At 43.8% G+C, this 71,821-nt stretch overlaps 4 protein-coding genes and 1 long non-coding RNA gene across 7 annotated transcripts; 1 reads left to right on the forward strand and 4 right to left on the reverse strand.

Moving 5' to 3' along the window:
• Window positions 1-10,280: 10,280 nt before the first annotated feature.
• LOC127348357 (mavicyanin-like) lies at window positions 10,281-11,041 on the reverse strand. Its single transcript, XM_051374406.2, has 2 exons — window positions 10,867-11,041; window positions 10,281-10,713 (listed from the first exon to the last, which is right to left on the reverse strand). Exons 1-2 carry the CDS (start codon window positions 11,039-11,041, stop codon window positions 10,412-10,414), a joined length of 477 nt encoding a protein of 158 aa, XP_051230366.1. The 3' UTR covers window positions 10,281-10,411.
• A 30,212-nt stretch (window positions 11,042-41,253) lies between these two features.
• On the reverse strand, window positions 41,254-42,027 carry LOC127348358 (mavicyanin). Its single transcript, XM_051374407.2, has 2 exons — window positions 41,682-42,027; window positions 41,254-41,557 (listed from the first exon to the last, which is right to left on the reverse strand). The coding sequence occupies exons 1-2, from the start codon at window positions 41,848-41,850 to the stop codon at window positions 41,271-41,273; spliced, it is 456 nt and encodes a 151-aa protein (XP_051230367.1). The 5' UTR covers window positions 41,851-42,027; the 3' UTR covers window positions 41,254-41,270.
• Window positions 42,028-43,323: 1,296 nt separating this feature from the next.
• On the reverse strand, window positions 43,324-46,880 carry LOC127292463 (uncharacterized). 2 transcript variants are annotated; one of them, XR_007845156.1, is made up of 6 exons: window positions 45,906-46,880; window positions 45,690-45,800; window positions 45,127-45,249; window positions 44,664-44,714; window positions 44,459-44,532; window positions 43,324-43,800 (listed from the first exon to the last, which is right to left on the reverse strand). It is a non-coding gene; the product is annotated as an uncharacterized lncRNA (long non-coding RNA). The 2 variants fall into 2 exon arrangements; XR_007845155.1 differs by having other exon boundaries at window positions 45,680-45,800.
• A 4,981-nt stretch (window positions 46,881-51,861) lies between these two features.
• On the forward strand, window positions 51,862-52,840 carry LOC127292465 (uncharacterized). The gene is made up of 2 exons (XM_051321863.2): window positions 51,862-52,486; window positions 52,601-52,840. The coding sequence occupies exon 1, from the start codon at window positions 52,061-52,063 to the stop codon at window positions 52,484-52,486; it is 426 nt and encodes a 141-aa protein (XP_051177823.1). The 5' UTR covers window positions 51,862-52,060; the 3' UTR covers window positions 52,601-52,840.
• A 265-nt stretch (window positions 52,841-53,105) lies between these two features.
• LOC127292464 (25.3 kDa vesicle transport protein SEC22-1) lies at window positions 53,106-57,335 on the reverse strand. Of its 2 annotated transcripts, XM_051321861.2 has the most exons (6): window positions 57,192-57,335; window positions 55,744-55,989; window positions 55,116-55,276; window positions 54,876-55,022; window positions 54,471-54,547; window positions 53,106-53,545 (listed from the first exon to the last, which is right to left on the reverse strand). In XM_051321861.2, the coding sequence occupies exons 2-6, from the start codon at window positions 55,929-55,931 to the stop codon at window positions 53,462-53,464; spliced, it is 657 nt and encodes a 218-aa protein (XP_051177821.1). In that variant the 5' UTR covers window positions 55,932-55,989; window positions 57,192-57,335; the 3' UTR covers window positions 53,106-53,461. The 2 variants fall into 2 exon arrangements, with proteins under 2 accessions (XP_051177821.1, XP_051177820.1); XM_051321860.2 differs by having other exon boundaries at window positions 54,876-55,276.
• Between the last annotated feature and the right edge of the window lie 14,486 nt (window positions 57,336-71,821).

Consider the following 71,821-nt stretch of genomic DNA (forward strand, 5'->3'; position numbering starts at 1 on the left):
GGAGAAGCCTTCCGGGGGCACTTCCCCATCCCGGCGGCGTGCCGGAACAGAGACTCCTGTCCCCCAGATCTTGGCTTCGCGATGGCGGCGGCTCTAGAAGGTTTCTCGTACCGTGGCTTTTTCGTATCGAGGTTTTAGGTCGAGGAGGCTTAAATAGGCGAAGAGGCGGCGTTAGAAGGTCAACGAGGCGATGACACGCTAGGTGGGCGCGGGCCACCCCCAGGCCGCGCCGGCCTACCATCTGGTGGGCCTGTGGCCCCCCTCTGGCCTCTCTCGGGTGTTCTGGATGCTTCCGGGGATTCTAAGATGCTGGGCGTTGATTTCGTCCGATTCCGAGAATATTTCCTTACTAGGATTTCTGAAACCAAAAACAGCAGAAAACAACAACTGGCCCTTCGGCATCTCGTCAATAGGTTAGTTCCGGAAAACGCATAAATATGACATAAATTATGCATAAAACATGTAGATATCATCAATAATGTGGCATGGAACATAAGAAATTATCGATACGTCGGAGACGTATCAGGGCCCCTGGCTCCCCTCTGGTCTCTCTCCGGTATTCTGGAAGTTTCGTGGAAAAATAAGATACTGGGCGTTCATTTCGTCCAATTCCGAGAATATTTCCTTACTAGGATTTCTGAAACCAAAAACAGCAGAAAACAGGAACTGACACTTCGACATCTTGTCAATAGGTTAGTTCCGAAAAATGCATATTAATGATGTAAAGTGTGTATAAAACATGTGTGTATTATCATAAAAGTAGCATGGAACATAAGAAATTATAGATACGTTGGAGACGTATCAGCAGCCTCGAGCTTGGTCGTCGTCGCAAAATTTTAGCAAAGCAGCCACAAATCGGTGGCTGGAGGCGATTGTACGGACGGTGGCGCTGGAGAAGTCCGTTCAGTTTTTGGCCTGTAAACCACCCTTTGGTCTGTATTAGTAGGGGTCGAGTCTAAAAATTTTCGGGCCCCTGAAAAAGTTTTTCGGGCTGAACGACGAGTTCAGTCTATGTTCTGTGCCACTTTCAACCCGAACACGTAAATCGGCCGGAAAAATACGGTTCCGGCGTGATTTACGGGCTCTGTTAGAGATGCTCTAAGAACATGTCTAACAGGCCCCTTAAATTTCTGCCCCGTATAACACGAGTAGAGGGCCCTGTATTCGATTTCGATCGGACGAAAACTCGTCTGAGCTAACAGACCCCGTATCCTTAAACTGTAAAAGGCATATTCCTAGAATATGCCAAATCAATTTTTTTCCTTTTTGTTTTTTCCTCTTCTTCCTCCTCTCCTTCTTCCTCCTCCAGCCACTGCCTCTGCCCCAGGCCCTGCCCCGCCCTGGCTGGCCGCTGACCGCCGGCCTGCTTCACCGCCGCTCGCCGCGCCCCCGCCCATCTGGCTGCCGGATCGTCCCTGCCCCGCGCCCGCGCTCGCCCCGCATAATGCCTCCCGCGCCGCTGCTCGGCGAGCTCGCCCCGCGCCCGCGCGCTCGCCCCTGCCCTTGCCTCCTGCACAGCTGCTCGCCTAGCCAGCGAGCACGCGCGCCGCCGCCCGCACCCGCTCGGCCGCTGCTTGCCCCACCCGCGCCGGCAGTGCTCGCCTTGTCCCGCAGCCGGCCGGCCGGCCGGCCGCCCGCCCGCACACGTGCCTCCCAGGCCAAGCGCGCACACCAGCTGACGGCGATGCCCATAGTCCCGACGAAGTACGTGCAGGATCTCGATTTGGCGCAATTGGGTGCGTGCAGGATCTCGATTTGGAGTGATTGGGTGCGTGCAAGAGAGTTAACGAGGCGGAAGCAGTTGCGATTTTCTGAAAGTTCAGCGCGCCACGAGTGGGGGGTTGGCCCTGCATTCATCCTCCCACGCTGTACTTGTAAGGGGCGAGGAGCCGCCCCGTAGCCAAAACTGTAAAAATTCGATACCGGGGGCTGATTTACGGGGTCTGCTAGACGGCCGGGTAGAGCTCTACCCCGTATATCGGCAATTATTTTACGGGGTTGGGCCTTTTAAGTGGTCTGTTAGACCTGCTCTAACAGGCTTGTAGGCTGGACTGGACTGAGCTGTTTAGACCTGACAGACATAGGCTCTTTATGAAATTTCCGTGAATCCCAGGCATGGATTATGCTAAAGAAAAATGGCTTGGATAATTGCTTCGTATTTGCGGCAACATCTCGTTTTTTTCCGAGTAACCTCGGGAGGAGAGCAGGACGGTCCTGCAATCTATACCTAATAATAAAGGAGCTAAGGTTTCTGCCAAAAAGTTTCGTCAACGTTTTTTTTGGACCGTTTTGCCCTCCCACCAAATCGCATAATACTATAAATTACCACGTTACATACCGTTTCGTTGTTTCTGGATAGAAGAGGAAAATCGCCTCGCTCCTGGGCGATTGGTCGCTGGTGCGGGCCTTGTTATGTACCATGGGCTGGCCCAATTAAAGTGCACCTTCAGGGACGATCACTTCATATATTGCTGGGTGTGAGCTTCCCTATGTCGTGGATTAGTCCCACCTCGTTCCGTTGCAACAAGTTCTACCGCTTCATATACATGAAATTGACCGAATCAACAAGCCGCCTCAGGATTAACAAAAGAACAAGAGCTGAATCCCATGTGCTGATGCCTAAGAGATGACCAGGACGCCTTTTTTTCGATAAAGGATGCTTTCATTACTTTTATAAGCAATTACATCCAGCCTCTGCATAACCAGGATCCACACAGCCGTTTATGTTGTCTCTGGTTCAAAAAGATAAAAAATAAAAACTAGGCGAGATACATATCGGAACGATGAATCATATAACGCCTAAGGAGTAGGTGGGGCATCTATCCGTAGACTATGCTGCCACCCATGTTGGGAAAAAGTATCCCTCGCCGTAGCCTCCAACCGTGTACAGACCTCCGTAAACAGGTCTCGGTTCTCCACTCGCTGAAGAGGTAACCACGAACGGAGAATACCTGTACATCTGTAGATGACCTGCAACAAAGAGCAATTTATATCATTGAAAATCTTGTCATTTCTACATAGCCAAAGCGCCCAGATAACTGCTACCGCCCCCACCCTAAGAAGCAACCTAAACCTTGAATCGACACCATGAAGCCAATTGCCAAAGACATTGGCAACACTAGTCGGAGGATACAGGGTAGACGCTACTTGGATGACTGACCATATAGATCTCGCGAACTGGCACTGGAAGAATAAGTGTTTGATTGTTTCGTCCTGATGACAGAAAACACATCGAGTACTCCCATGCCAATTACGCTTAACAAGATTGTCTTTGGTGAGAATTACCCCTCGACGAAGATACCATCCAAAAAAATTATTTTTTAATGGTATCTTCATCTTCCAAATCTTCTTGTTATTATCAACTGGTAAATCAAAAAGAAGGATCGCGTTGTAGAAAGATTTTACAGAGAAAGCACCATTGGCATGAAGGTTCCATCTAAATTCGTCTGGTTCGTCCGATAATTGAATATCTCCGAGCCGTTGAATTAAGGTATTCCATGCCACAAGCCTTTGTCCAAGTAAAACCCGTCTGAACGTCACATTCGGAGGTGAGGTAACCATTACAGTAACAATGGTATCAACTTGACGGCGAGCAATCCTATAAAGAGCTGGATATTGTTCACTTAAGGATGCATTGTCAAGCCAAGCATCTTCCTAGAACCGTATTTGTGCTCCATTCCTGATTGAGAAAGTGCCATGGCGAAAAAAAATCATTTTTTGTCGCCATTAGCCCGGCCCAGAAGTGAGAATCCCCTGGTTTCCAAACCATTTGGGATAATGTCTTCGAACCGATATACTTTCTCCGAAGAATAGTCTGCCAAGTCCCATCCTCAGTGAGGAGCTTAAACAGTCATTTACCCAGTAGAGCTGAATTCTTGACTTCCAAGTCATGAACTCCAAGCCCTCCTTGGTCTTTGGGACTACAAACTATACTCCACTTGACGAGTCGATATTTCTTTTTCTCGCTGTCCCCTTGCCAAAAGAATCTGGATCGATAGTAATCGAGTTTATGCAGAATTCCTTTCGGTAGGATGAAAAAAGATAACATATATAGTACCATATTTGTGAGTACCGAATTAATGAGTACCAATCTTCCACCTAGGGACAGCAACTTGCCTTTCCAACTACTAAGGCGTTTTTGTAGTCTTTCTTCCACTAATTTCCATTCCGCGATTGTAAGTCTCCGATAATGAATAGGAATACCCAAATAACGAATCGGAAATTGGCCTTGCCCGCAACCAAACAACTCTGTATACAGAGTCATATCATTTTGGGCATCACCGAAACAGAACAATTCACTTTTATGGAAATTGATTTTCAATCCTGACAAATGCTCAAAAGCCGCCAAAATTAATTTCAGATTTTGAGCTTTTTCAAGATCATGATCCATAAACAGAATTGTATCATCGGCATATTGAAGTATAGATAAGCCACCATCAACTAGATGTGGAATCACTCCTTCAATCTGGCCACCAGCCTTAGCCCGCTCTATGAGTATAGCCAGAATATCCGCTACAATGTTAAACAACATCGGTGATAACAGATCCCCTTGGCGTAACCCTTTTCGTGTTTGGAAATAGTGACCGGTGTCATCATTAACCCGGATTGCGACACTACCTCCATACACAAAATCATTTATCAGAGCGCGCCACTCTGGAGAAAAACCTTTCATCCTGAGTGTTAGCTGTAGAAAAGACCACTTAACTTTATCATACGCCTTTTCAAAATCTAGTTTTAAAATAACCCCATTTAATTTCTTAGAATGCATCTCATGTACCGTCTCATGCAAGACCGCCACTCCATCAAGGATGTTGCTTCCTTGCATAAAGGCCGTCTGTGATGGCTGGACAACATGATCCGCAACCGTATTAAGTCTAATGGTGGCCACTTTTCGTGAAAATCTTGAAACTTACATTTAAGAGGCAGATATGTCTATATTGTTGAATCCTTTCTGCCTCATTAACTTTCGGTAACAAGATTATTTCACCAAAATTTAGACGAAATAATTCTAGTTGTCCAGAGTGTAGGTCACTGAACAAATCTAGAAGGTCCGATTTAATCGTGTCCCAGAAAGTTTGATAAAACTCAACTGGGAAACCATCAGGACCCGATGCTTTATTGCATTCCATTTGGAAAACTGCCTTCTGAACCTCTTCCTCGGTATAAGGTGCGGTTAGTAGACCATTTTCCTCAAAGGAAACTTGATGACCAGGACGCCTATGAGATGATTCCAATTAAGCTGGATTCCGTGAGGTATGCAACGACGGCTGGAGCCATGCCTATATGGCCCAAAAAAAGCGGAGGAGAGAGAGAGAGGTCGAGAGAGAAAAATGGAGCGATTGGTTGCAAGTTCAGAGAAAAATTGATCTCGCCGGACCGAAGCTAGGCCCCACGATAACGACGACGCAGGATCCCCCTCTGTCGGGTCCGACGCAATGGGCGAGCATGCCGCCGAAGGGGTCCCGTCCTTCAGCCGCCGCGCGGCCGCCTCCGGACTCAACGGCACCACCTCGCGCATGGCTCCGCTGCCCCCAACCTCACGTGCTCCCTGCGATCCGCCGCGCCCGGCGACCTCCCAGTCTCCACCGCCGGCTAATTTGGGAAAGAGACACAAAGATTAGGCTGGCACAGAGATTAGGCTGTTGGTACTGTTAGCTGATTCTTTTATTATTTGTGTGAATCTTGTACAAATGGAAGATGCCAGGTTTCACTATATCGAGTCCCACTGGCTCACTATGTTCGCTAAGTTGCCTCGAATCTACAAGCGGATCTGGGAATAAAACAAGCAGCACCACTGTTCTTTGATCTGAATGACAGTAAGGAATTGAATTTTTCATTGTGCTGAACCGCATGTTTTCTTTCTAGGTAGGCAAAAAATAACGGTTGGTAATGGTATTTTCAGTATTTTGGAAATACCGGCGAAGATTTGTCAAACTAATTTACTATTTTATTTAAAATTTATGAATAAATAAATAAATTTAAGCAGATTATTTGAATACCGAAAAATTGTGTTCGCTATATTTTTCTCGGTGTGACCGGTAAAATCAGTTTTCGGCGAAATATCGGAAACCTGATATAACCTAGCTGGTGGTGTTGTGTGCTTGCATAAGTAGGATGTATGTGGGCGGCAGCTGGACGACGAACCAGACGGGGATACTCTTGCCTTTGCTCCGTAGCGAAGCACGGGCGTTGTCCTAGTAAGGGTAATTTTTCAAAGAGGTGGTGTGGATTTTTACGAAACTACCGCCCGGTGCGAACATTGGTTGGTCAAATATTTGATGGACACGGATATGTTATTGTCGATATCTTTTTTTTGAACGTGATTGTCGATATCTAGTGGATATGGAATATCCAACCTGTTTGCGAGTGATTCGAGGTTCTCGCATAGGATTATCTGTTAAAATTGGCCCAACCCTAAATGCGTTGAAAGCGCGGTTAGTTCATTGACCTAAAGTTGTGCAGGATACCGCGCTCGCTACACAATAATATTGGTATTATTGCACATCTGCACTATCATTGCTTAGACTACTCAGAGCAAGTACAATAAGTCCTAGTCAGCTGGCTATAAGGATTAAAATAGTATATTGTTGCTTAGTTGGAGGAGAGAGAGAAGGAGAGAGAATAGGAGTGGGCTCTAATGCAAGAGCCAGCTCTAACACGTGCTCAGCCACTTTGTGAGAGTGAAAAGTGGGCCATGCATTGATAAAGTAGTACAAGTTTATAGCCCACTATTGTACATGTTAGCTCTTAGTGAACTATAGATGCCATGGCACTTGGCTTATAGCCATCAGTTGGCTCTACTATTAAACCTGCTCTCATAGTGGGAGTAACATATAACAAGTAACATCACACACCCCAAAGCATTTTGATGACATGCCATGATAATAAATGAAGAAAGAGAGAGGTGGTAACTAACTATGTTACCACAACATCACACTTCTCAAGACAAGATGAGTCTATAATCTAATAAATATAGCATGCATGATACCACATAAGTGACTATCCACTATGAAGGTAGTAATATAGGGTAGTAACATGCACCATGTTACTATTCTATGTTACTCCCCACTATGACTAGTCTTACTGTTGTTTCTTATCATTACCATATCAGTTTGCTTTTGGATGCTTATGATTGGTGTTAGCGGGTATGTTGTCGTGTTGTACGAAAAAGTGCACACTTTTGGCCAAGGTCTAGTGTCCACTACTTCATTTTAAGACTATGTCAAGGAAATTTTATAAGAAAATATAAAAATAGATAAATATGTAAGATATTTGATGAACATGTGAGGATACTATTAACACATATTCTGGAACACACTAGCAACTTATTTAGATGTGTAATGATAAATACCAACGCGGACACCATTAAACATGCCAATAATGCATTAAGTTGTGCATGCTTAAATAGATTGGTATAGCGATAGGAAAAACTTAGGATGGGATATGTTTGTTTCTATTGCTAAAATTTACCATCAACTCGTGTCACACAAAAAAAATTATAAGATGCCCCAATCCAAATTGCAAAAACCTAAAAATTTATATGGAAATATTTGCTTTCAATTGGGCACACGTAGTGACAAATAATGGTACCTATAACGAACATTATGTCTTAAGTTTTAGCAACAATAGTTATTTATATAGTGTGTACATAATGACATATATTATATGTTGTAGCGAGATGAGTAATAAAGTTCAGTGCAAATAGGTCTGAAATCCTTGATCATAATATGCGGAACTGCAAATGGAGGACTCGAGCCCATTTAGACCTGGATTGGCACAATGGTACTAACAGGGTTTAGTAGGAATTTTGTTGCCCTACTTAGATTTGTGAGAAAACACCAATCGGCTATCTACAAAAATGCTACTTGATGGAGCTGGTCGAATATATCGGATCCCACGGTGAAACAAGTAGTTGAACAAATGACCTCATCAACACCACCCATGTAGTTCCACACTAGCTGAGTAAGTGTCTTCAGCACCAGAACACTATTGATTTCCCAAGCAAAAGGCAAGTCGGTCACGCTGGTGTAGAGAGGAGGGGGAAACCTGATCTATGAGTTGAGTTCTGAATGAAAATGTTTTCCCAAGAGATAAGATACGGTACTAGCGCCATCTCCATGGCAATTGAGATGACATCGTATACAATAAGTGATCTTCAACCTTTCAATGGCGAAATATTCTTTCGACGTCAATGGTAGTATTGAAAGATTAAAATTTATAGGTATGACATATATTATATGTTGTAGCAAGATAAGTAATAAAGTTCAGTACAAATAGTTGTGAATCTTTGATTATAATATGCACAACTATCTACAAGTGGAGGACTGGGTCCCATTTAGACCTAGATTGACACAATTGTATTAACAGGGTTTAGTAGCAATCTTATTGTCCCTACTTAGATTTCTGAGAACCCAAATCGGCTATCAACAAAATGCTACTTGACGGATCTAGTCGAGTATATCGGATCCCCTGATGAAACAAGTAGTTGAACAAGTGGCCTCACGAAGACCACCCGTGTCGGTCCACATCAGTTGAACAAGTGGCCTCACCACCAGATCACTACCAATTTCCCAAGCAAAAGACAGGTTGAATGAGTTGAGTTTTGAACGATTTCTTTTCCAAAAGATAAGATACAGTTTTGACGTCATCTCCGTGTCAATCGAGATGACATCGTATACGATAAGTGATCTTCGACCTTTCGATGTCAATGGCAGTATTGAAAGATTAAAATTTATAGGTATGATCTTTCACATCTTTCTTCGTTAGATCGATTTTGAAATTTCTATCAAGGTTGTTAAAAGGAGGGTGGCCCTCAGAATTTTGTTCCGGATGTTAGAGCATCTCCAGTCGCGTCCCCAAAACGCGCCGAATCGAGTGTTTGAGGGACGTTGTTTCTCCATGCCGCGTTTACGGGGACATCGTTGCCTAGTCGCATCCCCCAAAACCACCCCCAAACATAAATTCAAATAGTTCACATTCAAAAGAGATCGTTCCCGCCAAAGTCATCGCGATCAAAGTAGCCGCGATCAAAGTACTTGACACGATCATATTACAGACCGGGGGTGCAAATTGAACATAATTTAGAAGAAGGGTTCGGCAACATCGAGAACGCATCCTGAGTCGACGTAGGGTCGTCGAGCAGGACGACCTTGTCGTGCTCTGCCCGGTCTGCCTGCTCCATCGCTGATGCCGACGCCGACGCTGATGTCGATGCCGATGCCGACGCTAATTCTGACACATGTGTACTAGCAAACGATGTCGCTGACGCAGCTGCTGGTGTCGTCGTTGCCTCCGGGGGTGGGATTGTTGCCGCTTCCTCGGTTGCCGCCATTTTGGTTTGGATGTCGTCGAGGATCATGCCTTTGTAGAAGTTCTGCGCCGCCAGCATCCGGGGAGACATTCCAGCTGTCGACTGGGTCAACAGGGAGGGAGTAGCGGCAGCAGGAGAGAGAGAGTAGCGGCAGCGGGAGGGATAAATGAATCAGTGGGAGGGGTGAAATCTTTTAGCGGGGTAGAGAAATGTGTGGCTGGCGGCGGGAGATGGCGGAAGGGCGCGATGTGGCAGGAGACTGGTTAAATTTCAATCGGTCAATGACGCGTCGCGCCCGCCACTCCCCGCCTCGCTTTTCGCTCTGTCCGGCGCGTCCGAAGCGTCCTCTGTGAAACGGAAACGGGCTCGAGGCGCCGGACAGCGCAATGGGCCGCGCCGGAAAGAAGAAGCGTTTGAAGCGCGCGACTGAGACCGAAAAAATGGTCGGCGCGCAAGACGCGACTGGAGAGACTAGTACTTCTATTGTCGTTAGTTAATTGCTTTATCCAATGCGTCGAGCCTGTAGCCTTTGCATTGTGACTGAAAAACTTGAGACTGAAAAACTAGATTATTAGAGAACCATCCACATGTATATCAGTTTGTCTATAGGTCGTTTTCCGATGACTGCCTTGAAGAATACATGACCTCGATGTTTTAATCGTTTCTTTTAGACCTTATTTTGTAATCACGAGAGAGACGGCTCTTATATCTCTATCATATGCTATACATTACTTCTATTTCTTCTGATCCAAATTAATTGACTTAAATTTGTTTAGATGCGGATATAGCTAGACGTGCTTTAGTTCTAGATACATGCAATTCGATCTAGACAAGTTTAGTCAATTAGTTTAGATTTAATGGAGTAAGATAACCATAGTATTGATTGCCAAAAAAAATTGTATGACCTTTAAAAACATTAAGCCTCATGAAAACAAATTCTACTGAAAAATGGGCAATTTTATTGGTTGCGTACAGCATGAGTCTAACAATTAGTACATGGGTACGGTATGGAGAACAGCGTGCAAGGTCGATGTGACCAGCAGGGAGCCGGCTCGAGCACGAACAGCGTCGTAGTTCATTCAGGAGCCGGCAGGTGATCGATCACCACTTGGAAACGAAGGGGCGCCTGGACTTGTGATGGGGAGAAGGCGAAGGCGCCGTCCAGAAAGCTTGTGCAGGGGCAGGGGAAGGCGCGTCCGCCGCGAGGATGGTGACATTGAGCTTCATGCCCATCTGGCAGTGGTTGCCGACGGCGCAGATGAACCACCTCCTCCCCGGGTTCTCCAGCTTCACCAGATCGCGGCCGGAGCTCCATGTGCCGAGGGGATTGGCGGCGCTGCACGCCTTGAATCCCGCTCCGGTAACCTCAACCACGTTGTGGTTTGCCTTGTCGTAGTCGAACGCTGCGAGTATACGCACGTCTCGATGAATCAGTTCCAGTTTTGATCAACTATACGATGGGTCATGGCTGAGCATGACTTGATCAAGAAAACGATGCGTGATGCAACAAGAGTAATATCTGCATGAGCAACATGAGAATCTAAATGGTTGGTTACCTAGTGCTTCGCCGACCATGAACTGATTGCTCTCGGACCAGGCGGTGTAGTTGAACCCGAGGGTCCAGCCTTCCTCGTCACCCACCAGGTGAACGCTGGCCGTGGCGAAGAGGGGGAGGAAGGCGACGGCGATCGCCGCCGCTGCCACCGCAAGCATCTGCTTATTGGAAGCCATGGAGATCGATCGTGCAAATGGAACTGAACTGAAACTGAAGCTACCTGTGTTATGGATGTCCTCGTACCACGTATACCTACATGGTTATATATAGAGATTTTGATCTTGCCCGTATTCACGTAAGTAATACATGGGAGAAATGGTCAAGGCGGACCTGGAGCTCTGCATTGGATTGACCAACGGAACAAATGGAGGCATCGATATTCAGAAAGTTTCTTATAGTTTGACACGGTCTGCAGCCAATTTTCTTTCCGAGCTCTCTGTCCACCTGTGCACTTGCGAGAGTAACTGTCATCACCACTCGACGGGAAATCTCCATAGCTTGCATCTCTGAAAATGGAGCTGTGTCCACCTCGCCGCCCCGCAAGGTGTCGCTCCCGCAGAAATGCTAACCTTGCGAGCGATAAAAGAACGGGGAATCGATTCAGTGTGTCCAAATATGTATCAAATATATAGTTGAACTTGTAAAGTTGTAATTAATGGTAGGTTAAGTCTAACACCTGTAACTAAGATCTCATATAAAGGCACCACGATTAGCCGGCTAGACACAAGATCACAAGGTGGTGTGGCGCCCGTGGCAGGGTGCCGCACTGGCCTTGGTGGCGGTGGTCTCATAAGTCTGTTGATATCGATGGGCTTATCGCACGCCCGTTACCCTCCGCAATATTAATATATTCCCTTTTATCAAACTCTTAATTTTGATAAATCTCGGAGTCGTGTTGTGATTCTTTTTTCTCGTATAATTTTGATGCGTCTGCGATGACAAAAAGTGGTACCAAAGCTTAGATGCCCGGATGCAAATCTTACGTATATTCATGGTTGGTGCCTTGGTGGGCTGGAAACACTCTATTAAGCGGGTCCATGGTGGCCGATGTGTGAGAGGGAGATTTGTTAAGCTTAGTCCCGCATCGGCTCTACGAGGAGAACATGAGCGACTTACAAGGTTGGGGGTGGCCCCTCCTAACATGCTAGTCTTTAGGGGGAGAGGGTCAAGACCTGTTGTAAGTTTGTGTTAGTCTCGTGCAGTGGGCCCATGATACATGTGGGTCGGAAACACTTGGTAGGTGGATTTCGCATTGGGACAGTAACCGTGACAATTGATATCGAGCATCTATGGGATGTACACTAACCCGGACCAGACGGACAAGCACCGCCTCGAGCCTGAAGGGGAGGGCGCCACTCACCCCTTCTCGTCGAACGCATGGACTGGCCAAAGCCCTATCATCTGTCGTTGTCGTCGTCCTAAACGCCAGGGAGCCGAAGCAACCTAGACGTTGGTGCCACATGCCAAGGAGGCGGTGTTGTTGGTCGATTGTGAGGCTGAGCCGTGCAGAGCCGGAGGACCTTCACACCTCGCACACCCTGCTCGAGAAAGAAAGGACCCCGTCATTGTCTGCCATTCAGGCTTTGATCGGCGGCGGAGAGAGGGGTGTGGAGGAGGAGTAGCCTGGCAGCAGTGATCTAGGTCGCCTCGCATGCGACATGGGAGGTATCGTTCGCGTCAATTCCTTATATGTGCATTAAAATTGTATGATCATTGTTCTTGTCACCAAACATGTACGAGTTGAAGTTTGTAATGGTTCAGACATCAACCTCGGAAGCAATAACATCAGTCGGTAATTGTTCCTGATTTTTTTTTCTACGAAGGTAATAAATCAATATTAATAAAATACCAAATACACCTAGCTTCAGCATGAGAATAACATCAAGAACAAGTCAAGACAATAAGGGTGAACATAGCCATAAAAGAAAAAATACAGAAAAAGACCCCGACACAATGATTTACCACTCGCACCAGTGGACCCAAACAACCACCAAATACAACACCCTGACTATATAAGAGGTTCTCCAAAAGCGACACTCCTCTAAGAAAGAAACTATTCACCAACGCCATCGTCGCCTTATTAAAGATTGTAGGTTTTCATCTTGGAGTAAATTTAAACTTTCTAAACAATACCCTCAACAAGGATGCCATTGCAAGGTACAACCAATGAAGGACAGACCTTAAATTTTCACTCTGGATATCGAGAGTCCGGACTCAAAAAGAACAACCAAAACTAAAATCCCCATGTATTGCCGCTTCCAACCATCGAGGTCGTCGCTGCAAAGCATCAATCATCAGGATCACATGCACGTATGCAATCTAGATAGAAACAACGTCCGTCAGCCGTGCCCGCACAACATCCTATGAAGCAATGTCTTCATCATCTCAAGACTCCACCTCTGCCAATACCTTACCAACTTCTAATCATATACGTCTTGACATTCCCCCGCATCTGCCAACATGCACCGTGAAAACCGCAAACATCAACATGTCCTATCGTGTTTAATGAGAAGCAGCGAGTAGAGCTTCACGACTATCCCCTTGAAACCCCATGATACGCCTCCAACGTATCGATAATTTCTTATGTTCCATGCTACTTTATTGATGATATCTACATGTTTCATGCATACTTTATGTCATATTTATGCATTTTTCGGCACTAACCTATTAACGAAATGCCGAAGAGCCAGTTGTTGTTTTCTGCTGTTTTTGGTTTCAGAAATCCTAGTAAGGAAATATTCTCGGAATTGGACGAAATCAATGCCCAGGGGCCTATTTTTCCACGAAGCTTCCAGAAGTCCGAAGAGGAGACGAAGTGGGGCCACGAGGTGGCGACACAACAGGGCGGCGCAGCCCAAGCCCTGGCCGCGCGGCCCTAGTGTGTGGGCCCCTCGTGACGCCCCTTGACCTGCCCTTCCGCCTACTTAAAGCCTTCGTCGTGAAACCCCCAGTACAGAGAGCCACGATACGGAAAACCTTCCAGAGACGCCGCCGCCGCCAATCCCATCTCGGGGGATTCAGGAGATCGCCTCCGGCACCCTGCCGGAGAGGGGAATCATCTCCCGGAGGACTCTACACCGCCATGGTCGCCTCCGGAGTGATGTGTGAGTAGTTCACCCCTGGACTATGGGTCCATAGCAGTAGCTAGATGGTTGTCTTCTCCTCATTGTGCTATCATTGTCGGATCTTGTGAGCTGCCTAACATGATCAAGATCATCTATCTGTAATACTATATGTTGTGTTTGTTGGGATCCGATGGATAGTGAATGCTATGTTATGTTGATTATCAATCTATCATGTGTTGTTTATGATCTTGCATGCTCTCCGTTGCTAGTAGAGGCTCTGGCCAAGTTTTTGCTTGTAACTCCAAGAGGGAGTATTTATGCTCGATAGTGGGTTCATGCCTCCATTAAATCTGGGACAGTGACAGAAAGTTCTAAGGTTGTGGATGTGCTGTTGCCACTAGGGATAAAACATCGATGCTTTGTCTAAGGATATTTGTGTTGATTACATTACGCACCATACTTAATGCAATTGTCTGTTGTTTACAACTTAATACTGGAAGGGGTTTGGATGATAACCTGAAGGTGGACTTTTTAGGCATAGATGCATGCTGGATAGCGGTCTATGTACTTTGTCGTAATGCCCAATTAAATCTCACAGTACTCATCATATCATGTATGTGCATTGTCATGCCCTCACTATTTGTCAATTGCCCAACTGTAATTTGTTCACCCAACATGCTAATTCTTATGGGAGAGACACCTCTAGTGAACTGTGGACCCCGGTCCTATTCTTTACATCTGAAATACAATCTACTGCAATTGTTCTTTACTGTTTTCTGCAAACATCGTCATCCACATTATACATCTAATCCTTTGTTACAGCAAGCCGGTGAGATTGACTATCTCACTGTTATGTTGGGGCAAAGTACTTTGGTTGTGTTGTGCAGGTTCCACGTTGGCGCCGGAATCCCTGGTGTTGTGCCGCACTACACTCCGCCGCCATCAACCTTCAACGTGCTTCTTGACTCCTACTGGTTCGATAAATCTTGGTTTCTTACTGAGGGAAACTTGCTGCTGTACGCATCACACCTTCCACTTGGGGTTCCCAACGGGCGTGTGCTTTACACGTCATCAAGCTAAATTTCTGGCGCCGTTGCCGGGGACGTGAAGGAAAATTACACCACAGAGATTTCTGACTCCCACGTCAACTGCACGCCAGCAAATAAATTTCTGGCGCCGTTGCCGGGGAGATCAAGACACGCTGCAAGGGGAGTCTCCACTTCCAATCTCTTTACTTTGTTTTTGTCTTGCTTTATTTTATTTAGTACTTTGTTTGCTGCATTATATCAAAATATAAAAAAATTAGTTGCTAGCTTTACTTTATTTACTGTCTTGTTTGCAATCTCCATATTAAAAACACAAAAAAATTAATTACTTGCATTTACTTTATTTGCTTTTTGCTTATTTCATCATGTTTCCTCCTAAATTCACTCTAAAAGATATATATGTAGGAGAAGGGTCTATAATTGGAAGAGATAATATAGAAGCATTTTTCACCCATGTTAGCATGGATGAAGATTTTGAATATGTACCATTATTAAAAGCTGCTCCTACTTATGAAAATGCTTCTGCCTGTTTGGTACACATGTTGGAAACTAGATTTATTAATCTCAACCCCATGATACAACACATGTTTCTTACACTTTCTGATATGGAGATGGGAGAAAAGAGAGATTTTGTTTTAAAAGTTCTTGTTAGAGAATTTAAAGAGGTAGCTAGAGAAGCTAGAAAAGTTTTCATTAAGCATAAGAGGCTTGGTTTGTTCACTGATTTTAAGAAAACACTTGAAAAGATGGACATGGATAGAATAAGGTACACTAATAATGTTAATGATGGTGGGGAGATTAAGGTACCGATACCTAGTAAGCTCCTAGGAATATATGAAGCTCTAGAAAATAATTATGCTTGGCTTGTCCCAGAAAATTTGTTTGATGAGAATAGCAAGCCTAAGACTAATGAAAAGGGAGCCTCTGAAACTTACATATACAAAATACAATGCATGGTTGATAAAGCTCCAAACCCCATTGTTGATGCTTCATCACTTGATAATACTTGATACACACTTTCTGCGCCTAGCTGAAAGGCGTTAAAGAAAAGCGCTTATGGGAGACAACCCATGATTTTACTACAGTATTTTTGTTTTATATTTGAGTCTTGGAAGTTGTTACTACTTTAGCGACCTCTCCTTATCTTAATTTTGTTGCATTGTTGTGCCAAGTAAAGTCTTTGATAGTAAGGTTCATACTAGATTTGGATTACTGCACAGAAACAGATTTCTTGCTGTCACGAATCTGGGCTTAATCCTCTGTAGGTAACTCAGAAAATTATGCCAATTTACGTGAGTGATTCTCAGATATGTACGCAACTTTCATTCAATTTGAGCATTTTCATTTGAGCAAGTCTGGTGACTCGTAGAATTCGTCTTTACAGACTGTTTTGTTTTGACAGATTCTGCCTTTTATTTCGCATTGCCTGTTTTGCTATGCTTGATGGATTTCTTTGTTCCATTAATTTTCAGTAGCTTTGTGCAATGTCCAGAAGTGTTAAGAATGATTATGTCACCTCTGAACATGTGGATTTTGATTATGCACTAACCCTCTAATGAGTTGTTTTGAGTTTAGTGTGGAGGAACTTTTCAAGGATCAAGAGAGGGGGATGATACAATATGATCAAGGAGAGTGAAAGCTCTAAGCTTGGGGATGCCCCGGTGGTTCATCCCTGCATATTTCAAGAAGACTCAAGCATCTCAGCTTGGGGATGCCCAAGGCACCCCCTTCTTCATCGACAACACTATCAGGTTCCTCTAGTGAAACTATATTTTTATTCCATCACATCTTATGTACTTTGCTTGGAGCGTCTGTTTGTTTTTTGTTTTTGTTTTGTTTGAATAAAATGGATCCTAGCATTCATTGTGTGGGAGAGAGACACGTTCCGCTGTTGCATATGGACAAATATGTCCTTTGGCTTTACTCATAATGTTCATGGCGAAGGTTGAAACTGCTTCGTTAATTGTTATATGGTTGGAAACGGAAAATGCTACATGTGGTAATTGGTAGAATGTCTTGGATAATTTGATACTTGGCAATTGTTATAGATCATGTTTAAGCTCTTGCATCATATACTTTGCATCTATTAGTAAAGAAATACATAGAGCTTGTTGAAATTTGGTTTGCATGATTGGTCTCTCTAAAGTCTAGATATTTTCTAGTAAGGGTTTGAGCAACAAGGATGACAGTGTAGAGTCTTATAATGCTTGCAATATGTTTTTATGTGAGTTTTGCTGTACCGGTTCATACTTGTGTTTGCTTCAAATAACCTTGCTAGCCTAAGCCTTGTATTGAGAAGAATTACTTCTCGTGCATCCAAATCCTTGAGCCAAAAACTATGCCATTTGTGTCCATCATACCTACCTAGCTACTACATGGTATTTCTCCGCCATTCCAAAGTAAATTGCTTGAGTGCTACCTTTAAATTTCTCTCCTTTGTCTTTCCAATATATAGCTCATGGGACAAATGGCCTAAAAACTATTGTGGTATTGAATATGTACTTATGTATTTTATTTCTTATTAAGTTGCTTGCTGTGCGATAACCATGTTCCTGGGGACGCCATCAACTAATCTTTGTTGAATATCATGTGAGTTGCTATGCATGTTCGTCTTGTCTGAAGTAAGGGCGATTTACCATGAGTTGAATGGTTTGAGCATGCATATTGTTAGAGAAGAACATTGGGCCGCTAACTAAAGCCATGATTCATGGTGGAAGTTTCAGTTTTGGACAACAATCCTCAATCTCTAATGAGAATATTAATTGTTGTTGAATGCTTAAGCATTAAAGAGGAGTCCATTATCTGTTGTCTATGTTGTCCTGGTATGGATGTCTAAGTTGAGAATAATCAAAAGCAAGAAATCCAATGCGAGCTTTCTCCTTAGACCTTTGTACAGGCGGCATAGAGGTACCCCTTTGTGATACTTGCTTAAAACATATGTATTGCGGTGATAATCCAGGTAATCCGAGCTAATTAGGACAAGGTGCGGGCACTATTGATATACTATGCATGAGGCTTGCAACTTGTAGGATATATTTTACATAACACATATGCTTTATTACTACCGTTGACAAAATTGTTTCTTGTTTTCAAAATAAAAAGGTCTAGCACAAATATAGCAATCGATGCTTCCCTCTTTGAAGGGCCTTTCTTTTACTTTTATGTTGAGTCAGTTTACCTATCTCCTCCCACCTCAAGAAGCAAACACTTGTGTTAACTGTGCATTGATTCTTACATACTTGCATATTTGCATTCATCATATTACTTTATGTTGACAACTATCCATGAGATTTACATGTTACAAGTTGAAAGCAACCGCTGAAACTTAATCTTCCTTTGTGTTGCTTCAATACCTTTACTATGAATTTATTGCTTTATGAGTTAACTCTTATGCAAGACTTATTGATGCTTGTCTTGAAAGTACTATAAGTCTTTGCTATATGATTCAGTTGTTTACTCATTGTCTTTACCATTGCTTTGGATTGCTGCATTCATTACATATGCTTACAATAGTATTGATTAACATCATGATGGCATGTCACTTCAGAAATTATCTTTGTTATCGTTTACCTACTCGGGACGAGTAGGAACTAAGCTTGGGGATGCTGATACGTCTCCAACGTATCGATAATTTCTTATGTTCCATGCTACTTTATTGATGATATCTACATGTTTCATGCATACTTTATGTCATATTTATGCATTTTTCGGCACTAACCTATTAACGAGATGCCGAAGAGCCAGTTGCTGTTTTCTGCTGTTTTTGGTTTCAGAAATCCTAGTAAGGAAATATTCTCAGAATTGGACAAAATCAATGCCCAGGGGCCTATTTTTCCACGAAGCTTCCAGAAGTCCGAAGAGGAGACGAAGTGGGTCCACGAGGTGGCGACACAACAGGGCGGCGCGGCCCAAGCCCTGGCCGCGCGGCCCTAGTGTGTGGGCCCCTCGTGACGCCCCTTGACCTGCCCTTCCGCCTACTTAAAGCCTTCGTCGCGAAACCCCCAGTACCGAGAGCCACAATACGGAAAACCTTCCAGATACGCCGCCGCCGCCAGTCCCATCTTGGGGGATTCAGGAGATCGCCTCCGGCACCCTGCCGGAGAGGGGAATCATCTCCCGGAGGACTCTACACCGCCATGGTCGCCTCCGGAGTGATGTGTGAGTAGTTCACCCCTGGACTATGGGTCCATAGCAGTAGCTAGATGGTTGTCTTCTCCTCATTGTGCTATCATTGTCGGATCTTGTGAGCTGCCTAACATGATCAAGATCATCTATCTGTAATACTATATGTTATGTTTGTTGGGATCCGATGGATAGTGAATGCTATGTTATGTTGATTATCAATCTATCATGTGTTGTTTATGATCTTGCATGCTCTCCGTTGCTAGTAGAGGCTCTGGCCAAGTTTTTGCTTGTAACTCCAAGAGGGAGTATTTATGCTCGATAGTGGGTTCGTGCCTCCATTAAATCTGGGACAGTGACAGAAAGTTCTAAGGTTGTGGATGTGCTGTTGCCACTAGGGATAAAACATCGATGCTTTGTCTAAGGATATTTGTGTTGATTACATTGCGCACCATACTTAATGCAATTGTCTGTTGTTTACAACTTAATACTGGAAGGGGTTCGGATGATAACCTGAAGGTGGACTTTTTAGGCATAGATGCATGCTGGATAGCGGTCTATGTACTTTGTCGTAATGCCCAATTAAATCTCACAGTACTTATCATATCATGTATGTGCATTGTCATGCCCTCACTATTTGTCAATTGCCCAACTGTAATTTGTTCACCCAACATGCTAATTCTTATGGGAGAGACACCTCTAGTGAACTGTGGACCCCGGTCCTATTCTTTACATCTGAAATACAATCTACTGCAATTGTTCTTCACTGTTTTCTGCAAACATCATCATCCACACTATACATCTAATCCTTTGTTACAGCAAGCCGGTGAGATTGACAATCTCACTGTTACATTGGGGCAAAGTACTTTGGTTGTGTTGTGCAGGTTCCACGTTGGCGCCTGATACGTCTCTGACGTATCGATAATTTCTTATGTTCCATGCTTGTTTTATGACAATACCTACATGTTTTGTTCACACTTTATGATGATTTTATGCATTTTCCGGAACTAACCTATTGACGAGATGCTGAAGTGCCAGTTCCTGTTTTCTGCTGTTTTTGGTTTCAGAAATCCTAGTAAGGAAATATTCTCGAAATTGGACGAAATCAACGCCCAAGTTCTTAAAATTCCACGAAGCTTCCAGAACACCCGAGAGCCGCCAGAGGGGGGCCACAGGCCCACCAGACAGTAGGCTGGCGCGGCCAGAGGAGGGGCCGCGCCCCCCTACTGTGTCGTCGCCTCGTCAGCCCTCCGACTCCGCCTCTTCGCCTATATAAAGGTCACTGACCTAAATCTTCGATACGAAAAAAGCCACGGTACGAGAAACCTTCCAGAGCCGCCGCCATCGCGAAGCCAAGATCTGGGGGACAGGAGTCTCTGTTCCGGCACGCCACCGGGACGGGGAAGTGCCCCCGGAAGGCTTCTCCATTGACACCGCTGCCATCTCCACCGCCATCTTCATCAACACTGCTGTCTCCCATGAGGAGGGAGTAGTTCTCCATCGAGGCTAAGGGCTGTACCGGTAGCTCTGTGGTTAATCTCTCTCCCTATGTACTTCAATACAATAATCTCATGAGCTGCCTTACATGATTGAGATTCATATGATGATGCTTGTAATCTAGATGTCATTATGCTAGTCAAGTGGATTTTACTTATGTGATCTCCGGAGACTCCTTGTCCCACGTGTGTAAAGGTGACAGTGTGTGCACCGTGTGGGTCTCTTAGGCTATATTTCACAGAATACTTATTCACTGTTATGAATAGCATAGTGAAGTGCTTATTTATATCCCTTTATGATTGCAATGTGTTTTGTATCACTATTCATCTATGTGCTACTCTAGTGATGTTATTAAAATACTCTATTCCTCCTGCACGGTGTAATGGTGACAGTGTGTGCATCGTGTAGTACTTGGCGTAGGTTATGATTGTGATCTCTTGTAGATTATGAAGTTAACTATTGCTATGATAGTATTGATGTGATCTATGCCTCCTTTCATAGTGTGAAGGTGACAGTGTGCATGCTATGTTAGTACTTGGTTTAGTTGTGTTGATCTATCGTGCACTCTAAGGTTATTTAAACATGAATATCGGATATTGTGGAGCTTGTTAACTCCGGCATTGAGGGTTCGTGTAATCCTACACAATTAGTGGTGTTCATCATCCAACAAGAGAGTGTAGAGTATAGCATTTATCTATTTATTCCGTTATGTGATCAATGTTGAGAGTGTCCACTAGTGAAAGTATAATCCCTAGGCCTTATTCCCAAATACTGCAATCATCGCTTGTTTACTGTTTTACTGCATCTGTACTGCCTGCAATATTACCACCATCAACCACACGCCAGTTGTAGCATCAAGCTATTTTCTGGTGCCGTTACTACTGCTCATATACATTCATACCACCTGTATTTCACTATCTCTTCGCCGAACTAGTGCACCTATACATCTGACAAGTGTATTAGGTGTGTTGGGGACACAAGAGACTTCTTGCATTGTGATCGCAGGGTTGCTTGAGAGGGATATCTTTGACCTCTTCCTCCCTGAGTTCGATAAACCTTGGGTGATCCACTTAAGGAAAACTTGCTGCTGTTCTACAAACCTCTGCTCTTGGAGGCCCAACACTATCTACAAGAATAGAAGCACCCGTAGACATCAAGCACTTTTCTGGCGCCGTTGCCGGGGAGGAAAGGTAAAAGGTACTCACACTCCGGATCTCGGCTACTAAGCTATTTTCCGACGCCGTTGTAAGTACTCGAAGCTATTTTCTTTAGATCCTCCAATTGCATCTTTTTGTTTCTTGTTTTACACTAGTTTGGCATAATGGAAAGCAACATGGAGCTTTTTATTATTTTTCTTGAGTTAAGACATGGATGGTTTGATGCGAAAATTAAAAAACCCATGGAACATATTAGTATGAACACTTTGAATACCATTGTTGCTAATGATATAGAAAGTTCTAAGCTTGGGGAAGCTGGTTTTGATGAGCATGATCTTTTTAGTCCCCCAAGCATTGAGGAGAAAATTTACTTTGATGATACTTTGCCTCCTATTTATGATGATTATAATGATAGTAGTCTTTTAGTACCGCCTGTTATGGAGGATAAATTTGATTATGATTACAATATGCCTCCTATATTTGATGATGAAAATAATAATGATAGCTACTTTGTTGAATTTGCTCTCACAATTACTAATAAAATTGATTATGCTTATGTTGGGAGTAGTAATAATTTTATGCATGAGACTCATGATAAGAATGCTTTATGTGATAGTTATATTGTTGAGTTTGCTCATGTTGCTACTGAAAGTCATTATGAGAGAGGAAAATATGGTTGTAGAAATTTTCATGTTACTAAAACACCTCTCTATGTGCTGAAATTTTTGAAGCTACACTTGTTCTATCTTCCTATGCTTGTTACTGTTAGATGTATATATATGTCTCTTGTAGTTTCCCCATATGTTAGGGGGCTTTCTGCATATGTGCACCTGTACATGTACTATATATTGTGGCCTTTGGCCCCCTGATAATACAACAAGCATATTTTTCTAACATGGTATCAGAGCAAATATTGATCCTCTAGTTTGCCCCGGCCGACGTTGCTTGTTCAATCTTCCGCCCGATTCCTCTGCTCCAATCTTCCCGGCCGATTCCTCTCGGCCGATTCTCCTGCGCGTGGCCGATTTTGTGGCCCGGTTTCTCCCCCGCGCGTGGCACCCGCCCGATTCCTCGCCGGCTCTCTTCTCGCCCGACGCCCTTCGCCCCGCGCTGCGCTAGGTGCTGGCCCCTGGCTGCTGATCGATCTCCACAGCAGCGCAGTGGCTTTGCACTCCATCCCCGACCGATCGGCCAGAGATCGATCTCCCCTGGTTGTTCTCACTTGCCGATCGGCCAGAGATCGATCTCCCCCGATTGGATCGGCCCGTGCTGCCCCCTGGTTGTTCTCACCTGGCTTGCTCCCGTTCGCTTCCAAGGGAGATCCATCCAGGCGAGCCCGCGGCGACGCTCTGCTCCCGATCTGAGCGTTTCTCGTCTAGTTGATTTTAATTTGAGGTAAAAAAAAATATATATATATATATTGTCGTCGGCTGTTGTTATCCGATGTCTTCTTCTGCTGATCCCGCCTTATCTTTGGGCCTTCCTTCGGTACTTGGTCTTTGTCCGTTGCCTCCGTGTATGCCGGCTAGCCAATCTTCGTCGCCGTTTGCGGCCTCTTCACGTGGCTCTGTCCGCGCTTCACCGGCTCTGTCTACATCGGCTCGCCGCTCTATACCGACTTTCGCGGCCTCTTCCCACGGCTCTGGCCGCGCTTCGCCGATTTTGTCTCGATCGGTCTGCCGCTCTACATCGACTTTTGCGGCCTCTTCATGCGGCTCTGCCCGCACTTCGCCGACTTCGTCTACGTCGGCCCGCCGCTCTACATCGACTTTTGCGGCCTCTTCCCGCGGTTCTGGCCGCGCTTCGTTGACTCCGTCTATGTCGGCCTGCCGCTCTACCTTGACTTTCGCGGCCTCTTCACGTGGTTATGACCGCGCTTTGCCGACTCTATCTTCATCGGCGTGTTGCTCTCTGTCCCCCCCCCCTTTGGTGGCCTCTATGCGTGTGGGTGATAGCTCCTCGTCGGCACCTGATTGTACGTCGACCTCTCCAGTCGCGCCCCTCTCTGCGCATGAGATAGCACAGCTTCACTGCCTGCTTGATGCTTGGGATTCCAGTTTACGTCAGCAGCCTCGCGGTCCGAGTCTCGGCCCTCGTCCCCATTGCACCTACTGTGGCAAGGTTGGCCACACTTCCTCCACCTGCTGGACGCGGGATCCCAGTTTACGTCAGCAGTTCCAGGATCGTCAGCAGGCTGGCTCTTCAGGATCTTCTGCAGTTGCAGTCTCTGATCAGGACATTCTCAGGGGTCTTCGTGATCTGCTCGCTACTCCAGACTGTTCCTCGCCGGGCGCTGCTGGTTCTGTGACTGGCTCTTCTGGCACTGCACGACCACCACTTTCTACACAGTCAGGTACGTCCCCATGGTATCTGGATTCTGGAGCTTCCTTTCATATGACCTCTGATTCCTCTATTTTGTCTGCTCTTCGGTCTCTTATTTCTCCTGTCCGTGTTGTCACGGCTGATGGTACCTCTATTCCTGTTTCTAGTAGAGGCACCCTTTCTACTCTCTCTTTCTCTGTTCCCGATGTTTCTCATGTTCCTCGCCTTCAGCTGAACCTTTTCTCTGCTAGCCAGCTCACCGATTCTGGTTGTCGCGTCATTCTTGATGTTGAGTCTTGTGCGGTTGAGGATCGTCGCACAGAGGCCCTGGTTGGAGCTGGCCCTCGTAGCCGTCAGTCTCCGGGGCTTTGGGAGTTAGACTGGCTTCGTGTTCCTTCCGCTGCCACTCCATCCGCCAGTTCTCCTCCGGTTGTTGCCTCTGTCACCGGCTCTTTTCAGCAGTGGCATCATCGTCTTGGTCACCTTTGTGACTCTCGCCTGTCGTCTTTGGTTCATCGTGGCCTTCTGGGGTCTGTCTCTGGAGATGGGTCGTTACACTGTCAGGGTTGTAGGTTAGGCAAACCGATTCAACTTCCCTATCCTACTAGTGCGTCTGTATCTCAGCGACCGTTCGATTTAGTCCATTCAGATGTTTGGGGTCCGGCTCCCTTCGCTTCGAAAGGGGGCCATCGATACTATATTTTGTTTATTGATGATTTTTCACGGTACACCTGGGTGTTTTTCATGCACTCTCGCAGTGAGGTGCTTTCTATTTATCAGCGTTTTGCGGCCATGGTCCGCACTCAGTATTCCTCACCCATTCGCGTGTTCCGTGCTGATTCTGCTGGGGAGTATATCTCCCAACACCTTCGTGGTGTTCTTGCTAAGGAGGGCACCCTCGCTCAGTTTTCTTGTCCCGGCGCGCATGCTCAAAATGGCGTCGCCGAGCGTAAGCATCGTCATCTTCTTGAGACCACCCGTGCTATGATGATTGCTTCTTCTCTTCCGCCACATTTCTGGGCTGAGACTGTCGCTACGTCGGCCCACCTCATTAACATTCAGCCTTCCGCTGCTCTACAGGGTGGCATTCCTCTCGAGCGTCTCTCTGGTGTTTCTCCAGACTACTCGACTCTCCGTTCATTTGGTTGCGTTTGCTATGTTCTTCTTCCTCCTCGCTAACGAACGAAACTGACCGCTCAGTCTGTTGAGTGTGTTTTTCTCGGATACAGTGATGAGCATAAGGGCTATCGCTGTTGGGACCCTGTTGGTCGTCGGATGCGCATCTCTCGTGACGTCACGTTTGATGAGACACGTCCCTTCTATCCTCGCCCCACCTCGGGTACTTACCCGGTGGATGATATCTCTTTTCTTCTTTTTCCGGATGCACCCCCTGCTGTCTCTCCTCCCCCCTCCTCCTACTTCTGATGCGCCCCCTTCGGCGCCATCCTCTTTTTCGTCTAGTCCACCTAGTACTCCTCGTTCTCCGGCTTCGGATCCTTCCGATGCTGTCCCTTCTTCCTCTTCTTCTGATGACTTGTCTTCTGCAGATGAGCTTCCCCCTTCACGGCCTATTCGTCAGCGTCGTGCTCCAGCTCATTACTCTCCTAGTCAGTATGGTCTCTCTGTCGTTTTCGAGCCGACTTCTTATCGGGATGCCGAGCGTCATCCTGAATGGCAGCTTGCCATGGCTGAGGAGATCGCTGCGCTTGAGCGCACTGGCACTTGGGATCTTGTTTCTCCCCCTTCCGGTGTTCGTCCTATCACGTGCAAGTGGGTCTATAAAATTAAGACTCGCTCTGATGGATCTCTTGAGCGCTATAAAGCGCATCTTGTGGCTCGTGGCTTTCAGCAGGAGCACGGCCGTGACTATGATGAGACTTTTGCCCCTGTGGCTCATATGACTACTGTGCGTACCCTTCTTGCTGTTGCTTCTGTTCGCCGCTGGTCTGTCTCCCAGCTTGATGTTCATAATGCTTTTCTTAATGGCGAGTTGAGTGAGGAGGTTTACATGCAGCCTCCTCCTGGGTATTCAGTTCCCGATGGGATGGTTTGTCGTCTTCGCCGTTCTCTCTATGGTCTCAAACAGGCCCCTCGTGCCTGGTTTGAGCGCTTCGCCTCTGTGGTGACTGCTGCTGGTTTCTCTCCTAGTCTTCATGATCCAGCACTTTTCGTTCACACTTCTCCTCGTGGACGTACTCTTCTTCTTCTCTATGTTGATGATATGATCATTACTGGTGATGATCCTGAGTATATTGCCTTCGTCAAGGCTCGTCTTCGTGATCAGTTTCTTATGACTGATCTTGGTCCTCTTCGCTATTTTCTTGGCATTGAGGTTTCCTCCACTTCTGATGGCTTTTCTATCTCTCAGGAAAAGTACATTCAGGATCTTCTTGCTCGTGCTGCTCTTGGGGATGAGCGCACAGTCGATACTCCTATGGAGCTTAATGTTAAGCTTCGTCCTACTGATGGTGATCCTCTTCCTGATCCAACTCGTTATCGTCATCTTGTTGGGAGTCTTGTTTATCTTGATGTCACTCGTCCTGATATTTCTTATCCTGTTCATATTCTGAGTCAGTTTGTTTCAGCTCCTACCACTGTTCACTATAGTCATCTCCTCCGTGTTCTTCGTTATCTTCGTGGCACGATCACTCGTCGCCTTTTCTTTCCCCGTTCCAGCTCTCTCCAGCTCCAGTGCTATTCGGATGCTACGTGGGCGAGTGATCCTACGGATCGTCGTTCGCTTTCTGCTTACTGTGTGTTTCTTGGTGGTTCGCTTGTTGCTTGGAAGACGAAGAAACAGGTCGCAGTTTCCCGTTCGAGTGTTGAGGCTGAGTTGCGGGCTATGGTTTTGTTGATTGCTGAGGTGACTTGGTTACGGTGGTTGCTTGCCGATTTTGGGGTCTCTGTTACGACACCCACTCCACTTTTGTCTGACAGTACAGGTGCTATCAGTATTGCACGTGATCCGGTCAAGCATGAGCTGACCAAGCATATCGGTGTTGATGCTTTTTACACACGTGCACAGGTACAGGATGATGTTGTTGCGGTTCATTATGTGCCTTCGGATTTGCAGTTGGCAGATTTCTTTACGAAGGCACAGACTTGAGCGCAGCATGATTTCTTACTCTTCAAACTCAGTGTTGTGGATCCACCAGGAGTTTGAGGGGGGGTGTTAGATGTATATATCTGTCTCTTGTAGTTTCCCCATATGTTAGGGTCTTTCTGCATATGTGCACCTGTACATGTACTATATATTGTGGCCTTTGGCCCCTGATAATACAACAAGCATATTTTTCTAACAGTTACTTTGCTCTTCATGAACTTGTTTATTTACAAGATTCCTTTTCATAGGAAGCATGTTAGACTTAAATTTGTTTTGAATTTGCCTCTTGATGCTCTCTTTTGCTTCAAATACTATTTCTTGCGAGTGCATCATTAAAATTGCTGAGCCCATCTTAATGGCTATAAAGAAAGAACTTCTTGGGAGATAACCCATGTGCTTATTTTGCTACAGTATTTTTATTTTGTATTTGTGTCTTGGAAGTTGTTACTACTGTAGCAACCTCTCCTTATATTATTTTTATTGCATTGTTGTGCCAAGTAAAGTCTTTGATAGAAAGGTTGATACTAGATTTGGATTACTGCGCAGAAACAGATTTCTTGCTGTCACGAATCTGGGACTAATTCTCTGTAGGTAATTCAGAAAATTCTGCCAATTTACGTGAGTGATCCTCAGATATGTACTCAACTTTCATTCAATTTGAGCATTTTCATTTGAGCAAGTCTGGTGCCTCTTAGAAATTCGTCTTTACGGACTGTTCTGTTTTGACAGATTCTGCCTTTTATTTCGCATTGCTTCTTTTGCTATGTTGGATGGACTTCTTTGTTCCATTGACTTCCAGTAGCTTTGTGCAATGTCCAGAAGTGTTAAGAATGATTATGTCACCTCTGACCATGTGAATTTTGATTATGCACTAATCCTCTAATGAGTTTGTTTTGAGTTTGGTGTGGAGGAAGTTTTCAAGGGTCAAGAGAGGAGGATGATATATGATCAAGAAGAGTGAAAAGTCTAAGCTTGGGGATGCCCCCGTGGTTCATCCCTGCATATTTCAAGAAGACTCAAGCGTCTAAGCTTGGGGATGCCCAAGGCATCCCCTTCTTCATCAACAATTTATCAGGTTTCTTCTATTGAAACTATATTTTTATTCGGCCACATCTTATGTACTTTACTTGGAGCGTCTGTTTTTTTTTATTTTTGTTTGAATAAATGCTTGTGTGGGAGAGAGACACGCTCCGCTGGTTCGTATGAACACATGTGTTCTTAGCTTTTAATTTTCATGGCGAAGGTCGAAACTGCTTCGTTAATTATTATATGGTTGGAAACGGGAAATGCTACATGTAGTAATTGGTATGATGTCTTGAATAACTTTATACTTGGCAATTGTTGTGCTCATGATTAAGCTCTTGCATCATATACTTTGCACCTAGTAGTGAAGAAATACATAGAGCTTGCTAAAATTTGGTTTGCATGATTGGTCTCTCTAAGGTCTAGATAATTTCTAGTAAGGATCGAACAACAAGAAAGACGATGTAAAGTCTTATAATGCTTGCAATATGTTTTTATGTGAGTTTTGCTGTACCGGTTCATGCTTGTGTTTGCTTCAAATAACCTTGCTAGCCTAAGCCTTGTATTGAGAAGGATTACTTCTCGTGCATCCAAATCCTTGAGCCAATAACTATGCCACTTGTGTCCACCATACCTACCTACTACATGGTATTTCTCCGCCATTCCAAAGTAAATTGCTTGAGTGCTATCTTTAAACACTTCAAAAGTTATTACCTCTGATTTGTGTCAATGTTTTATAGCTCATGAGGAAGTATGTGGTGTTTATCTTTCAATCTTGTTGGGCAACTTTCACCAATGGACTAGTGACTTCATCCGCTTATCCAATAATTTTGCAAAAAGAGCTGGCAATAGGATTCCCAGTCCCAAATTAATTAACCTTCATAATTTTACAAAATAGACACTCCTCCATGGTATGTGATTGTTGGACGGCACCCGAGAATTCGGTTAGCCATGGCTTGAGAGAGCAAAGGTGGGGAGGAGTGTCATCTAAATAAAACTAAAATAAAAGGCACTCCTTCATGGTATGAGATTGTTGGCAGGCACCCGAGGATTTGGTTAGCCATGGTTTGTGAAAGTAAAGGTTGGAAGGAGTGCCACCCAAAAATAAAAATGTTTCATGGGAGCTGCTCTTTGAAGGTTTGTCTGGCAAGGGGGTTAGAGTGCCCACTACCATTCGTTGACAACAACAAACACCTCTCAAAACTTTATTTTTATGCTCTCTTTATGTTTTCAAAATAAAAGCTCTAGCACAAATATAACAATCGATGCTTCCCTCTTTGAAGGGCCTTTCTTCTACTTTTATGTTGAGTCAGTTCACCCATTTCCTTCTGTCTTAGAAGCAAACACTTGTGTTAACTGTGCATTGATTCTTACATACTTGCATATTTGCATTCATCATATTGCTTTATGTTGACAACTATCCATGAGATATACATGTTACAAGTTGAAAGCAACCGCTGAAACTTAATCTTCCTTTGTGTTGCTTCAATACCTTTACTATGAATTTATTGCTTTATGAGTTAACTCTTATGCAAGACTTATTGATGCTTGTCTTGAAAGTACTATTCATGAAAAGTCTTTGCTATATGATTCAATTGTTTACTCATTGTCTTTACCATTGCTTTGAATCGCTGCATTCATCTCATCTGATTTACAATAGTATGATTAAGATCATGTTGGTAGCATGTCACTTCAGAAATTATCTTTGTTATCGTTTACCTACTCGGGACGAGTAGGAACTAAGCTTGGGGATGCTGATACGTCTCCGACGTATCGATAATTTCTTATGTTCCATGCTTGTTTTATGACAATACCTACATGTTTTGTTCACACTTTATGATGATTTTATGCATTTTCCGGAACTAACCTATTGACGAGATGCCGAAGTGCCAGTTCCTGTTTTCTGCTGTTTTTGGTTTCAGAAATCCTAGTAAGGAAATATTCTCGGAATTGGACGAAATCAACGCCCAAGATCTTAAAATTCCACGAAGCTTCCAGAACACCCGAGAGCCGCCAGAGGGGGGCCACAGGCCCACCAGACAGTAGGCCGGCGCGGCCAGAGGGGGGCCACGCCCCCCTACTGTGTCGTCGCCTCGTCAGCCCTCCGACTCCGCCTCTTCGCCTATATAAAGGTCCCTGACCTAAATCTTCGATACGAAAAAAAGCCACGGTACGAGAAACCTTCCAGAGTCGCCGCCATCGCGAAGCCAAGATCTGGGGGACAGGAGTCTCTGTTCCGGCACGCCGCCGGGATGGGGAAGTGCCCCCGGAAGGCTTCTCCATCGACACCGCTGCCATCTCCACCGCCATCTTCATCAACACTGCTGTCTCCCATGAGGAGGGAGTAGTTCTCCATCGAGGCTAAGGGCTGTACTGGTAGCTATGTGGTTAATCTCTCTCCCTATGTACTTCTATACAATAATCTCATGAGCTGCCTTACATGATTGAGATTCATATGATGATGCTTGTAATCTAGATGTCATTATGCTAGTCAAGTGGATTTTACTTATGTGATCTCCGGAGACTCCTTGTCCCACGTGTGTAAAGGTGACAGTGTGTGCACCGTGTGGGTCTCTTAGGCTATATTTCACAGAATACTTATTCACTGTTATGAATAGCATAGTGAAGTGCTTATTTATATCCCTTTATGATTGCAATGTGTTTTGTATCACTATTCATCTATGTGCTACTCTAGTGATGTTATTAAAGTACTCTATTCCTCCTGCACGGTGTAATGGTGACAGTGTGTGCATCGTGTAGTACTTGGCGTAGGTTATGATTGTGATCTCTTGTAGATTATGAAGTTAACTATTGCTATGATAGTATTGATGTGATCTATGCCTCCTTTCATAGTGTGAAGGTGACAGTGTGCATGCTATGTTAGTACTTGGTTTAGTTGTGTTGATCTATCGTGCACTCTAAGGTTATTTAAACATGAATATCGGATATTGTGGAGCTTGTTAACTCCGGCATTGAGGGTTCGTGTAATCCTACACAATTAGTGGTGTTCATCATCCAACAAGAGAGTGTAGAGTATAGCATTTATCTATTTATTTCGTTATGTGATCAATGTTGAGAGTGTCCACTAGTGAAAGTATAATCCCTAGGCCTTGTTCCCAAATACTGCAATCATCGCTTGTTTACTGTTTTACTGCATCTATAGTGCCTGCAATATTACCACCATCAACCACACGCTAGTTGTAGCATCAAGCTATTTTATGGTGCCGTTACTACTGCTCATATACATTCATACCACATGTATTTCACTATCTCTTCGCCGAACTAGTGCACCTATACATCTGACAAGTGTATTAGGTGTGTTGGGGACAGAAGAGACTTCTTGCTTTGTGGTTGCAGGGTTGCTTGAGAGGGATATCTTTGACCTCTTCCTCCCTGAGTTCGATAAACCTTGGGTGATCCACTTAAGGGAAACTTGCAGCTGTTCTACAAACCTCTGCTCTTGGAGGCCCAACACTGTCTACAAGAATAGAAGCACCCGTAGACATCAGCGCCGGAATCCCTGGTGTTGCGCCGCACTACACTCCTCCGCCATCAACCTTCAACGTGCTTCTTGACTCCTACTGGTTCGATAAACCTTGGTTTCTTACTGAGGGAAACTTGCTGCTGTACGCATCACACCTTCCACTTGGGGTTCCCAACGGGCGTGTGCTTTATGCATCATCACCCCACGGGCTAAAAGTTGCGGGCATGCACGGCTAGGTCTCATCCATCATCGGTTCACGAGCACCAAAGCCAATTGGTGAAAACATCCAGCGAAGTAATCCGGAATTCGTCGGCAACCAGATCTTGGATGATCAACAATAAGTAGATCAGAATAATTGGTCAGATGAAGACCACTAGGATCACCATCTAAGGGCTCCTTTGATTCTTAGGATTGACATAGGAATTATGTAGGATTTGGTTCCTATGGAAAAAAATTCTATACAAGTCATTTGATTCATAGGAACATATTCTATAGGAACTATTCCTATAGGAATCTTGTAGTGCAAATCCTATAAGAAAAAACATTTGCTCATACCTCATGAAAAATTTCTTTGCCACAATCAAAGACACACCATGTTCCTATATGATTTAACTTGGCATGATATTCCGATCCTACGCCTTTCCTATTCCTACACTCTTCATATTCCTTTGAATCAAAGGGGCCCTAACTTCTTCATTCGAGCCATAGTAGCAGCGGGAGTCGTGCACGAAGCACATGAATCCCCACTGCCGATGTAGTCTACTGGCACGTGCCTAGCACCACCCACGGCCGCCACAACAGCCACCAACAACACTGTCAGGGCCGCCGCCTGATACGTCTCCAACTTATCTATAATTTCTTATGTTCCATGCTACTTTTATGATGGTACACACATGTTTTATATACACTTTATGTCATATTTATGCATTTTCTGGCACTAACCTATTGACAAGATGCCAAAGAGCCAGTTGCTGTTTTCTGCTGTTTTTGGTTTCAAAAATCCTACAAAGGAAATATTCTCAGAATTGGACGAAATCAACGCCCAGGGGCTTATTTTTCCACGAAGCTTCCAAAAGATCGAAAGGATCACAAAGTGGGGCGACGAGGCGCCGCCACACTAGGGCCGCGCGGCCTAGGGGGGCCCGCGCCGCCCTGTTGTGTGGGGCCCTCGCGCCACCCTTTGACCTACCCTTCCGCCTACTTAAAGCCTTCGTCGCGAATACCCCAGTACCGAGAGCCACGATACGGAAAACCTTCCAGAGACGCCGCCGCCACCAATTCCATCTCGGGGAATTCAGGAGATCGCCTCCGGCACCCTGCTGGAGAGGGGAATCATCTCCCGGAGGACTCTTCATCGCCATGATCGCCTCCGGATTGATATGTGAGTAGTTCACCCCTGGACTATGGGTCCATAGCAGTAGCTAGATGGTCATCTTCTCCTCATTGTGCTATCATTGTTGGATCTTGTGAGCTGCCTAACATGATCAAGATCATCTATCTGTAATGCTACATGTTGCGTTTGTTGGGATCCGATGAATATGGAATACTATGTTATGTTGATTATCAATCTATCATATATGTGTTGTTTAAGATCTTGCATGCTCTCCGTTGCTAGTAGAGGATTTGGCCAAGTTGATACTTGTAACTCCAAGAGGGAGTATTTATGCTCGATAGTGGGTTCATGCCTCCATTTAATCTGCGACAGTGACAGAAAGTTCTAAGGTTGTGGATGTGCTGTTGCCACTAGGGATAAAACATCAATGCTTTGTCTAAGGATATTTGTGTTGATTACATTACGCACCATACTTAATGCAATTGTCTGTTGTTTGCAACTTAATACTGGAAGGGGTGCGGATGCTAACCTGAAGGTGGACTATTTAGGCATAGATCCATGCTGGATAGCGGTCTATGTACTTTGTCGTAATGCCCAATTGAATTTCACACTACTCATCATGATATGTATGTGCATTGTCATGCCCTCTTTATTTGTCAATTGCCCAACTGTAATTTGTTCACCCAACATGCTTATTCTTATTGGAGAGACACCACTAGTGAACTGTGGACCCCGATCCATTCTTTTACATCGAATACAATCTACTGCAATACTTGTTCTACTGTTCTTAGCAAACATCATCTTTCACACTATACATCTAATCCTTTGTTATAGCAAGCCGGTGAGATTGACAACCTCACTGTCACGTTGGGGCAAAGTACTTTGATTGTGTTGTGCAGGTTCCACGTTGGCGCCGGAATCCCTGGTGTTGCGCCGCACTACACTCCGCCACCAATAACCTTCACGTGCTTCTTGACTCCTACTGGTTCGATAAACCTTGGTTTCTTACTGAGGGAAAACTTGCTGCTGTACGCATCACACCTTCCTCTTGGGGTTCCCAACGGACGCGTGTTGTACGCGTATCAAGCTCTTTTTCTGGCGCCGTTGCCGGGGAACGAAGAAAAGTTACACCCCAAAGATTTTCAACTCCCACGTCAACAGCTCTTTTTCTGGCGCCGTTGCCGGGGAGATCAAGACACGCTGCAAGGGGAGTCTCCTACTTCCAATCTCTTTACTTTGTTTTTGTCTTGCTTTACTTTATTTTATTTACTGCTTTGTTTGCTTTCTTATATCAAAATACAAAAAAAAATTAGTTACTTGCATTTACTTTATTTACTATCTTGCTTGCTTGCTTGCGTTCTCTAGATCAAAAAAAAAACACAAAAAAATTAGTTATTTGCATTTACTTTATCTAGTTTACTTTATTTACTATTGCTAAAATGGGTACTCCTGAAAATACTAAGTTGTGTGACTTCACTAGCACAAATAATAATGATTTGTTATGCACACCTATTGCTCCACCTGCTACTACAGCAGAATTCTTTGAAATTAAACCTGCTTTACTAAATCTTGTCATGAGAGAGCAATTTTCTGGTGTTAGTTCTGATGATGCTGCTGCCCATCTTAATAATTTTGTTGAACAATGTGAGATGCAAAAATATAAGGATGTAGATGGTGACATTATAAAATTAAAATTGTTTCCTTTCTCCTTAAGAGGAAGAGCTAAAGATTGGTTGCTATCTTTGCATAAGAATAGTATTGATTCATGGACTAAATGTAAGGATGCTTTCATTGGTAGATATTATCCTCCTGCTAAAATTATATCTTTGAGAAGTAGCATAATGAATTTTAAGAAATTGGATAATGATCATGTTGCTCAAGCATGGGAAAGAATGAAATCTTTGGTCAAGAAATGCCCTACCCATGGACTGACTACTTGGATGATCATCCAAACCTTTTATGCAGGACTGATTTTTTCTTCGCGGAACCTATTGGATTCAGCTGCTGGAGGTACTTTTATGTCCATCACTCTAGGCGCCGCAACAAAGCTTCTTGATGATGTGATGATTAATTACTCTGAATGGCACACGGAAAGAGCTCCACAAGGTAAGAAGGTAAATTCTGTTGAAGAAACCTCTTCCTTGAGTGATAAGATTGATGCTATTATGTCTATGCTTGTGAATGGTAGATCTAATGTTGATCCTAATAATGTTTCGTTAGCTTCATTGGTTGCCCAAGAAGAACATGTTGATGTGAACTTCATTAAAAAAAAATTTCAACAACAATGCTTATCGGAACAATTCTAGTAACAACTATAGGCCATATCCTTCTCATAATAATAACGGTTATGGTAATTCTTATGGTAATTATTACAATAATAATAGGAATGTACCCTCTGGTCTTGAAGCTATGCTTAAAGAATTTATTAGTACACAAACAGCTTTCAACAAATCTGTTGAAGAAAAGCTTGGTAAAATTGATATTCTCGCTTCTAAAGTCGATAGTCTTGCTGCTAATGTTGATCTTTTAAAATCGAAAGTTATGCCTAATGAAAATAAAGATATTAAGTCATTTGCTACAGCAAACGCCATCCAAGTTCGAATTAATGAGAATATTAGATTGATGGCCAAATTGCGTGCTAGGTGGGAAAAAGAAGAAAATGCTGAAGATGATAATGTAGCTAAAGTTTGGACTATTACCACCACTAGTAATGCTAATGCTTCACATGTTGCTACACCTCCTACTATCAATGGTAAAATAATTGGTGTTGGCAATGTTTCTACTCCTAATGCAAACTGTGAAAAACTGCCTGAAATTGCTAAAACTGCTGAAACTGATTGTGATAAAACTGCTGAAATTTTTCAAAATATTGGGAAAAATGATCCCATTGCTTTAGATCATAATGGTTTAGATTTTGATGATTGTCACATCTCTGAAGTTATAAAGTTCTTACAAAAACTTGCTAAAAGTCCTAATGCTAGTGCTATAAATTTGGCTTTTACAAAACATATTACAAATGCTCTCATAAAAGCTAGAGAAGAGAAACTAAATCGTGAAACTTCTATTCCTAGGAAGTTAGAAGATGGTTGGGAGCCCATCATTAAAATAAAGGTCAATGACTTTGATTGTAATGCTTTATGTGATCTTGGTGCAAGTATTTCTATTATGCCTAAGAAAATCTATAATATGCTTGACTTGCGACCATTGAAAAATTGTTATTTGGATGTTAATCTTGCTGATAACTCTACAAAGAAACCTTTGGGGAGGATTGATAATGTTCGCATTACGGTTAAAAATAACCTTGTCCCCGTTGACTTTGTTGTCTTGGATATTGAATGCAATGCATCTTGTCCCATTATTTTGGGAAGACCTTTTCTTCGAACTGTTGGTGCTATTATTGATATGAAGGAAGGTAATATTAAATATAAATTTCCTCTCAAGAAAGGTATGGAACACTTCCCTAGAAAGAGAATGAAGTTACCTTTTTATTCTATCATTAGAACAAATTATGATGGTGATGCTTCGTCTCTTGATAATACTTGATTCACACTTTCTGCGCCTAGCTGAAAGGCGTTAAAGAAAAGCGCTTATGGGAGACAACCCATGATTTTACTTCTGCACTTTTGTTTTATATTTGAGTCTTGGAAGTTGTTACTACTGTAGCAACCTCTCCTTATCTTTATTTTATTGCATTGTTGTGCCAAGTAAAGTCTTTGATAGTAAGGTTCATACTAGATTTGGATTACTGCGCAGAAACAGATTTCTTGCTGTCACGAATTTGGGCAGGGTTCTCTGTAGGTAACTCAGAAAAATCTGCCACTTTACGGGAGTGATCCTTAGATATGTACGCAACTTTCATTCAATTTGAGCATTTTCATCTGAGCAAGTTTAGTGTCCCAGAAAAATTCGTCTTTACAGACTGTTCTGTTTTGACAGATTCTGCCTTTTATTTCGTATTGCCTGTTTTGCTATGTTTGATGGATTTCTTTGTTCCATTGACTTTCAGTAGCTTTGTGTAATGTCCAGAAGTGTTAAGAATGATTATGTCACCTCTGAACATGTGAATTTTTGATTATGCACTAACCCTCTAATGAGTTTGTTTTGAGTTTGGTGTGGAGGAAGTTTTCAAGGATCAAGAGAGGAGGATGATACAATATGATCAAGGAGAGTGAAAGCTCTAAGCTTGGGGATGCCCCCGTGGTTCATCCCTGCATATTTCAAGAAGACTCAAGCATCTAAGCTTGGGGATGCCCAAGGCATCCCCTTCTTCATCGACAAAATTATCAGGTCACCTCTAGTGAAACTATATTTTTATTCCATCACATCTTATGTGCTTTACTTGGAGCGTCTTTATGTTCTTGTTTTTATTTTATTTGAATAAAATTGGATCCTAGCATTCATTGTGTGGGAGAGAGACACGCTCCGCTGTTGCATATGAACACATATGTTCTTAGCTTTATTCTTAATGTTCATGGCGAAGGTTGAAACTGCTTCGTTAATTGTTATATGGTTGGAAACAGAAAATGCTACATGTGGTAATTGGTATAATGTCTTGAATAATTTGATACTTGGCAATTGTTGTGCTCATGTTTAAGCTCTTGCATCATATACTTTGCACCTATTAGTGAAGGAATACTGTAGAGCTTGTTAAAATTTGGTTTGCATGATTGGTCTCTCTAAAGTCTAGATATTTTCTGGTAAGGGTATGAACAACAAGGAAGACAGTGTAGAGTCTTATAATGCTTGCAATATGATCTTATGTAAGTTTTGCTGTACCGGTTCATACTTGTGTTTGCTTCAAACAACCTTGCTAGCCTAACCTTGTATTGAGAGGGAATACTTCTCGTGCATCCAAAATCCTTGAGCCAAAAACTATGCCATTTGTGTCCACCATACCTACCTACTACATGGTATTTCTCTGCCATTCCAAAGTAAATTGCTTGAGTGCTACCTTTAAATTCCATTCTATGTCTTTGCAATATATAGCTCATGGGAAAAATAGCCTAAAAACTATTATGGTATTGAATATGTACTTATGTATCTTATTTCTTATAAGTTGCTTGTTGAGCGATAACCATGTTCCTGGGGACGCCATCAACTATTTCACCTTGTTGAACATCATGTGAGTTGCTATGCATGTTCGTTTTGTCTGAAGTAAGGGCGATTTATCATGAGTTGAATGGTTTGAGCATGCATATTGTTAGAGAAGACCATTGGGCCGCTAACTAAAGCCATGATCCTTGGTGGAAGTTTCAGTTTGGACAATAATCCTCAATCTCTTATGAGAATATTATCTGTTGTTGAATGCTTATGCATTAAAGAGGAGTCCATTATCTGTTGTCTATGTTGTCCCGGTATGGATGTCTAAGATGAGAATAATCAAAAGCGAGAAATCCAATGCGAGCTTTCTCCTTAGACCTTTGTGCAGGCAGCATAGAGGTACCCCTTTGTGATACTTGGTTAAAACATATGTATTGCAATGATAATCCAGGTAATCCAAGCTAATTAGGACAAGGTGCGGGCACTATTTGTATACTATGCATGAGGCTTGCAACTTATAATATATCTTATACATAACACATATGCTTTATTACTACCGTTGACAAAATTGTTTCTTGTTTTCAAAATAAAAGCTCTAGCACAAATATAGCAATCCCTGCTTCCCTCTGCGAAGGGCCATTCTTTTACTTTATGTCGAGTCAGTTTACCCACTTCCTTCCATCTTAGAAGCAAACACTTGTGTCAACTGTGTGCATTGATTCTTACATGTTTACCTATTGCACTTGTTATATTGCTTTATGTTGACAATTATCCATGAGACAAACATGTTGAAGTTGAAAGCAACCGCTGAAACTTATATCTTCCTTTGTGTTGCTTCAATGCCTTTACTAAGAATTTATTACTTTATGAGTTAACTCTTATGCAAGTCTTATTGATGCTTGTCTTGAAAGTACTATTCATGAAAAGTCTTTGCTATATGATTCAGTTGTTTAATCATTGTATTTACCATTACTTCGAATCACTTCATTCATTACATATGCTTACAATAGTATTGATCAAGATTATGATAGCATGTCACTTAAGAAATAATCTTTGTTATCGTTTACCTACTCGAGAACGAGTAGGAACTAAGCTTGGGGATGCTGATACGTCTCCAACGTATCTATAATTTCTTATGTTCCATGCTACTTTTATGATGATACACACATGTTTTATACACACTTTATGTCATATTTATGCATTTTCCGGCACTAACCTATTGACAAGATGCCGAAGAGCCAGTTGCTATTTTCTGCTGTTTTTGGTTTCAGAAATCCTACAAAGGAAATATTCTCGGAATTGGACGAAATCAACGCCCATGGGCTTATTTTTCCACGAAGCTTCCAGAAGACCGAAAGGATCACGAAGTGGGGCGACGAGGCGCCGCCACACTAGGGCCGCGCGGCCTAGTGGGGGCCCGCGCCGCCCTGTTGTGTGGGGCCCTCGCGCCGCCCCCTGACCTACCCTTCCGCCTACTTAAAGCCTTCGTCGCAAATACCCCAGTACCGAGAGTCACGATACAGAAAACCTTCCAGAGACGCCGCCGCCAATCCCATCTCGGGGGATTCAGGAGATCGCCTCCGGTACCCTGCCGGAGAGGGAAATCATCTTCCGGAGTACTCTTCATCGCCATGATCGCCTCCGGATTGATGTGTGAGTAGTTCACCCCTGGACTATGGGTCCATAGCAGTAGCTAGATGGTCGTCTTCTCCTCATTATGCTATCATTGTTGGATCTTGTGAGCTGCCTAACATGATCAAGATCATCTATCTGTAATGCTACATGTTGCGTTTGTTGGGATCCGATGAATATGGAATACTATGTTATGTTGATTATCAATCTATCATATATGTGTTGTTTAAGATCTTGCATGCTCTCCGTTGCTAGTAGAGGATTTGGCCAAGTTGATACTTGTAACTCCAAGAGGGAGTATTTATGCTCGATAGTGGGTTCATGCCTCCATTTAATCTGGGACAGTGACAGAAAGTTCTAAGGTTGTGGATGTGCTGTTGCCACTAGGGATAAAACATCAATGCTTTGTCTAAGGATATTTGTGTTGATTACATTACGCACCATACTTAATGCAATTGTCTGTTGTTTGCAACTTAATACTGGAAGGGGTGCGGATGCTAACCTGAAGGTGGACTATTTAGGCATAGATCCATGCTGGATAGCGGTCTATGTACTTTGTCGTAATGCCCAATTGAATTTCACACTACTCATCATGATATGTATGTGCATTGTCATGCCCTCTTTATTTGTCAATTGCCCAACTGTAATTTGTTCACCCAACATGCTTATTCTTATTGGAGAGACACCACTAGTGAACTGTGGACCCCGATCCATTCTTTTACATCGAATACAATCTACTGCAATACTTGTTCTACTGTTCTTAGCAAACATCATCTTTCACACTATACATCTAATCCTTTGTTACAGCAAGCCGGTGAGATTGACAACCTCACTGTCACGTTGGGGCAAAGTACTTTGATTGTGTTGTGCAGGTTCCACGTTGGCGCCGGAATCCATGGTGTTGCGCCGCACTACACTCCACCACCAATAACCTTCACGTGCTTCTTGACTCCTACTGGTTCGATAAACTTTGGTTTCTTACTGAGGGAAAACTTGCTGCTGTACGCATCACACCTTCCTCTTGGGGTTCCCAACGGACGCGTGCTGTACGCGTATCACCGCCCCAGCTCCCCAACTCCGCCGCCATCGATGCACCATCCGGGGTGACGCGCCGCCACAACCGAAGGGCTCCCTGCGCGAGTGTCGCATGAGAAGACCCCCCCCCCCCCCCCCCACGCGCCGCTACAGTCGATTGGGCGGCCTTTGCCCGCCGGAATCCTCTGGTTGCAGCGGGGGAGAAGGGGGTGCAGGTTTTGGGGGCGGCGACAGCTAGGGTTTCCGCCCGAGCTGCCCCCGAACGATTGTCTTTTTTTTTTTTTGCGAGAGATTAACTATTGATCTGCCAAGTTCTTTTTCCAGACTAATGCTGTATTTCACTGAACAAACAAAAATGGCCAACCAATTGCCTTAACAGTCTAACAATGAATACATCGGTATGGATAAAAATTGGACAAAGCACCACTGCGGTCGATCACATTCACATCACACCGTACACATGCGACTTGACTAGCAAAAACACAAACTGCGATCACATAGTCATATAGTCGGTACAGGCTTACAGGGCCGGCAGCCGGCAGGTGATCACCACTTGGAAACGAAGGGGCGCCTGGACTTGTGATGGTGAGACCACGGAGCTGGTGCCGGGGCCGGCGTGAGCGCGTCCGCCGCGTGGATGGTGACGTTGAGCTTCATGCCCATCTGGCAATGCTTGCCCACGGCGCAGATGAACCACCTCCTCCCCGGCTTCTCCAGCCCGACCTCATCGCTGCCGGAGCTATAGGCGCCGATGGGGTTGGCGGTGTTGCACGCCTTGAAGTCCGGCCCGCTCACCTCTATCACGTTGTGGAAGGCCTTGTTGTAGCCGAACACTGCGAGCACGCATTCATGCATGACTTGGTTAGGAAAATGATACTCAAGGCAGAGGATTTCTAATCCATGAACCTGGTCGTTTCATGGGGAAAATGTATTACAGTACACTGATCGAGTGCTTACGTAGTGTGTCGCTGACTCTGAACTGCTTGCTCTCGGACCAGGTTTTGTAGTCGAAGCCGAGCGTCCAGCCCCTAGCATCGCCCACAGGATGCACGGTTTCTGAGGCGATCATGGGAAGGAAGGCGAGGATGATCGCCGCGGCCACAGCAAGCATCTGCTTGGAAGCCATGGAGGTCGTCGAGAACTAAAGCTGAAACCACCTCTGCTTGCTATCTCCTTGCTTTACTGTGCTTTGCTGGGGTGTCATAAGAACAAGTACTCCTACATGGTTATATGGGGAGAGAGATTGATCTTGTAGGTACTGGAGAAATATTCAAGATACGCGTGGAGGATAGAGAGCTTCACTTCGGAGTTACCAAAGGAAAGATCTGTTTTTTTAGTCAAGAAAGGTATGTGATATATGCATCACACGACCGGCCTGCATTTTTCTTTACACGGCCCTTCTTCGTCCAAATGTGCATTTGAGAGCAGGGTTTGACACTTTCGCCGGCCGGGTTATTCGTCCCCATACTAGTATGGCGATCTATGTTTTTTTTTTTTTTGCGGGGGGGCAAAGGGATTATATTAATTAAATGTAGGTGTCATTACAATCCTTTAGAAGGGCATCCAGAATGCAATCTGGCCCAGACCCAAACCATACATACGTACGGTCATTCAATCTACCATACTTAGCTAATTCATGGCTAGCAAAATTCTGGGAACATGAAATTTTGGAGATTCCAACAATCTGATCCGAGTTTAGAAGGAATTTTGCTTCCGAAGTGAAGTTCCCTAACTCAGATAAATCCCTCTCTTTGCTTCTTATCATCTGGAGTATCTCAGCACTGTCCGTTTCAATTAGGATTGGTTCTTGACACCACTCACTAGCCAGAGAAACGCCCTCCACCAATGCTCGTAGTTCGGCCTCCAATGCCGAACAACATCGTACCAGCACTCTACAGGATGACAGAATTATCGAGCCATCATGCCTTCTCAGAATGATTCCAACACTTGCCGTTCCATCCTGCAATATAAAAGATCCATCCACGTTCAGTTTAACCATTCCCTCGGGTGGCCGAGTCCACGGACTAGTACTAGCAGGCGGGTTGCTCCCTATCGTCTCTGTCCGATGCAAAGGCTGCTTCCCTTTCAGAATATCCTCTATTGGCAGCTTCATGGAATTGGCTAGGGAAGACATATAGCTACACAAAAATCTTCGAGATCCTTCAATCGCTGGCATCGGTTTGTTGTGTGTAATTTCATTTCGCACAAACCAGATTCTCCAAATCTATGTTCCTCCGTGTGGCATAACAAAATCGTAAAGGCTAACCAGAAAACATAGAGGCGTCTAGATGGTTAATCATCGTACACAATAATTTTCTGTACTACTCCCTAGGTTCCAAAATAAGTGTCGCATATTTTAGTGTATAAATACATGTGTATCTAGATAAACATGCGCTACTTATTTTAGAACGGAGAAAATATATGGATATTAAGTGAATCCCCATGGGGGTACCTACTCATAGCATGCATCACCGTCGGATGTCCCTTCACAGCTATGGGCGGATGACAACTAAGTAGCCAGGTAAGTATTAGGTATGTACTAGAAAGCAATGGCGCGGCGGCACGCCGCGCCCGTGGTGTTTGTTGTTTGCTTTGAAAATCCCAAGGAAATGGCAGTGTGGATGCATTCAAATAGTCCAACTGAGAAAAATGGTTTGTTCTATCCAGTCACCAAGCTATGAACGCAAATAAAGATAGCATGCCATAATAACTCATCGGATACAGAACCCTATGCATATTCAGTAACTAAAGCCCAAAGAAGTGGTCATATTAGGTGGACTGGCGATGGTCAGAGTAGGTGGTTGGCGCAGACAGGCTCGAGCGACTCCTTGGGGGCGCGCGCTCGTGCATCTCTTCCTCTTCTTTAGTCCGTGACCTGAGCTCATCACAAGGGCTGTGGCTTGTCATCATGGGGTGCCTCAAGGGCAGCATCATCCTCTACGTGAGGCAGGTGATCTGGATCCTTTTTGCGTGGAAGGCAAATGTCATGGCTTCCGGAAGATCCAATAACCGTGACGCGCTTACACTTCCTAAATTGCACTTTGAATGTTTCCTATTTGCAAAAATCTCGAGCACCCTGAAATTAAAAAAATGTATTACCACTTCCTCCAAAGTGTACAACCAATACAGTTAAGAATGGCAATGTTTTTTTTCTTTGAGAGGATTAAAGAATGCCAATTTTACTACTATCCTCCAAAGTGCACACATGCTTAATTATTTCCATCGACAAAAACTGCTACTTTATACACCTACACATGACTGGAGGTAACTGACTGGATTTTTCACCAGGCTGTCTTACATAAAAGATCTAAGCTTTGTATCAGAATAACTGGGAACAAAAGTTCAGATCAAAAGTCACATTTCATACAAAACTTATGGGAGTACTTATAATATGGTTCTAGCTAGATTTCAGTTTGTGTCTTGCACTGGAGGAAGGACCTGAAGGTACATGATTTTTTTTTTCTAATTCAGAGTATATATCAACAACATATTGTTTTTGTAACATCAAACATATTGCGCAGTACCTGAGTGTACTCCTATATAAATTATACCTGTAACTTTTCGCAACTAAGTACTGAAGCTATAGCAACATAAGATATTCGGTCACTGGTATGTAGCAAACTCATATTACTAAAAACATCTAGCAGGAAAATATTGAAGATTCATTGCAAAGGCAACCATACTAATTAGGAAATGAGGTTGGAGTCACAACACGTATTGGAATGGATGCTTACATTAACACATCTAATGAAACATTAGAACTTCTAAAAAGTAAAACTTGCATCCTTTCCCAAAATTAACACGGACTCTGCAAAGACAAAACATATTTTGGTTGGCAATCTAAGAAATAACAACACAATAATAGAATAGAAGAAAAGCTGGCCTTTAAGACCCACATTCGATCTTAAAGAGTGATTTATGTGGAGCTCATCCGTATACCTCGTATGTATCACCAGTCTAGTACTATTTGTCGGGTTCAACTTTGTAAACCTGAATGGTGAAAAATCCTTGCATCAGGTCCACAATTCAATTATCTGTATCCATTCTTATGTCATTTCATTAAATAAATTTGATTACAGAAGCTCGCAATGACAGTGTAACATACTATGAAACATTTTTGAGCAGACCTACTACTAACATCTTCAATGTTCCTGATACTGATCTCTTTCGGTAGATGTTATACCATGCAACTATACTGGCATCGAGATATATGATATATGTATTGCCAAATAGGAAAATGTATACAATAATAACTTGGAACAGGGATATCTTGAATTTCAATATGAAACCATCATTTTCCTAAAAACGAATATAAACTACAATAGAGAGCTAACTATTTTGAGTTGAGCTAGTAAGAAAATGCATCAAACAAAATCACATTAGCACCCAAAGTTGACCTTACCAAAGGAACACACATATACTGCATGTAATCAAAGAACACCATTTTTAGCCTCTCGCGGATACTCTTTCTTACAGTAAAGAAACCCAAAATCGTCCATTCCATCATGCCGCAATTTCCTTGAACCTGTTAGAAGGAACAGCCAAATGATTGATAGATCATATTTGGATTCTAGATCAACTTTGAATCTACGATCAAATACAACAGGTACTTCTATTGAACTATTTTTAAAAAATATAACACCAATGCCAACTAGAGTTTTTATCTTTGGAAGTCATGCACTAAAGGAAGTGAGAAAAACAGAAGGTACCATAAGTTTACTCAAACCAAAAGGAGAACAGTTCGCTGACAAACCTACTGCATAGATAAACGGTGCTCATAGGTATACAGATTTTTTTTGTATATACGCACCATTTCAGAATTTTAAGTAATATACTTGATCTCCTTGTACATGAAATTTTTGCCTAAGGAAAACATCAAGCTTGCAAATACAAATCACTCTAATTTGCTCATGGCAACAATGACCCCAAAAATATCCAGTTTAATGTGCATGTACATTGTATTACCGATGACGCCATCTTCCTTCTCCTCAATCCGAAGTGGGGCAGCACTCTGAGATGAAAACATCGGCATCTATCTTGGTCAAATAATTGTCCATGGGTAAAAGTTATTCGAGGCTGCAGGAAAAAACTAACATATTAATAGTACTGACCAGACCAATTTGAAGCTGCAAAGAGAATCTAACATATCTTATAACATGCAATCAATCATGTAGTGTGTACCTTCTCTCTTGCCCATTGTTAACAGAGATCTTCAGGATAATCCTTTTATCCTCTTGTCTCAAAGCCCTGGCTCACGTACATCACTCGTTGATGATAGCTGACTGAACTCGATGGCAGCTTACTCGGACCTAACTCCCGGAGTGGAAGAAGACCATAACATCATTTCCCAGGTATGAAACCAGCAAACAAACTTTTCCTTACTGGAAAAGGACTGAGTGGTTCCCAGACTGCAGCACAACGTGCCATCAAGTAGAACTCGAGCCAAGTAACATCCTTTCGCTTCCCAACAGCTCCACACAAGCAGTACCTTAACATCACATGGAAAAATTGTATAATGCAAGGAAAAAGTGCAGAGAGCTGACAATTACAACTAAAAGAGGCGACGACCAGCTGGCATTTCACAAGCCCATCAACTCAGAGTTTGCTGCCATGAATGTTCTGTAACCATAGATGAAAAGGAACTTGTCCTCTCAATTCTCTGAATTCTTACAGGTTATCAGCATATAATCTCTACCAACAGGGTTCTTCAACACAGAGAAAAAAACACAGATAAGAAGAAGAAAAATAGGTAAGAATCATGGCAAGAATGAACCTGCCTAGCATCACCTCTGCTTTACCATTCCAACGCAGAAACATGCATTCGACGCAGATCGAGTCGCCACAACCCTGCGCAGCCTCGACGCTTTAGCGGCTCTCCTTCAACAGCGGCAATGGCTGCCGCGTCGCTCCACGGCGCCACCGCGCGGACCGACAGCAGCCCTCTGCCTGGCTCTCTCCGCCGCGACGCGATGCTCCTGACGCCTGATGCGCGGCCACCGGTGCTGCTTCTCTCGGCGGCGGCCAATATGCCAAGTCGTACCCTCAGTGGTGGCGAGGATTTTGACATGGATGGAGGCTATGGGAGGAGGCGGCGTGGACTTGGGAGCCAGCGCGGAGAAGCCAACAAGAAGGAGAAAATCAGATTTTTTTTTAGAAGAGATAGCATCGTGGAGCAAAAAGGATTCTGGTTTCTAGAGAGATAAGCGGTGGTGGGTGTGTGGTGGGGTCCAGCTAGTATATCTCTAGAATAGAAGGTAGGAGAGAAATATTTGGCATCCTCATCAATATGCTGTTTAATGACAGTTTTCTTTCCTCAATTACCGGCAGCCACAGACAAAGAAGGCATAGGCAACCGGTAACCGGAAGGATTACCTGCCAAAAAAATTGAGGTGAAAAAGGAACTTCTGATGGCAAGAGCCTACTTGGACAGATGTCATGAAATGCCTACAACTTATGTTGAGAAAATTATCAATCTACAGTGCTCAAATCAATTAGGTTGCACTAAACTGATTAGCTTTTATATAGTGTATAATTTAGTGGAAAATATATATGTTTGATGTTAGATGCTAACACGTGTTCCTATAACTTTAGCCAGAAATAGATCAACGGAGGGGAGTTGTGGAGCGAGAGTGCGGGCAGCCCAGGGCGGAACTACGCGTGCCTGTATGATGAAGTGTCATGTCTACATTAATCCTATGGTAAGATGAAATCTCTTTGATTGTAGCAAAAGAATTTTTCATGAGGTATGAACTAATAATTTTTCCTCAGTAGGAAATCTTCCTATGGGATATGTTTTTATGAATCAAACGGCTCGTGTAGGAAATTTTCCATTCCACAGGATTCAAATCCAACACAATACCTATATAAATCCTATGAATCAAAGGATCCCTAACTCATTTTTATTATATCAATAACTGGAGTTAGCTAGTGTAGGTGTGGTCCTGCGGTTTTGCAAATGAAAACTTTGGGAATTCATTGCATAGAAGTAATTCACATCATTGATGTCTGAAAATCATACTTGTGAGCTTTTGAAGGTGACTTTAAGCCGCCTTCATAATCACCAATGGGAGAATGTGAGCACCCCAATTTTGATGCAAGATATTTGATCTTTTCTTTTGCACTCATGAGCTCATTAGACAACAAATCCACCCTAAGATACGTTTCTTAATTTGGTCAACTATGTCTCGTGGTTCCATATTTTCTCTCTAGGCGGACATATCTAATAATGAGAGTCCAAGATTATGATACCAACTGAAGGATAAAAAATAACACCTAGAGGAGGGTGCATAGGAGGAAACAAATTTTAATGAAACTGACTTGAGGGACAACCGTGGATAAAAGAGCTTATCCCAAAATACAAATAGACGAATAGTCTTATATGATGTAGCCGAAGATAGCACTAAGGCAAGGGAGAAGTGAAATAACCAAAGTAGAAGGAGACTAATACAACGAGATGTATCGTGAAGTTCAATTCTTTGTGAGAACTCTAATCATCGTTGGATAAGCCATGACAAACCAAGCCCACACGATCCCTCACATGTCTAGCGTTCTTCACCCTTGAGTTACCGAAACCAACTGAGAGCCCATCCACTAATGATATCTTATGGCAATCCTCTTACCTTGACAAATTCCTGGATGGAAATCCACAACTATGAATGATCACAAGGCAATGCCAACCGCCCTGGTTTCCCCACAAATCCAAAAGAAACAAAACCGAGCTTACTCAAGATGGTAATTCAACTTTTGTTTGGCAGAAAAATAATCTCAATTTTCCAATAAAGATTCTCACGATTGAGTGGATGGATGTGGATGGATTGAAACTTTAAAGCTCAACAATGGTGAGGGGAAGTGGATCTAAATGGCTAAGGTCACTTGGACAAGAAGGAGACCTTGTATGTGTGTTGACCAAATCCAAATGTTATCCGCATCATGCAGGAAGTTCGGAGGACTGGCAGGCCAGGGGTTCTGGCCACCCAGAAAGCCCAAGAACCTTTCAGTATTTATTGCGGAAAAACAGAGAACAAATAGCAGTGGCCTAGAGCGGCTCATGACCTTGTATAGAGGTTATGGAATTAGGGGCTGGCTTTGGCTCTACTTGAGGGGGCGGGGTATGACTTATGAGAGGGCTTTTTTGAAAAACTAATTGAGTGGGGAGTATATCATATGTCATATACTCATATGTAGGTAGTCCCCTAATTCTTTGGTCATTAACAACAAAATCCGCATGGGTATGATTTGTGACGGGTACCCAGAACATCTTACTGAGATGATTCAAATAGATCTTTTTAACATCAACGCAATAGACTAATTTTATATTGGTCACTTCTTCATTTGAGACTGTATTAAGGGAAAAAAAGAACAAAATACATATATACATAAATATTTGTTGGACTTGTGAGAATATTATTGGTACATTTCTTGGAACACTCTAGCAACTTATTTAGATATGTGAGAGTTAAAATTAACACGAATACCTATAATACGCCATAGTGTGTGTTAAGTGGCAGAAGCTAACATAGGATGTAATAGCGACAGGAGAAACTTAGGATGGATTATATTTGTTTTCCTTACTTACATTTTTCATCAACTCATCCTGGCAGCAAAATGTCCCAATCCAATTTGAAAATAGAATATATAGTTTATACGAGATATTTACTCTAAATTTGGCACAAAAAAACATCTCAATGATAAATAATCAAATTTCTAACAAGAATGGTATTGTAGCATTTAGCAACACGATGCATTATAATTATGTAGTGTGCCACATAATGATTATAGAGGAAATGGTATAAAATTTCAGTATAAAATTACATGCTTCGTAAGAAGGCACCTGCAAAAGTTATTTTGGACTTAAGAGGTAGCATTTACCAGTTCGTTAGATGCATCGGGAGAGATGGTTGAGGTCAGTCGGACTTGTTGAAGCGTAGCATGGTCGGTCTCCTAGGCGCCACCTATAGGTGTTGATGTCTGTCACAACCCCTTCCCTGGCTCAGTCTTGGCGGTCACGCACCACGCTAGGTGCGGGACTTCATCCTCACAACAAAGCCAAATAGAGGTCCCACACATGACACAGTGAAAAAAAGACCCTTTCACAGAGCCGACACATGAATGAGACCAATAGAATCCATCCGTGCGCGGAAGTGGCCGTGGCCGTTGCTGCTTGACCTGGCGCCGCCGCTCTCTACTCTAACGTGAATTCAAGGAATAATTTGTGCAGTTGTGTAACTATGTAGGTTGACTAGTACGGTACATCTCGATAGGAGGAGGAAGCTCATGTTAATAAAGCCCAACAACGGACCGGAATTATGTTCCACCAAGTGGGTAGGACTTTCGCCACTCACTCACATTTGTGCTCGTCTAGCGCTAATCGAGTAAAAAATGGGCTAGATTTTGTGCCGTCAAGCATGGTACGCACATGAACAGAGACATATTTCTAGTCACACTAGTACAGAAGGCCCTTTTAGACACCCATGGCGCTCGGTCCTTTTATGACTAGCTATATGCTTGTATGGAACTATGGTGTGATCATGTTATTTGGTATTGTTAACAAATTAAGTAAAATAAGTTTTTAGATATATCTAAACACAACGAGCTTGGACCGTTCCCCTCCTCCCGCTACAGTAGAGGTAGGCGATTTCTGAAACCCCCTTCTGCTTCCACCTCGCCGCCGGCGATTCGTGTGATTCCCCACCCTCCGGCTGCCGCCTCGGCGGCGGGAGGATGGGGAATCGCCGGATCCCGGCGTGTACATAGTGTAGGTAGCAGTAGGTTGCTAGCCGGCGGCGCTGGGGAGTTGGTGGCGTGGCCGGAGTGGCTTTTGCAGGCGGTGGTCCTCTCCTTCGCGGTCGGTGCTCCGGTGGAGGCCAGCGGCGGATCTGCCGTCTTTGCTTCGCTCGCGTCTCGTCGGAGGCGTGGTGCGACTCGTCCCCGTGCCGGGGGCCATGTGGGGCTCCGGCTTTTGAAGATCTTGAAGGTTCGGGTGGTGTTGAACAAGATGGCGGCGGCGTCTGTCGCGCAGGGTGGAGGTGCTTGCGCACCGAGGAGCGTCGACTTCCGCGTCGTGAAGGGGATCCTCCCAGTCCAAGCGTTCGGAGGAGTTGCGGCGGGTTTCGCCGGCGTGGCGGCTTGCTCGATGAGGACGACAAAGCAAGAGCTCAGAGGGGTGTCTTTGTAATTTTTCAGTTTTCTGAGCTTGTCTGTAAGACTCTTGTTTAATGCATTCTGGTCCTTCTTCGCAAAAAAAAAAGTAAAATAAGTTTTAAAGTTTTGGAAAAATGTTAGTGGCGTGTAGTCTGGGTGGTACACCACCAGTAGATACACTACCGGTGACGTGGAAGATAACATGCCGCCGATATTTCATTTACCAGCGGCGTGGCAAACAGCAATCAATTGATTGAAAAACAAGAAGAAGATTTGACCTCCTTCCCTTTGTCTCCAGCTTTCAATACAAAGGAGTCAAGGAGTACCAGAAGAAAAGAAGATTTCGTACTTTCCACCAAGGAAGAAATAGTAGCATTTGAAACTAAAAAGATTTACTTTTATAGTAAATATCTAAAGAAGGGCTATAGTCCAAACAAAGGAGCTAGCATCCAGTTCAAATTAACAAAAGAAAAAATTATGAGTATGATCTGCTAAGATCCCCGGCCCAATCTACTTAGGATCTTTGATATGTTTGAGGCTTGGGCATGACTTGACACGCATGGAATTCTTGCAATGCAAAGATCTCTTGAAGTTGATAGTAGGCATCATTTCTTGTAATTTCACCTCGATAGTGGTCATCCGTGCAGAGTTGGCCACGTAATTGGACCGGCCAGGTTCGTCGTCGATGTTATATTCTTCCCCGTGACAGAACAACATCTTAAAGGCCAATCGGGGCAGCCCAACCGATCCTTTTTTTGTACAGAGATGAGTAGAACACTGGTACTACTAGTAGTTGCCTGGTCTCGAGTCTCGCCATTGTTTGGAAGGTGTGCTGCTGCTAGTGGAAGAAGAAATGCCCAATAATTGCCCCCCAACAAGAGCAGGATCGATGATGCTTCACCCGTTCACCAATAATTGGGAACCGACGGTAGCAAAGAGGAGGAGCACGGAAATAATAGCTGAGACGTCGCAATTATCTTACTACTTCAAGATGGACCGGAGGAGGGCACGGTGAGAGCTCGCACTATCCTTCTTGACTCGTACGAATTTCATGAGATTTCGTACTTATCAATTTCAAGAGATCTTTGCATTGCAAAGAATTCCACGTGTAATTCCGTGTCGGGAAGGGAAGCAAATGAGAGCGTGTGCGCGTGTCGTCGCTGTCAAGCAAAGCACACAAGAGGCCGCTTCAAGTGATGATCCATCCCAATTCCCACCCCCGAAGCAAAAGCCCACTTCCTCCTCGTCCTCGCCCCACTAGGCAGGCCTTCCTTCTTCCTCCCCAGCGACGCGACGCGACCCGGCGGAGGAGGATGTGCGAGGGGAGGCGGCTGGGCGACGCGGCCCGGCCGGCGTGGGCGGAGCTGCGGAGGAGGGAGGCCGCGGCGGACGCGCGCCTGGCGGCGGCGCGGGCGCGCCTCGCCGAGGCGCTGGCGGAGCTGGAGCGGGCCCGGGCGCGCGCCGCCGAGCTGCAGCGCAGGCTGGAGGAGACCTACGGCAAGCGCCGCCGCCTCAAGCGGGTGGCGGCCGCCGCGCGCGACCGGATCCACGAGACCCGCGCGCGACTCCAGGAGCAGCAGCAGGACCAGCAGCTCCCAGCCGAATCCGATCCCACCTCATAGGTAGGTAGCCAGCTCTCCTGCTCCGATCCCTTGACCCTCGCCCTGCTAATCGGACCGATGATCGAACAGTAATAACTATGTTTAACAGCGTCCTCTTGATTCCTTCATCTGCAGGGGCGAGTTGCAGCTGGAGGATGATGCCGTCTGTGGCAGGATGATCAGCTGGATGCTGCACGATTACTCGTCTACTTTTTCTCTTTTTAGGCTTTGTAATATACAGGACGAATGTTCTAGTCATTCGCTGAAATGAACTAAAAGTTAGTAGCGACAGCACTGTAATCTCTAGACCTGAAATCTCCAGTGGCCATTCCATAAGAAAAAAAAAGAGAGAGTATCTTCAGTGGCCATTGCCCATATACTTGTGCCAGTATTCAGCTTTAGTTTCTGCCATTCAACATTTTCATTTAACTAGATATGTCAATCAGTTAATCACAATAACAGCAGCTCGGCATGATTCACAGGGAAAATATCTGCCTAATCAGATGCAACCGTCACCAGCAACTGCAGGCATGTTAATTTTAACATATCAAACGATGTGCTAGATAAGATACTGTTGCATTGGCAGAACTTCCATGTTAAAGCAACTCATTAACTTTATCCTTGCACACACAAAAAAATATGTAGTTGAAATATAGCATATTATGTGGCCAAGGTGCGAGCAATGGAGTATAGTTCATCAGCCCAAATTCTTACAAGAGTTCACAGAAAAATACTAGTATCCCGGTATCGAAAGGTCAACTCTACAGAGCTCTTGTATGTACGGTTCTGAGGATTCACAAAATCAAGTCCGTCATATAAGATCTATACTACAACGAATTCACTTGAATAGCTTGTAAGATGGTAGCTTCAAAGTACTCGCTTGAACAGGCAGATACGGGATGCAAGCTATCCAAGCATCTCTTGATTCAGAATCGACCATAACTGTCTTCTTTCTCCAGTGTTATACCACAGGCCAGCTTCCATTGTTTAGTGGAATCACCAGATCTTGTTCTTAGCCCAGAACAGGATTATTACGACCCCAATCACAATGGCAACAGGGGCATACTTCCGAATGAAAGCCTGAAACCCGAAAAAGCATGATTCACATCATAGTCAAAAGACTGAAAAGAATATAGGGTGTAATACAAAAGATCGTGATATACAAATGTGGATATTCAAGTTAATACATAAGACTTCTATCAAAGCATATTTGCTGCTGGTAAATGGTAAAAACCCCAGTAAAATGTCTCAAGGGCACAAGTCTCGATAGACACGACAACTGCAAAGGTTTGCACTCTTTCTCAAGTTTGATTAAATTTTACCACAGGTAGAGTTGAGAAGCGCCGTTTTGCTAACTACAGGGTAACAGCAAGAGACGTGCTGGAATAGTATCAGCTAATTTTAATTAACCAAACAGGTATTTTTCATCAGTAAAAGATGATAATTCTATACTACATTAAGGGAAAACTCATGGTAACTAGAACGATAATTACTAGTGTCATGCCCACAGACTGCTGCAGGACATGATTATATTATCATGTTACCAATAAGTTACAAAAAAGTAAAGGAAGAAAAGATCAAAATGATCTTGTGTATAGTTTAACTATTGCCTGAATTTTGTTATGGGATTTTTTTGTTATAATATGCATGTGGAGAGAGAAGTTAGCCATCCAAACACCGAAGTATGGATTTTCTTGATAATGCATAAAACTGTGCAAGGTGCACAAATGGTAAGACATTTCATGTTCATATTTTCTAAATGTTTGAAAAGCTTTGCTCAATTATTGTTGGACGGAGGGAGTACTTAAATTTGACCATTTTATTTCTTCTAGTAAATCCAATGGCTAAATATTAGTGAGGCGTGGATTCATTAGCATTCAGCATTAGGAGTCAATTTTAGAATAAAGAGAGAAGAGAAGTCAAGATGTTCAATAAGTACTGACAAACATACATGACATAATTAAATGCTCAAATTCATAGCATATGCATTGTGCACATGGATTACCTGCCGATTGAGATCCTTCGCCTTATCTGCATACATTTTCGTTTCATTTGACAACCTATTTGACATTTCACTGACCTCTGCAAAAACAGAAGTACAGAAGAGTAAACAGTTATTTGCCAGTACGGTCAAATCTTCCAATGCAAATGATACAGTGGAAAGGGTGAGATGGGAAGCATTTTGTGAACATGCAAGGAACAATGAGTGCAGAAAACCAGAAGCAAAGGTAAGAAAAAATCATATAGTGTGAAGCTTTTGATGACAAGTAGTAAATCAAGGCCTATTGAAAGGAAAAATAATTGCCAAATAAGTCTGATGTTATCAATGCATGAGACATATACCTACCAGATTCTAATGCCAGGAAATGTAAATGAAGCAGTACAAGGCAAAAGAGATTTCCAGACTTACGGTCTAACTTTTCACCGACGCCAAGAACTTCTTGAACATTGCGAGTCATAATTTGATGAACCTCATAGAGCTCATCATTCAGTTTTGCAATGTTCCTTTGGGTTCTGGTATCCAAATAGAGTTTCTTAGTCTTCTGTATGTATGTATCTAAATACAGAGAAACATATGTTATAAAGCAGTAGAACTTGAGAGGGTGAATAAAAACAATGGTGGCATGTGCAGTAGAGATTAACAACATACCAAACTTAATAAAAGCATAAGGCCTTGCCGCAGTTTCAATCTGACTTCCATTGACTCTCTCGAATTCATTTTTCAGATCTTCCAAGTACTGGAATGCAAGCTTCTTTGGATAAGAACGGTCACACATTGTTAGATAACATACTCGGCCTTCAATGATGTAACTGCATATCTGAATTAAGGTGGAACAGCAACATACTACAATAAATGTAAAAAACCAACAAAAGCTAAAAAGATAGATAAAAGGACGTAGATAACTGGCTGCAGGGTATTTTTAGTAGAAGCTAAACCATATGATGTAAGCACCAGAGCAGAAAAGCCTCTACAAAAAAATGGTAAAGGTAAATGGCCTTGCATACAATTACAGAACTCAGAATGACTAGTAGACCAGAAATAGCAAGACCACAAGCTATATATGTCCCTCCATGGCTAATCAACAAATGTTGACTTCTCTCGCCAGAATAATAAAATGTAATGACTAGCTAAAGCATCTACAATTTTAATATAAATAACGTCATTGCACATCTAAATAAAATACCTAGGATCAAGCATAAAATGGCCATGGTGAAGCAGGATTCATAAATAAGCATCTTTTCTGAACATAAAATAGATCGCAAGTAACACAGGATACTGGAAAAAGTACGATCCTGTCTCAATTGACATCCTTGAGGCTTCATGTTGCCCCTTTGACAAGTTCTTAAAAAGAAGTTTAGCTTGCTGCTTGTAGAAGTCAGAATCCTTTTGATCCCGCCCGTCATCAAGCCCTTCTGCCAGAGGAAGGCCATCAGTGACCCGTGCTATCATTGTCAGCTTCACCATTTTGCGAAGAGCACCAGAAACAACTACAAATTATATACTTGATAGCCTGCAGAGACACCTGCAAGTCAAAGCAGGAAACTGCTTCAGAAGTAGTCTAGCTCCAACTTCTGGCTTGATGATACATTAAGCAAAGTGCACATCTAAATTTCTAGTCAATTAAGAAAAAGTGTAGCCAACAAACAAGTAATGCATGCCATTTTACAGCATCAAATATGCTACTCTCCTAGCAGCGTAATTTGTTCATTGCACAAATTCATACAAGTACTCACAGCCTTGGTGTTTATTTAACAGCTTAAAAGTAAAAAAAAAAAACATCAATCACCATGCATATACGACATATACAAATACCCCAAGATTTAAACCGACGCAGTTTGCATCGTGAATGTCGTTTCTACTGATATAGCTGACAAAACCCACAAACACAATCCATTTGTGTAGCTCTAAGGAGAAATTCCATAAATGAGTAACACATGGTAAATTACTCATTTCACAGACAGGACATCCTCTTTAGTCTATAGACTGCAGTCGCAAAACCATTACTTAAGAACCTTACAGAGAAAATAACTACGCATATACCCCTTTGTGATTTCCATTGAGTAGCAAAAACAATACAGGAGCTGATCACATGGACCGACAATATAATGAAGTACGCGATGATCTACAACCCCCATGCAGAAATGCACAATTCACAAATTACAATCTGTTCGATATACAAATATACATGTAGGTATACTTTCTCTCAAGTTAGTAACCACTGGCCTACACGCCACACATGCATCGCATGACTCTACATCACAAGAACAATACAAATTGTCACTCGCTCCGACAGAGGGGAAGGAAAAAAGGGGTTACAAACTGCAATTCAGCAGTTCTCAGAACTCAGCGGATAGCTTACGCTCAACCAAACTAGTTAGATAGCATGCCCAACTCAGTTCACTTCTAGCAAACTGCTAGACAAGAAAATGCGCTGAAACAACTTATTTCGAGCACTCATATTAAGAAGAACTGAGGAACCAAACAGGCAAACTCTATCTAGAAACAGTATGATCCGCGATTGGCGCGAACGCGGGTATCCCAAAATCCGATCCACCCCTCCCAAGCTTCACCGCCGACCAACCAACAAACCATCGTAGGATCACACACCAGATCGAACCCGGAATTCGGGAGCGATCGCATCAGATCTACCGGATCTGGGCGAGCTAGAGGCTACCACGAGACATCACACAAGGAGTAGATCGGCAGAGGGGAGAAGTGGCGTACGCGGAGGAGGCACGGCAGCGGAAACGGGTGCGGCGGCCGTCTCCGGGGAAGCAGATCGCGGGGTCGCCGGAGAGAAGCGCAAGTTTGGCGGGCACGTGCTGTGCTGCGCGTGTCGGTTGGGAGAGTAGCCGGGGCGGAGGAAGATACGGGTCCGAGCTCTGAACCGGTTGGCACTTGGCACGCGGAAAATGATGGGCTCCATCTGCACCCACAAGAGCCCAGCACATTTTACGAGTTTAAGGCCCAGTAAAACTTTGTCACGTATCAACCAGGCCCATTTTGCGTTTCGAGCCCCAACTCCCAACCGGACTTGTCAAATCCTCCCGGAAAGGACATCGCCAACTCCCGCCAACGGACATGTCAAAAAAGAAAACCGTAAGAAAAAACATGTTAAAAAAAATCTCCCGCCAACAGAGACCCCGATCTCGCTGGCCGTTCCTATACACTGACCAGGTCGGCACGCGGTATGCGCCGCGCGGTTAGAGTGTTGGCCATTTTCTTTTTTGAATCATTTTTTTGTTCTGTTTTTGTAGGATTTAAAATATGTTAGATTTTGGAAAAGAAAATATTATAGTAATAGAAAAGAAACAGAAAAAAGAAGAAAAGAATTGTACCTAAACCTAATGAGCCGCGGCCCAGCCTACCCAACTTGGTCCCTGGGGTGTGCGGCACCCCCGCACGAGCCGACCAAGTCGGCATATAGCAGTCCCCCATCTCGCCTGCGCCCGGCTGAACGATCGGCCCGAGATTCCATTGTCGTAGATATATGAGATTAGAATCTCCTGCTCTTTTGTGCTAGGCAATCATAACCTTTGGCATATGTTGTTGTTTCACACGGTCCAAGCTGCTATACACCGACAAGTGCTGGCATATGGTTATGAGGATTCTACACCGGTCGATACTGATGTCTGATAGATGTAAGCGGACCAGCCTAGTGCCTCCAACAAAAGCTAGTTCAAATGTTTACAAGTAGGCTTTGGCAAAAAAAAACTTACAAGTAGGCTTTGGACAAAAAACAAAAGGTTACAACTAGGTTTTGCCCCAAAAAGAAAACTTACAAATTTGGCACTGAGGATCTGTTTGGTTTCAAGCCACAATTTGCCAAGCCAAAGTGTGGTGAGCCACAAAAGTATGGCTAGCCACAAAAGTGTGGCTCAAAATGTTGAAGCCAAACTTCGATAAAACTTGCCAAAAAAGTTGAGTCCATAACAAATAAACTATACGTGCAATAGAGTGTAGCAAGCCAGAGTGTGACGAAAAAACCAAATACATGCTAATTAAACTGTGGCTGCCAAATTTTGGCTCGGCAAATTATGGCTAAGAACAAATCATACACTAACTTTACACCGGTGAATGTAATCATTGACATGCGCGCGTCAGTTTTTTATTCCTAGTGCTATGCCCAATTTTTCTCTTATGGGTTTACATTAAAGCCCCTTTAATCCTCTCTTATTTTACAATTAAATCACATAGCTTTAAATGTTTTGAATTTACCAAAAGGTTTTGGTTTGTTGTAAAACTTGTAGGGTTTTCAAAAGTGTTTTCAACTTCTAACTCTCTCTCTCTCTATTTTCTTTTTCAAAAGAAAAGTTTCAAATCAAATAAAAGGAAACATTAAACATAAAATAAAAGAAGAAACCTAAGCTAACCTAGCTCAAATTCAAACAAGTTTCACCTTTTTCATGATTTTATAGTGTTAACAACCAAAAATGCACATGCAAAAAAATTAATTATGGCACAGAAAGTATAATGTTGCGTATTAGCCACAAGTGAAGAAACTCATCCATATTGGATCTAGCATCTACTTTCACTGTAAACATGTGTGTGTGTTGGATCAATCTGATGCCCAACGAACGTCCATTCTTTGGAAGGTGATCGGAGGGTCGAGGCGGCTATTGCCCACCATGACGAGTGTGCCTACTAGGCATGCCATGGGAACCACCTGTCAGCCCATCTAGGCCCTCGTGAGCTCCTTGGCCGGTAGGCTCCTACCTTGAACGATGATATTTTAATACTACAAGTAAATATTCGTGAGGCCATACCCATCAAAAAAAAAAATTCGGGCCATGCCATCCGATTGTTCAACCTGAGAACATGAAAGATATATTGGACCATGGGAAAAGAACAAACAAATAAAGTCAGTGATGCAAAGGAAACCACCTGTAAACAACTTATGTAAATCTCAATTCCAATCGCTTGATATATTGTCAAGAAACATGCTTTCCACTAAGATATTTAACGATAATATAAAAGTAGGCATCGACGTAAAATATGTAGAGGCATATGGTTCGGTCTTTTATACTTTCATTGATCTATGGCATTTGGTTTGAGCAAAGTTTTCTTAATAGTCAATTTTTTGTGAAGGAAACAAATATCATATGTGCCCTTGTAAAATATATTTTAATTATAGAGCAAGTGCATTTGCAATAGAATAGCTTAGAATTATAACAAAGACCACTGAATCATAATGCAGAAACCAAGAAACATAAGGACGAAGATCACATAGTTGGACAATGAGCTATAGAATGTAAATGTAAAATATTTTAGTATAAATAAGTCGAACCCACTTTTTGATGTAATTGTTTGCAGAAAACATGCTAGTAGTTATTAGCCAAATAGGCCTTTAGTAAATTCAGGCATAGTCTAGGTCGCGTGGACCGGTTCTCCCCGATAGGAAACCAAACCATCGACATGAAGGTGGCTGATCATTTTTCCATCTAAAGTCATCTTAATACGTCTATGGCCCCATCTATAAGTCGGAATTCGTTAAGTTGTCGAGTTAATTACATGGACCTTGTAGTAAGTCGTCGGTCGCATACAAACTCAGATCAAAATGGCTGTAAAATCAAAATTGTACATCTTGACCATAGGAACAACTTTTCAGCTGAGCACTTCTCCATTTGAAGACGTTCCGGCCCAGTTCTCCATATGTTGTCTTCTGGGCTGCCTTTAAGCAACACAACTGGCCAGAGGCTGGATCATGTCATAACCTGGCGCCATAAGTGTAAGGGCATCTTCAGTGGCGCGACGCATTTTAGCGTCGGTGCGCGTCCGTTTGCGTCGGCCGAAATGGTCGAAATCGACCGCGCGTCTGTTTGCGTCGGAGTGGCTCCAGCGGCACGACGCATTTTTGTTTTGCCGAATCATTTTTTAATACATGAAACATAATTTACATTGTTAAAACATGAAAAAAAAACCTAACGCCTACTCCTGCTCCTCGTCGCTGTCGAGCACGATGAGCTCCGGTATCACCCACGGCCAGTTGCCATTCGGGGGAGCGTACGCCGGGCGCGCCGGCGGTGCTGGAGGTGGAGGAGGCGCCCAGGGCTGCGGCGGTGGAGGCGCCTAGAGCTGTGGCTGCAGCGGAGGCGCCAAGGGGTATGGTTGTGGCGGCGGTCGAGGAGGCGCCCAGAGCTGCGGCTGTGGCGGCGGTGGAGGCGGTGCCTAGGGCTGCGATTGTGGCGTGGCCGAGTCCTGTAGTTCCAGTCGAAGGGCTTCATCCTCCGATAGCCCCGGCGGCATGACGCCGGTGGCGTGCCGGGGAAGCGGCGGCTGCACAGGCGCGTCGTTCTCGGAGACGAGGACGCCGAGCTTCGCCATCTCGTCGTCCGTCATGTTCTCCGGGAACTCAAAAACGCGGCCCTCCGCCACGGCCTGCTGCCATTCGTGGAAGACGGCCGCGACGTAGTCGTCGCTGTCGTCCTTCACCTCCTCGTTATGGTACGCGAGCGCCTCGATGTAGTCGTCCTCATCGTCGTAGGCGGCGTAGGCGTCGTCATCGTGGTCATTGCGGTCGTCGTCATCGTTGTGCTGCGCGCGCGTCGCCGCCTGCTGACGACGCCTCGCCGCCTCCTGTCTTCGTGGACGAGTCGTCGATGCAGACCCGAAGGGAAAATCCCTGTCGCCCATGAAGCCCGCCCTTCTTCTCTTATCCGTCTCGGTCGATGGATACGTACGCCAGCTGTCGGAGTCGATGGCGTACGCCGGATCGTCGCGGAGGTCCGGTGGCAGGTACCGCCTCCTACGCCGGATCTCCACGGTCCGATCAGGCTCGCGCGCAGGGACGGGAGGGATGGGCACCCGGCGGCAGCTGAGCCGTGATACGTCTCCGACGTATCGATAATTTCTTATGTTCCATGCCACATTATTGATGTTATCTACATGTTTTATGCACACTTTATGTCATATTCGTGCATTTTCTGGAACTAACCTATTAACAAGATGCCGAAGTGCCGATTCTTTGTCATTGTTTTTGGTTTCAGAAATCCTAGTAAGGAAATATTCTCGGAATTGGACGAAATCAACGCCCAGGGGCCTATTTTTCCACGAAGCTTCCAGAAGTCCGAAGATGAAACGAAGAGGGGCCACGGGGTGGCCAAACCCTAGGGCGGCGCGGCCCCACCCCTGGCCGCGCCGGCCTGTGGTTTGGGCCCGCCGTGCCGCCTCTTGACCTACCCTTCCGCCTACTTAAAGCCTCCGTGACGAAACCCCCAGTACCGAGAGCCACGATACGGAAAACCTTCCAGAGACGCCGCCGCCGCCGATCCCATCTCGGGGGATCCAGGAGATCGCCTCCGGCACCCTGCCGGAGAGGGGAATCATCTCCCGGAGGACTCTACGCCGCCATGGTCGCCTCCGGTGTGATGTGTGAGTAGTCTACCCCTGGACTATGGGTCCATAGCAGTAGCTAGATGGTTGTCTTCTCCCCATTGTGCTATCGTTGTCGGATCTTGTGAGCTGCCTAACATGATCAAGATCATCTATCTGTAATTCTATATGTTGCGTTTGTTGGGATCCGATGAATAGAGAATACTTGTTATGTTGATTATTAAAGTTATATCTACGTGTTGTTTATGATCTTGCATGCTTTCCGTTACTAGTAGATGCTCTGGCCAAGTAGATGCTTGTAACTCCAAGAGGGAGTACTTATGCTCGATAGTGGGTTCATGCCTGCATTGACACCGGGACAAAGTGACAGAAAGTTCTAAGGTTGTGTTGTGCGTTGCCACTAGGGATAAAACATTGATGCTATGTCTAAGGATGTAGTTGTTGATTACATTACGCACCATACTTAATGCAATTGTCCTGTTGCTTTGCAACTTAATACCGGAGGGGTTCGGATGATAACCCGAAGGTGGACTTTTTAGGCATAGATGCAGTTGGATGGCGGTCTATGTACTTTGTCGTAATGCCCAATTAAATCTCACTATACTCATCATGATATGTATGTGCATGGTCATGCTCTCTTTATTTGTCAATTGCCCAACTGTAATTTGTTCACCCAACATGCTGTTCGTCTTATGGGAGAGACACCTCTAGTGAACTGTGGACCCCGGTCCAATTCTCTTTACTGAAATACAATCTACTGCAATACTTGTTCTACTGTTTTCTGCAAACAATCATCTTCCACACAATACGGTTAACTCTTTGTTACAGCAAGCCGGTGAGATTGACAACCTCACTGTTTCGTTGGGGCAAAGTACTTTGGTTGTGTTGTGCAGGTTCCACGTTGGCGCCGGAATCCCTGGTGTTGCGCCGCACTACATCTCGCCGCCATCAACCTTCAACGTGCTTCTTGACTCCTACTGGTCCGATTAAACCTTGGTTTCTTACTGAGGGAAACTTGCCGCTGTGCGCATCACACCTTCCTCTTGGGGTTCCCAACGGACGTGCCAACCACACGCATCAAGCCGCTAGCCGCCAGGCAGTTGCACGCCGGGCCAGCCCTCGCACGGTATCCATTTGCCGTGCATGAGCCTCCCCAGCGTGACGGGGAGCGGCACCCTCTTGTAGCCGCTGCCGGAGGCCTCGAAGTCATTCTTCTTCCCCATGGCGCTGCGGCGGTGGTGCTGCGAGTGGAGGTGTGGGGGAAGGAGGAACGCGGCCGGTGGTCTTTTAAGCGCGGCCGCGTGCGAGATACGGTGGCATTGAAGGCAGCGTAGAAGCCCAGCCGCCGCCCGCCAGTGCGCGTGCAGAACAGGCAGCCGCGCCATTGATGGCGAAGGCTACGGCGCAGACGCGGAAGCGCTGACCGCCGAAGCGATGCCCTCAATGCAGACTCGCTGTCAGACGGGCCCCGATGGGGAAGCGAGCGGACACTTTGCGCGTCAGCCGAGCGTCCGCAGAGACGCAAACCTGGCGCATATTTGGGCCAGGTTTGCGTCTCCGCAGATGGCCCGGTCACTTTGTGTCGCCCCGCTGGAGGTGGTGACATACGCATTTCCGGTCCACGCGGACGCAAACGGTCGCTCAGCGTCCGTTTGCGTCGCGCCGCTTGATACGTCTCCAACGTATCGATAATTTCTTATGTTCCATGCCACATTATTGATGATATCTACATGTTTTATGCATACTTTATATCATATTTATGCATTTTCCGGCACTAACCTATTAACAAGATGCCGAAGAGCCAGTTGCTGTTTTCTACTGTTTTTGGTTTCAGAAATCCTAGTAAGGAAATATTCTCGGAATTGGACGAAATCAACGCCCAGGGGCCTATTTTCACATGAAGCTTCCAGAAGACCGAAGAGTCAACGAAGTGGGGCCACGAGGTGGCCAGGAGGTAGGGCGGCGCGGCCCAGGTCTTGGCCGCGCCGGCCTGTCTCCTAGGCCCCTCGTGACGCCCCCTGACCTGCCCTTCCGCCTACAAATAGCCTTCGTCGCGAAACCCCCAGTACCGAGAGCCACGATACGGAAAACCTTCCAGAGACGCCGCCGCCGCCAATCCCATCTCGGGGGATTCAGGAGATCGCCTCCGGCACCCTGCCGGAGAGGGGATTCATCTCCCGGAGGACTCTACGCCGCCATGGTCGCCTCCGGAGTGATGAGTGAGTAGTTCACCCCTGGACTATGGGTCCATAGCAGTAGCTAGATGGTCGTCTTCTCCTCATTGTGCTTAATTGTCGGATCTTGTGAGCTGCCTAACATGATCAAGATCATCTATCTGTAATGCTATATGTTGTGTTTGTTGGGATCCGATGAATAGAGAATACCATGTTATGTTGATTATCAATTTATATCTATGTGTTGTTTATGATCTTGCATGCTCTCCGTTATTAGTAGAGGCTCTGGCCAAGTTTTTGCTAGTAACTCCAAGAAGGGGTATTTATGCTCGATAGTGGGTTCATGTCTCCGTGAATCTGGGGGAGTGATAGAAACCACTAAGGTTATGGATGTGTTGTTGCCACTAGGGATAAAACATTGATGCTATGTCCGAGGATGTAGTTATTGATTACATTACGCGCAATACTTAATGCAATTGTCTGTTGTTAGCAACTTAATACTGGAAGTGGGTCGGATGATAACCTGAAGGTGGACTTTTTAGGCATAGATGCATGCTGGATAGCGGTCTATGTACTTTGTCGTAATGCCCAATTAAATCTCACAATACTCATCATAATATGTATGTGCATGGTCATGCCCTCTTTATTTGTCAATTGCCCAACTGTAATTTGTTCACCCAACATGTTATTTATCTTATGGGAGAGACACCTCTAGTGAACTGTGGACCCCGGTCCAATTCTCTATACTGAAATACAATCTACTACAATTGTTCTACTGTTTTCTGCAAACAATCATCTTCCACACTATACATCTAATCCTTTGTTACAGCAAGCCGGTGAGATTGACAACCTCGCTGTTTCGTTGGGGCAAAGTACTTGGTTTGTGTTGTGCAGGTTCCACGTTGGCGCTGGAATCCCTGGTGTTGCGCCGCACTACATCTCGCCGCCATCAACCTTCACGTGCTTCTTGACTCCTATTGGTTCGATAAACCTTGGTTTCTTACTGAGTGAAACTTGCCGCTGTGCGCATCACACCTTCCTCTTGGGGTTCCCAACGGACGCGTATCGAACGGAAAGACAATACGTCAACCACGCGCATCAAGCAAATTTCTGGCGCCGTTGCCGGGGAGATCAAGACACGCTGCAAGGGGAGTCTCCACACCGCAATCTCTTTACTTTGTTTTTGTCTTGCTTTATTTTATTTACTACTTTGTTTGCTGCACTAAATCAAAATACAAAAAAATTAGTTGCTAGTTTTACTTTATTTACTGTCTTGCACTCTATATCAAAAACACAAAAAAATTAGTTACTTGCATTTACTTTATCTAGTTTGCTTTATTTACTGTTGCTAAAATGGGTACTCCTGAAAATACTAAGTTGTGTGACTTCACAACCACAAATAATAATGATTTCTTATGCACACCTATTGCTCCACCTGCTACCACAACAGAATTCTTTGAAATTAAACCTTCTTTACTGAATCTTGTTATGCGAGAGCAATTTTCTGGTGTTAGTTCTGATGATGCTGCTGCCCATCTTAATAATTTTGTTGAACTATGTGAAATGCAAAAGTATAAAGATGTAGATGGTGACATTATAAAATTAAAATTGTTTCCTTTCTCATTAAGAGGAAGAGCTAAAAATTGGTTGATATCTCTGCCTAAGAATAGTATTGATTCATGGACTAAATGCAAGGATGCTTTTATTGGTAGATATTATCCCCCTACTAAAATTATATCTTTGAGGAGTAGCATAATGAATTTTAAACAATTGGATACTGAGCATGTTGCACAAGCATGGGAAAGAATGAAATCTTTGGTTAAAAATTGCCCAACCCATGGACTGACTACTTGGATGATCATCCAAACCTTTTATGCAGGACTGAATTTTTCTTCGCGGAACCTATTGGATTCAGCTGCTGGAGGTACCTTTATGTCCATCACTCTTGGTGAAGCAACAAAGCTTCTTGATAATATGATGATCAATTATTCTGAATGGCACACGGAAAGAGCTCCACAAGGTAAGAAGGTAAATTCTGTCGAAGAAACCTCTTCCTTGAGTGATAAGATTGATGCTATTATGTCTATGCTTGTGAATGATAGGACTAATGTTGATCCTAATAATGTTCCGTTAGCTTCATTGGTTGCTCAAGAAGAACATGTTGATGTAAACTTCATTAAAAATAATAATTTCAACAACAATGCTTACCGGAACAATTCTAGTAACAACTATAGGCCATATCCTTATAATAATGGCAACGGTTATGGTAATTCTTATGGGAATTCTTACAACAATAATAGGAACACACCCCCTGGACTTGAAGCTATGCATAAAGAATTTATTAGTACACAAACTGCTTTTAACAAATCTGTTGAAGAAAAGCTTGGGAAAATTGATATACTTGCTTCTAAAGTCGATAGTCTTGTTGCTGATGTTGATCTTTTGAAATCGAAAGTTATGCCTCATGAAAATCATAATCATAAAATTGTTACTATAGCAAATTCCATCCAAGTTAGAATTAATGAGAATATAAGATTGATGGCCGAATTGCGTGCTAGGTGGGAAAGAGAAGAAAATGAAAAAGAAGACAATATAGCTAAAGTTTGGACTATTACCACCACTAGTAATGCTAATGCTACACATGTTGCTGCAGCTCCTACTATTAATGGTAAAATAATTGGTGTTGGCAATGTTTCCACTTCTAATGCAAAGCGCGAAAAACTGCTAAATCATAAAACCGCTGAAACCGCTCGTGATAAAACTGCTGAAATTTTTTCCAACATTGGGGATGATGATCCCATTGCTTTAGATTATAATGGTTTGAATTTTGATGATTGCCACATCTCTGAAGTTATAAAGTTCTTACAAAAACTTGCTAAGAGTCCTAATGCTAGTGCTATAAATTTGGCTTTCACGAAACATATTACAAATGCTCTCATAAAAGCTAGAGAAGAGAAATTAGAACGCGAAGCTTCTATTCCTAGGAAGCTCGAAGATGGTTGGGAGACCATCATTAAAATGAAGGTCAATGACTTTGATTGTAATGCTTTATATGATCTTGGTGCAAGTATTTCTGTTATGCCTAAGAAAATCTATAATATGCTTGACTTGCCACCATTGAAAAATTGTTATTTGGATGTTAATCTTGCTGATCATTCTACAAAGAAACCTTTGGGGAAAGTTGATAATGTTCGCATTACCGTTAACAATAACCTTGTCCCCGTTGATTTTATTGTCTTGGATATTGAATGCAATGCATCTTGTCCCATTATATTGGGAAGACCTTTTCTTCGAACTGTTGGTGCTATCATTGATATGAAGGAAGGTAATATTAAATATCAATTTCCTCTCAAGAAAGGTATGGAACACTTCCCTAGAAAGAGAATGAAGTTACCTTTTGATTCTATTATTAGAACAAATTATGATGTTGACACTTTGTCTCTTGATAACACTTGATACACACTTTCTGCGCCTAGCTGAAAGGCGTTAAAGAAAAGCGCTTATGGGAGACAACCCATGTTTTTACTACAGTACCTTTGTTTTTATTTTGAGTCTTGGAAGTTGTTTACTACTGTAGCAACCTCTCCTTATATTAGTTTTGTGCATTGTTGTGCCAAGTAAAGTCGTTGATAGTAAGGTTCATACTAGATTTGGATTACTGCGCAGAAACAGATTTCTTTGCTGTCACGAATCTGGGCAAAATTCTCTGTAGGTAACTCAGAAAATTATGCCAATTTACGTGAGTGATCCTCAGATATGTACGCAACTTTCATTCAATTTGAGCATTTTCATTTGAGCAAGTCTGGTGCCTCAATAAAATTCGTCTTTACGAACTGTTCGGTTTTGACAGATTCTGCCTTTTATTTTGCATTGCCTGTTTTGATATGCTTGATGGATATTTCGATTCCATTAACTTTCAGTAGCTTTGTGCAATGTCCAGAAGTGTTAAGAATGATTATGTCACCTCTTAACATGTATATTTTGATTGTGCACTAACCCTCTAATGAGTTGTTTTGAGTTTGGTGTGGAGGAAGTTTTCAAGGATCAAGAGAGGGAGATGATACAACATGATCAAGGGGAGTGAAAGCTCTAAGCTTGGGGATGCCCCGGTGGTTCACCCCTGCATATATCAAGAAGACTCAAGCGTCTAAGCTTGGGGATGCCCAAGGCATCCCCTTCTTCATCGACAACATTATCAGGTTCCTACCCTGAAACTATATTTTTATTCCATCACATCTTATGTGCTTTGCTTAGAGCGTCGGTTTGTTTTTGTTTTTGTTTTGTTTGAATAAAATGGATCCTAGCATTCTTTGTGTGGGAGAGAGACACGCTCCGCTGTTGCATATGGACAAGTATGTCCTTAGGCTTTACTCATAATATTCATGGCGAAGTTTCTTCTTCGTTAAATTGTTATATGGTTGGAATTGGAAAATGATACATGTAGTAATTGCTATAATGTCTTGGATAATGTGATACTTGGCAATTGTTGTGCTCATGTTTAAGCTCTTGCATCATGTACCTTGTACCTATTAATGAAGAAATACATAGAGCATGCCAAAATTTGGTTTGCATATTTGGTCTCTCTAAGGTCTAGATAATTTCTAGTATTGAGTTTGAACAACAAGGAAGACGGTGTAGAGTCTTATAATGTTTACAATATGTCTTTTATGTGAGTTTTGCTGCACTGGTTCATCCTTGTGTTTGTTTCAAATAAACCTTGCTAGCCTAAACCTTGTATCGAGAGGGAATACTTCTCATGCATCCAAATACTTGAGCCAACCACTATGCCATTTGTGTCCACCATACCTACCTACTACATGGTATTTCTCCGCCATTCCAAAGTAAATTGCTTGAGTGCTACCTTTAAACAATTCAAAATTTATTACCTCTGATTTGTGTCAATGTTTTATAGCTCATGAGGAAGTATGTGGTGTTTATCTTTCAATCTTGTTGGGCAACTTTCACCCATGGACTAGTGGCTTCACCCGCTTATCCAATAATTTTGCAAAAAGAGCTGGCAATGGGATTCCCAGTCCCAAATTAATTAATAAAAATAGACACTCCTCCATGGTATGTGATTGTTGGACGGCACCCGAAGGATTCGGTTAGCCATGGCTTGAGAAAGCAAAAGTGAGGAGGAGTGTCATCATAATAAAACTAAAATAAAAAGGCACTCCTTCATGGTATGAGATTGTTGGCAGGCACCCGAGGATTCGGTTAGCCATGGTTTGTGAAAGAAAGGTTGGAAGGAGTGCCACACAAAAATAAAATAAAATGGGAGCCGCTCTTTGAAGGTTTGTCTGGCAAGGGGGTTAGAGTACCCACTGCCATTCGTTGATAACAACAAACACCTCTCAAAATTTTACTTTTATGCTCTCTTTATGTTTTCAAAATCAAAGCTCTAGCACAAATATAGCAATCGATGCTTTCCTCTTTGAAGGACCATTCTTTTACTTTTATTGTTGAGTCAGTTCACCTATCTCTCTCCACCTCAAGAAGCAAATACTTGTGTGAACTGTGCATTGATTCCTACATACTTGCATATTGCACTTGTTATATTACTCTATGTTGACAACTATCCATGAGATATACATGTTACAAGTTGAAAGCAACCGCTGAAACTTAATCTTCCTTTATGTTGCTTCAATACCTTTACTTTGAATTATTGCTTTATGAGTTAACTCTTATGCAAGACTTATTGACGCTTGTCTTGAAGTACTATTCATGAAAAGTCTTTGCTATATGATTCAATTGTTTACTCATGTCATTTACATTGTTTTGATCGCTGCATTCATTACATATGCTTACAATAATATGATCAAGGTTATGATGGCATGTCACTCCAGAAATTATCTTTTTTATCGTTTACCTGCTCGGGACGAGCAGAAACTAAGCTTGGGGATGCTGATACGTCTCCGATGTATCGATAATTTCTTATGTTCCATGCCACATTATTGATGATATCTACATGTTTTATGCATACTTTATGTCATATTTATGCATTTTCCGGCACTAACCTATTAACAAGATGCCGAAGAGCCGCTTCTTTGTTTTCTCTTGTTTTTGGTTTCAGAAATCCTAGTAAGGAAATATTCTCGGAATTGGACGAAATCAACGCCCAGGGGCCTATTTTCACACGAATCTTCCAGAAGACCGAAGAGTCAACGAAGTGGGGCCACGAGGTGGCCAGGAGGTAGGGCGGCGCGGCCCAGGTCTTGGCCGCGCCGGCCTGTCTCCTGGGCCCCTCGTGACGCCCCCTGACCTGCCCTTCCGCCTACAAATAGCCTTCGTCGCGAAACCCCCAGTACCGAGAGCCACGATACGGAAAACCTTCCAGAGACGCCGCCGCCGCCAATCCCATCTCGGGGGATTCAGGAGATCGCCTCCGGCACCCTGCCGGAGAGGGGATTCATCTCCCGGAGGACTCTACGCCGCCATGGTCGCCTCCGGAGTGATGAGTGAGTAGTTCACCCCTGGACTATGGGTCCATAGCAGTAGCTAGATGGTCGTCTTCTCCTCATTGTGCTTAATTGTCGGATCTTGTGAGCTGCCTAACATGATCAAGATCATCTATCTGTAATGCTATATGTTGTGTTTGTTGGGATCCGATGAATAGAGAATACCATGTTATGTTGATTATCAATTTATATCTATGTGTTGTTTATGATCTTGCATGCTCTCCGTTATTAGTAGAGGCTCTGGCCAAGTTTTTGCTAGTAACTCCAAGAGGGGGTATTTATGCTCGATAGTGGGTTCATGTCTCCGTGAATCTGGGGGAGTGACAGAAACCTCTAAGGTTATGGATGTGCTGTTGCCACTAGGGATAAAACATTGATGCTATGTCCGAGGATATAGTTATTGATTACATTACGCGCAATACTTAATGCAATTGTCTGTTGTTAGCAACTTAATACTGGAAGGGGTTCGGATGATAACCTGAAGGTGGACTTTTTAGGCATAGATGCATGCTGGATAGCGGTCTATGTACTTTGTCGTAATGCCCAATTAAATCTCACAATACTCATCATAATATGTATGTGCATGGTCATGCCCTCTTTATTTGTCAATTGCCCAACTGTAATTTGTTCACCCAACATGCTATTTATCTTATGGGAGAGACACCTCTAGTGAACTGTGGACCCCGGTCCAATTCTCTATACTGAAATACAATCTACTGCAATTGTTCTACTGTTTTCTGCAAACAATCATCTTCCACACTATACATCTAATCCTTTGTTGCAGCAAGCCGGTGATATTGACAACCTCGCTGTTTCGTTGGGGCAAAGTACTTGGTTTGTGTTGTGCAGGTTCCACGTTGGCGTCGGAATCCCTGGTGTTGCGCCGCACTACATCTCGCCGCCATCAACCTTCACGTGCTTCTTGACTCCTACTGGTTCGATAAACCTTGGTTTCTTACTGAGGGAAACTTGCCGCTGTGCGCATCACACCTTCCTCTTGGGGTTCCCAACGGACGCGTGTCGAACGGAAAGACAATACGTCAACCACGCGCATCACCGCTGGAGATGCCCTAAGGCGGATCATGGGCGCCCATCGAGTCAGATCAAGCCCTGTAGCAACCTAAGTCACATGGTTTGTCCTGCTAACTGGACTATTGATAACCCACAAGTATAGGGGATCGCAACAGTCTTCGAGGGAAGTAAAACCCAAATTTATTGATTCGACACAAGGGGAGACAAAGAATACTTGTAAGCCTTAACAACTGAGTTGTCAATTCAGCTGCACCTGAAAAAGCACTAGTAACAGGGGTGATGTGAAAGCATCAGTAATATGAGAGCAATAGTAACAGTAACACAGCAGCAGTAGCAGTAACACAGAGGCAATGACACC

This window comes from Lolium perenne, chromosome 4 (genome assembly GCF_019359855.2).
Source record: "Lolium perenne isolate Kyuss_39 chromosome 4, Kyuss_2.0, whole genome shotgun sequence".
NCBI lineage: Eukaryota > Viridiplantae > Streptophyta > Magnoliopsida > Poales > Poaceae > Lolium > Lolium perenne.

Bases quoted from the DNA above. Each gene is read 5' to 3' on its own strand.
- LOC127292465 (XM_051321863.2), top strand. From the start codon at position 52,061: ATGATCCATCCCAATTCCCACCCCCGAAGCAAAAGCCCACTTCCTCCT.
- LOC127348357 (XM_051374406.2), bottom strand. From the start codon at position 11,041: ATGGCTTCCAATAAGCAGATGCTTGCGGTGGCAGCGGCGGCGATCGCC. The intron at 10,714-10,866 runs GTAACCAACCAT...GTATACTCGCAG, and splicing joins CATGGTCGGCGAAGCACTAG to CGTTCGACTACGACAAGGCA.
- LOC127292464 (XM_051321860.2), bottom strand. From the start codon at position 55,931: ATGGTGAAGCTGACAATGATAGCACGGGTCACTGATGGCCTTCCTCTG. The intron at 55,277-55,743 runs GTATCCTGTGTT...TCAGATATGCAG, and splicing joins ACAGGATCGTACTTTTTCCA to TTACATCATTGAAGGCCGAG. The intron at 53,546-54,470 runs GTAATCCATGTG...TTCGGGTTTCAG, and splicing joins CGAAGGATCTCAATCGGCAG to GCTTTCATTCGGAAGTATGC.
- LOC127348358 (XM_051374407.2), bottom strand. From the start codon at position 41,850: ATGGCTTCCAAGCAGATGCTTGCTGTGGCCGCGGCGATCATCCTCGCC. The intron at 41,558-41,681 runs GTAAGCACTCGA...GCGTGCTCGCAG, and splicing joins CAGAGTCAGCGACACACTAC to TGTTCGGCTACAACAAGGCC.